This window comes from Myodes glareolus, chromosome 7, assembly GCF_982192425.1.
Source record: "Myodes glareolus chromosome 7, mMyoGla1.1, whole genome shotgun sequence".
NCBI lineage: Eukaryota > Metazoa > Chordata > Mammalia > Rodentia > Cricetidae > Myodes > Myodes glareolus.
The window spans coordinates 21,988,101-22,060,189 of record NC_142032.1 but is presented as its reverse complement, the minus strand read 5'-3'; the positions used below and the strand labels follow the sequence as shown (position 1 = coordinate 22,060,189).

General features: G+C 39.1%; 1 protein-coding gene and 1 long non-coding RNA gene across 2 annotated transcripts; one reads left to right on the top strand and one right to left on the bottom strand.

Moving 5' to 3' along the window:
- Positions 1-19,507: 19,507 nt before the first annotated feature.
- LOC125412203 (cytochrome P450 2C70) lies at positions 19,508-54,985 on the bottom strand. Its single transcript, XM_048452790.3, has 9 exons — positions 54,777-54,985; positions 52,149-52,311; positions 49,165-49,314; positions 37,119-37,279; positions 32,109-32,282; positions 29,653-29,794; positions 24,478-24,665; positions 21,024-21,165; positions 19,508-19,915 (listed from the first exon to the last, which is right to left on the bottom strand). The coding sequence occupies exons 2-9, from the start codon at positions 52,267-52,269 to the stop codon at positions 19,734-19,736; spliced, it is 1,260 nt and encodes a 419-aa protein (XP_048308747.3). The 5' UTR covers positions 52,270-52,311; positions 54,777-54,985; the 3' UTR covers positions 19,508-19,733.
- A 7,649-nt stretch (positions 54,986-62,634) lies between these two features.
- On the top strand, positions 62,635-68,551 carry LOC148121312 (uncharacterized). The gene is made up of 3 exons (XR_015738344.1): positions 62,635-62,843; positions 66,428-66,530; positions 67,279-68,551. It is a non-coding gene; the product is annotated as an uncharacterized LOC148121312 (long non-coding RNA).
- Positions 68,552-72,089: the final 3,538 nt, after the last annotated feature.

Below are 72,089 nucleotides of genomic sequence, written 5' to 3'. Positions count from 1 at the left end.
CAATAATTAAAAGATGCAATCATTTTCCCCTTTAGGGATCCTCTTCATTTCTCAAACCAAGTACTCAAATACTCTATAATTGAGATTATCTTGTTCATCTGTCTGTAGGGACACAACATCTGATACAGAAGCTACAATTGCTGCAAGCTCTTCATGGATTTCTCAGGAGTTCTCTGTCATTCTCCAGAACCTGTCTTGGATAGTCACATGGATCAGACTAATTAAATAAATTAGATGAAAATGTTGTCTGGGAGTAGTGATAGTGCACTTGCCTAACAAACACAAAGCCCTGAGTTTAACCCAAACACTAGGAATTGTTTAACATCATAGGCCATCAGCGAAAAGCAAACCAAAATGACTCTGAGATACCATCTTACACCTGTCAAAATGGCTAAAATCGAAAGCACTGTTGACAGCCTATGTTGGAGAGGATATGGCATAAGGGGACACTCTCCACTGTTAGTGGGAGTGCAAACTTGTACAGTCGTTTTGGAAATCAATATAGTGCTTTCTGAGTAAATTGGAAATCAATCTACCTCAAGACCCAGCATTACCACTCATGGGCATAGAATAGACCCAAAACATGCTCAATCATACCACAAAGACCCTTGCTCAACTGTGTTCATAGCAGCTTTATTCATAACAGCCAGAACATGGAAACAACCTCGATACCCCTCAGCCAAAGAATGGATGAAGAAAATGTGGTGGCACGGCACAGACCAAGAGGAGAGTGCCCAACTCCCTAGCTGGACACCCCAATCTCTAGGCCCTAGGTCCTGGATAAAAACCTTGGACACCACCCACCTATCTCAGGTCCACTAGCCAGCCAGCAAGCAAGTCTCCTGCAGGTAGGCTACTCAATCACCCCCCCATCCATTGGAGCTTGTAAGCTACAAGTCCCACTCCACCCCCAAAACCACCCATCTTCCGCAACCTCAGAGGAACTCTGATGTACAGACTGTGACTGCACACAGCAAACCAAGAGCTGAGTGATCAGCTCTGGGGCAGGGCAGCCCAGTCTCTAGGCCCTAGGTCCTGGGGCACAACCCCAGGCCCCTCCTCCACCTATCTTATCTTCACTAGCCAGGTAGCAGACAAGCCAGAACCTGGAAACAACCTAAATTTCCCTCAGCCAAAGAATGGATACAGGAAATATGGTACATTTACACAGGGGTACTACTTGACAGGGGAAAAAAAAAGACATCTTGAAATTTGCAGGCAAATGGATGTAACTAGAAAAAAAAAAACATTCTGAATGAAATTCTGAATGAAGTAACTCAGACCCAGAAAGACAAACATCGTATGTACTCACTCATAAGTGGATACTGAACATAAGACAATGAATAATGAGCCTATAATCCACAACCCCAGAGAAGCTAGGTAACAAGGAGAACCCTAAGAGAAGCATAAATGAATCCCCGGGGAAGAGGAAAAGGACAAGATCTCCTGAGAAAATTGAGATCATGAGGGTGGGGAACGAAGGGACAGTGGAAGGGGAGGAGGGAAAGGAAGAGGTGGAGAAGAACTTGAGGGATCAGGATGGTCAAAATGGGGAAAGGACAGTGAAACCTTACCCTCTCGGAGGAGTGGATGTAGGTTGTGTTGGGGTAGGGGGAAAAGTCAGGGGAATGGGAGGGAGGCAGGGAGTGGGAACTGGGATTGGTATGCAAAATGAGAAAAGATAGAGGTTTTTTGTTTTTTGTTTTTTGTTTTTTTAAAGCTAAGTCTGCCATGCAGCGTACTGTGTGTGGCGGTGAGAATATACCGTGCTCACCTGCCTCTGCAGTCCTAACAGACCTGATCCCCCTGCTTGCTCAGGCAGGGAGTGCTGAACTGAGGTCGCTTTCTCAAACACTTTTCTCCTAACAACCTGGGGCCAGCAGGTGTCGCTGTAGGGTTGAGAATGAGGACACTGCTCCTCCAGGGCTCCCAACTCGATAGTCTCTTCCAGTCTAATTTTTACCATCTGCACGTCTCTTATTTCCTGGTGGTTTTCCTGCTGACCGAGTGAGCTATGGGAGGAGGATATCCTACCCTTGAGACCCCGGCCTTTGCTCTGTTGGTCCCTTCTGTGGTCACTTCTGTCCATGAGTGCAGAGGTACTGCTCTTTCCTTGCAGCCAAGCCCCTTCAGTCAGAAAGTGAGGGAGCCTGTTTGCTATGCTTGGGGCAGAATGCCTGGAGCAGCTGCTTACTCTGGCCCTTCTGAGATGCCTTCATGTAGGGCTGAGGTTGGGTGAGGTGAAGAGATTGATTGCCTTTGATAGAAAGCTAAAGGAGTCGGTGTGGTGGTGCACACCTTTAATCCCAGCGCTTGGGAGGCAGAGGCAGGTGAATTTCTGAGAGTTCTACATAGTGAGTTCCGGGACAGTCAGGGCAACATGGAGAGACCGTGTCTCAAAAATCAGTCAATCAATCAATCAATCAGCCAACCAACCAACCAACCAAGCAAACAAGCAGAAAACGCCAAATCAAAACCAATCCAAAAATCAAAATAAAGGAACCATTAAAATACTCAATTATGGGCTGGAAATTTAGCTCAGCTGTAGAGCACTTTCCTGGCATGTTTGAGGTCTTGAGTTCAATTCCAAACATTTTAGAACTGGTGAGATGGCGCATCAGGCAAAGGAGCTTGCTGCCAAACCTGAGTTTGAACCCCACAACACACATGGTAGAAGAAAACCAAGTCTTACAAGTCGTCCTTTGAACTACCTTCCCGCAGCATAGCATGGCATGCACATACCTGTACATACATGGGTGCACACATACACATGTAACTTTTGAAATTAAACTTAAAAATTGTGTTTATGCATGTTTTGCCTGCATTTGTGTCTATGGATATGTGTGTGCATGGTGCCCAAAGAAGTAGAAGAAGTCGTCAGATTCCCTAGAACTGGATTCAGAGGCAGTTTCAAGCTACCATGAGGATGCTAGGAATTGAACCTGGGTCATTTGGAAGAGCAATTTTGTTCTCAAGCACTAAGCCATCAAAAGTTTTTAAGCATGCAAACATTTTAACGAAGCATTTTAATAAACAAGCAAATTAATATAATGTGATTACAGAAGCTTAGACTGCAGACTGCTTCCAAAGAAAGAAAGAATGTCCCTTGTGATTTGGAGTGGGGGACCATCAAGATGAGGGCGTGATGAGCCGTCCCCAAGCTCATCTATAGATAATCTCTTAACCTTGCTCCCTCTCATGGGTTGACAGATGGATATCTGGGTTCAGTGAGAGGACCCAGTAGTAATGAGAGAAACCTGAGAGACTGTTCTATGTAGCCAGGGAGGACAGTTGAAAGTACAGGATCCTTTAAAGTGCACTTAGTAAGAGAAAAAATACTCTTGTTGTTGTTCATAGCCAACAAAGCATCCAAAGCTCACTCTCCCTGTTGTAGGAGAGTCTGCTTGTGCATTCCCAGCTGCCCAGACTCCCGAAATAACCACACAGAAACTATATTATTTGCAATACTGTATGGCCAATAGCTTAAGCGTATTTCCGGCTAACTCTTATATCCTGAACTAATCCATTTCCATTAATCTGTGTATCACCACGTGGCTGTGGCCTACCTGCAAATTTTTAACGTGTCTGTCTCTGGCGGCAGTTCCATGGCTTCTCTCAACTCCACCTTATTTCTCCCAGCATTCAGTTTAGTTTTCTCCACCCAGCTCTACTCTATCGTATCACAGACCAAGGCAGATTTCTTTATTAACCAATGGTATTCCCAGCATACAGAGGGGAATCCCACATCACCCCCCAGTGTGTTAGCATCAGGTGACTCATACTGTCCGGGAGATATTGCTCTGTGGTGGCTCGAATTGTAACACCTGAAATCTTCCCATTCCAGGTGCCTGGACAAGGTAGAGACACCCACTGAGGCTTGCTGTGCTCATGACATGGGATGGAAGATGTGTTGAAACAGGACCAAGACACACACATGGATTTCTGGCTCTCATTTGCTCAAGTCCATTGGTCAAAGTCTTCCTAGCCTTGGAGTTGGTAACATTCCTGGTCCATGTTAGTGTTTGCACATGTTTGTGTGAGTTCTATGTTATGTGATTTATGTTGTGAGGGCTGATCATATGCAAGGCACTGTAGGAGAGCTTTATATTACCATAGTGAAGGGAAAAATTATCACCAATTTTTTATAAAATGGAAACTGAGCCTCTGGAGCCATTCTCATTCAAATCACCACTTCAAGTGTGCCTCAATAATCCATTTCCAATCAAGTAGAAAGTCAGAGATCCATCCTGCTAAAAGATTTTTAAGAAAGTAGAGAGCGAGGTTTTAAGCCAAGGAATTATAAGGACAACACCTAAAAATGGTCTAATTCAGTGTTTATTTAAACAGTATTGAGATGAATTTTTCCACACATGTTTAGACTTTTAAATCTAATCTTTTTTTAAGGTTTATAAAAGGAAAGGAACTATAAAATGTTGTAATTCTAGGAAGTCTGCATAAGAAATTCTGAATTTGATTCATTTACAAACATGGAAATATGTCATCTGAGTTAATAATTAGGAGGGTCATTGAAGTTTCTCTTTTTTATTTTATTTTTATTTTTTAAATAAGAAAAATCTATCTTTTCGACAATTTTTTAACTACTTTTTAAATTCATTTTACATATCAACCACAGTTACCCCTCTCTCCCCTCCTCTTATTCCCTCCTGCACGCACTTCCCCCACCAAACTTACCCCCCATCCACTCCTCAGAAATGGTAAGGCTTCCCGTGGGGAGTCAACAAAGCCTGGCACATTAAGTTGAGGCAGGAGCAAGCCCTTCTCCACTACATCAAGGCTGAGCAAGGCATCCCACCATAAGAAATGTGCTCCAAAAAGTATGCTGATGCATCAAGGATAGATCCTGGTCCCACTGCCAGGAGTCCCACAAACAGACCAAGCTTCCCCACCAAGGCCTTCCCCACTATATCTAGGCTGAACAAGGTATCCCTCCAAAGAGGATGGGTTCCCAAAAGCCAATACAAGCAGTAGGGATAAATCCTGATGCCACTGCCAGTGGCTTCACAGTCTCCCCCAGCCATACAACTGTCATACACATTCAGAGAGTCTAGATTGGTCCTATGCTGGTTCCCCACTGTCAGATCAGAGTCAGAGCTTCTGTTAGCTCAGGTAAGCTGTTTCAGTGGGTATCCCCATTATGGTCTTGACCCCTTTGCTCATATTATTGTTCCTCCCCTTTCTTTGACTGAACTTTGGGAACTTAGATCAGGACTCCACATCTGTTTTCAACAGCTGCTGGATGAAAATTTTATGATGATGACAATTGAGGTAGTAATCAATCTGACTACAGGGCAAAGCCAGTTCAGACACCCTCTCCACACTTGCTTAAGGTCTTAGCTGGGGTCATCCTTGTGGATTCCTCAGAATTTCCCTAGTGCCAGGTTTCTTGCTATCCTCGTAATGCCTCCCTCAATCGAGTTATCTCTTTCCTTGCTCTCCCTCTCTGTCCTTTCCCCATTTTGACCATCCTGTTCCCTCAAGTTTTCCACCTCCCCCTTTTCCCTCCTCCCCTTCCACTGTCCCTTCTCCCCTCACCCCCATGATCTCAATTTTCTTAGGACATCTTATCTATTTCCCCATCCCGGGGGATCCATTTATGTTTCTCTTAGGGTTCTCCTTGCTACCTAGCTTCTCTGGGGTCGAGGATTATAGGCTTGTTATCCATTGTTTTACGTCTAATATCCACTTAGGAGTGAGTACATATGATGTTTGTCTTTCTGGGTCTGGATTACTTCACTCAGGATGCTTTTTTTTCCTAGTTCCAGTACTTTGCATGCAAATTTCAAGATATCCTTCTCTGTTTTTTTTATTTTCTTTCTTTTTTTTGCCACTGATTAGTACTCCATTGTGCAAATGTACCACATTTTTTGTATCCATTCTTTGGTTGAGAGGAATATAGGTTGTTTCCAGGTTCTGGCTATTACGAATAATGCTGCTATGAATATAGTTGAGCAAATGTTCTTATAGTATGATTGAGCATTCTTTGGGTTTATGAGCAAGCATGATATTACTGGGTCTTGAGGTTGACTAATTCCCAGTTTTCTGAGAAACCACCACAAAGATTTCCAAACTGGCTACACAAGGTTGCACTCCCACCAGCAATGGAGGAGGGTAACCCTTACTCTGCATCCTCTCCAGCATAAGCTATCATCAGTGTTTTTGATCTTAGCCATTCTAACTAGTGAAGGATGATATCTCAGAGTCATTTTGATTTGCATTTTCCTAATGGCTAAGTATATTGAACAGTTCCTTAAGTGTCTTTCAGTCATTTGAGATTCTTATGTTGAGAACTATGTTTAGATCCCTATCACATTTTTTAATTGTTTCATTTACTATTTTAATGTCTAGTTTCTTGAGTTCTTTATATATTTTGGTAATATATTTTCCCATTCACTGGGCTGCCATTTTGTCTTATTGACTGTGTCCTTTACCTTAAAGAAGTTTCTCAGTTTCAGAAGGCCTCGTTTATTTATTGTTGCACTCAGTGTCTGGGCTACTGGTGTTACATTTAGGACGTGGTCTCCTGTGCCCATGTGCTGAAGGCTACTTCCCACTTTCTCTCCTATGGGATTCAGTGTGGCTGAATTTATATTGAGGTCTTTGATCCATTTTGACTTGAGTATTGTGCTTGGGGATAGATATGGATCCATTTGCATTCTTCTATATGCTGACATCCAGTTATGCCAGCACCATTTTTTAAAATGTTTTTCCCATTGTATAATTTTAGTTTCTTTGTCAAAAAATCAGATGTACATAGGTGTGTGGATTAATAGCCAGGTCTTCGATTCAATTTCATTGACCCATCTGTCTGTTTTTATGCCAATACCAAACTGTTTTTATTGTCATAGTTCTATAATAGGGCTTGATATCAGAGATGGTGATACCTCTAGAAGTTTCTTTATTATATATTATTAATTTTTTAACCCTGGATTTTTTGTTTTTCCATATGAAGTTGAGTATTGTTCTTTCAAGGCCTGTGAAAAATTTTATTGAGATTTTGATGGGAATTGCATTGAATCTATAGATTGCTTTTGGTAGGATTGCAATTTTTATTATGTTGATCCTGCCTATCCAAGAGCATGGGAGATCTTTCCATTTTCTGATATCTTCATCAATTTCCTTCTTCAAAGACTTAAAGTTTTTGTAATACAGGTCTTTAACTTATTTGGTTAGAGTTCCTCCCAAGATATTTTGGAGCTAAGCAGCCAGGAATGAACAAGAGGCCTCTTACTACAATATCCTTCTTTAAGTTGGAAGTTTTCTTCTATGATTTTGTTGAAAATATTTTCTGTTTCTTGGAGCTAAAGTTCTTATCTTTCTAGCCATATTATTCTTAGGTTTGGTATTTTCATGGTGTCCCAAATTTCCTGAATGTTTCAAGGATTTGTTGGATTTAACATTTTCTTTAACTATTGAATCTATTTCCTATATCTTATCTTCAACACCTGACATTCTATACTCCATCTCTTGTATTCTGTTGGTGATGCTTGATCTGTAGTTTCTGTTTATTTACCCAGATTTTCCATTTCCAGAATTCCCTTGGTTTGTGTTTTCTTTCTTGCCTCTATTTCAGTTTTCAAGTCTTGAACTGTTTGAATTATTTTCTTCACCTCTTTAATTGATTTTTTATTTTTATTTTTTCTTTTTGTTTTCTTAAGTTTATTTAAAAGATTATTGATTTCTTACAAATTTTTGTTTGTCTTTTCCTCCATTTCCTTAAGGAAATTTTTCATTTCCTCTTTAATGGTCTCTATCATCTTCAGAAAGTTATATTTAAGATTGTTTTCTTCTGTTTCTTTTGGGTTAGGCTGATCAGGTCTTCCTGCTGTATGAACACTGGGTTCTGGTATTATATTGATTTTTTGGTTGTTGAATAAATTCTTATATTGATGTCTATCCATTTCTTCCTCCAATTTTTGCTAGAAAAAAAGTAGAAACAGTCATATATTAAAATAATGATTTAAAAATCCTTGCAAAGAAAAAAATAATATATAGTATATATAGCATATATATATAGTAAGTCACATGAAGATGAAAATATACAGAGTCTCATTTATTCAAATTATTGTGTTTTTTTGTTTTTTGTTTATTTGTTTGAAATAACCAAATAAACTTTATTATTGAAATGGGTTTCTTAAGAGCATAAATGTGTAATATAACTAACTTCTCGAACTTGTTAAATCATAAAGAACTACAGCAATTTCATAACATAGAATACAGTGTATATAAAATCATGTAGTATAAAAATTCTCAGCTGCTCAGGTAGCAAGACAGTTCCAAGAGACAGCTTCATAGACCGCAAATACTGCACTTATTGGGCCATATTCACCCTCCTTCAATTCTTCAGAGACTCACCCCGGAACCTACTTTGCCAACTTTGTGTGCTTTCCTTTTTTTCACCCATCAAGCCCAATTTTTGCTGTCTATAATATATTCATGGGCATGTGGTCTTCCATTGGGACATTGCCATATGCAGAATATTGTGAGGATTTCTTCTGTAAGTTGTTGAATATTCTAGTGAACAAGACATAGTTTGAAAATGCAGAGAGTAAAGGAATTTGTACATTCCAGAGGCAGAAGTCGGCACCACTATTTTGCTTAAATAGAATGGGGAAGTCAAGGAAATTATTGTGTTTTATTTAAAGTTTTTGACTGCAGAGAGACAGTTGATTCTGGAGACAGTTAAGTAAAGCAACATAAATATTTTATAGTATCTTGACTTCAAAATTTGAGTCTAAAGATATGTTACTTTGGAAAAGACATTATGTTTTGTTTCTACACAGAATAGGAGCCTATAGATTCCTTCCAGGTGCATGTGGCTTGATGGAACAAGACCCCCTGAAAGGTCTCTGTGAACCCTGAGACTACTTTACTCAACAAACAGTAGAAAGCAGTTTGAAGAAAACTATGCCTAAATTCCCAAAATGATTGCTTATGTATGTTTTTTTTCACTTAAAAGGGGTTGCTTATAAATGGTTAATGGTCACAGGCAATCTCCCTTAAAAGGGGGGGAGATATGATATAGAAATGAATACTTTACATTGATACGAACTTTGGTTTGTTGATACAAATTTAAAGTCAATTTTATTATATGTATATTTCTACTCTTGTATAAGCTATTATGTTTAAACAGTTCATTTTAAAACTTTAATGTATAATTCAAAATATATGTTCATAGTAGTCATCAATAATAATCAAACTTTTAGTTATGTTAATTGGGCCTTTTAGATATATAGAGAGAAATTTCAGTTAGATAGGCAACCTTCAAATACTTCAAAGACCTACATAACATGGCATTGAAAATGTTTTAAGAACTTAGACTGTTCATAACAATGAAACACATCTGCTTCTGGCAACAACAATTACTTCAAGAGGATGATAGGTATCAAAGAGGCTCCTTATGAAGTTTGCTAACCATTTTGGCAAGAAAATGGCATTGCCTGGACTGCTTGAATGTATACTGTATGAACTGGACATACAGGACCCACAGGAGAGTGACTGCTAAACTTGCTAAAATAAAACAGGATGCTCCTGTAGAATGCCTGCTTCACAGAGGAAACTGCTGGACATTCTACAGGGCACAGAAGAAAGCAACTGACTCTCTTTACTAGAACAAGGAAAAACACATCTTCAAATTTCCTGTGTCACTGAAAAGTTTGCCAGATGCTCTGGACCGATAGGCTGAAGATGAATGCTCCAACATTACAGAAGACTTTTAGGTGACTATCCAAGCAATGAAATGCCTCTGTCAATTCTAGAGTTTTGAAAGCTGCTTACAATACACTTCCTGTTTACTTGGCTTATATTATATCCTTCTAGTGTCTTTGATGGAATTGAAGACTAAATAGTTATATAGTTTTCCTTAATTATTATAAAAGATTAATTAGATATTGAACTTCAGACACAAAAAGATAGGACAGATGATAAAATATTTTCTTTAATGTTGCCAGATATAAATAGATTAACAACTGTAACTATAATTCCTGCTTGATACCTGTTTTGTTATATGTTATCTTAATGTGTTAAAGTTAAAAACCTTCCTTTTTATTTAGACAGAAAAGGGGAGATGAGGTAGGATTCCAGTCTGTGTGCTGTGAATATGTTTTATTACCATTGATTAATAAAAAAGCTGTTTTGAACTATGTCAGGGGAGAATATAGCTAGGCAGGAAAACTAAACTGAATGCAAGGGGGAAGAAAACAGAGTCAGACAGACACCATAGAGCTGTCCATGAAGCAAAATTTGAAGCAAAAAACCACAAGCCTCGTGGTAAAATATAAAATAATAGAAATGGGTTAATTTAAAATATAAGAGTTAGTTAATAAGAAGCCTGAGCTAATAGGCAAAAGAGAATGTAATTACTGTTAAGCCTAAGAGAGGCTGTTTCATAAATGGCTTTGGGAACAGGCAGACAGAGAAAAACCAGTCCAAGGGGGACCAGCAGGTCTGAGAATACTTCTAACTACAGTACTTTCTTATGCCAGTGTGTTCAAATCTACTTCCCATTTCTCTTCTATCAAGATCAGCTTAACTACACTTATATTGATGTCTTTGATTCACTTATACTTGAATTTTGTGCAAGGTGATAGATATGGATCTATTTTCATTCTTCTACATACTGACATCCAGTTTTTCCAGCAGTACTTGTTGAAGATGGTTTCTTTTTCCACCGCACAATTTTGGCTTCTTTGTCAAAAATCAGGTGTTGATAGGAGTATGGATTTACAAATGGGTCTTCAATTTGATTCCATTTATCTACCTGTCTGTTTTAATGCCAATTCCATGTGTTCTGATTACTATAGTAGAGCTATAGAGTTTTTATCTCTATAATAGAGCTTGAAATCAGGAATGATGAACCTTGTAAAGTTCCTTTATTATACAAGATTGTTTTATATATCCTGAATTTTTTGTTTTTCCATATGAAGTTGAGTATTGTTCTTTCAAAGTCTGTGAAGAATTGTGTTGGAATTTTGATGGGAATTGCATTGAATCTGTAGATTGCTTTTGGTAAGATTGCCATTTTTACTATGTTAATCCTTCCTATCAATGATCATGAGAAGTCTTTCCATCTTCTACAATTTCTTTCTTCAAAGACTTAAAGTTCTTATTCTACAGGTTTTTTGTTTGTTTGGTTAGAGTTACCCCAAGATATTTTATATTATTGGTGACTATTGTAAAGAAAGTTGTTTCTTTGATTTCTTTTTCAGCCTGTTTATCATTTGTATATAGGAGGGTTAATGGTTTTTTTGGGTTTTGTTTTAGTTAATCTTGTATCCAGCCGTATCACTGAAAGGTGTTTATCAGCTATAGAAACTCTGGTGGAATTTTGGGGTCTCTCAGGTATACTATCATATCATCTACAAATAACAAAAATTTGACTTTTTTCTTTATAGTTTGTGTCCCCTTGATCTCCTTTTGTTGTCTTATTGCTCTAGATAGAACTATGAGTACTGTATTGAATAGATAGGAAAAGAGTAGGCAGCTGCTATGAGATAATGCTCTTATATCCTGTAAAGATTTGTCACTCAGGGGATGACTGAGAAACCATTGACAAAGGCACTGGGACTTGTTTTTACTGCATGTACTGGCTTTTTGGGACCCTAGTCTATTTGGATGCACAGCTTCTTAGGCCTGGATGTAGGAGGGAGAGCCTTGGACTTCCCACAGGGCAGGGTTCCCTGCCCTCTCTCAATCAGGGAGGGGGAGGGAAGAAGGAGAGTGGGGCAGCAGGAGGGGAATGGGAGGAAGTGAGAAAGTGTAAATTTTTGAATGGAAAAATAAATAATAAAAAAGATTTATCGCTCATATTGTTTTAATAAAATGCTGATTGGCCGGTGGCTAGGCATGAAGCATTGGTGGGGTGACCAGACTAGAAGAATTCTGGGAAAACAAAAGGCTCAGTCTGCAATTGCAACTGCAACTAGAAGCAAAATGAGAATGCCTCACTGATAAAAGGTACCACACCTTGTGGTTAACATAGATAAGAATTATGGATTAATTTAAGTTGTAAGAGCTAGTTAATAATATGCCTGAGCTAAAAGACCAAACAGTTTATCATTGTTATAAGCCTTTGTGTGTTTCTTTGGGCTGAATGGCTGTGGAACCGAGCAGGACAGAAACTCCAATTACATAATGGTGCCCAAACATTTGGCAAGAATTTCCACATAAAGCTTGAAAAAGCTAATTTTTAAAAAAGGATTCTAGATAGACAAAAGAACAGAATTAAGTATGGCTTCTTGGTAGCAGCATTGTCTTGGGTGAGCTGTGCTTGCTAGAGGCAAGAAGAAGTGCAACTCCTTCAAAAGAGACTTCCTAACTCTGAATTCGTGGTAAAAACCTTGCAACTCTTTAAAAAGGCTCTGCCACCAAACACTTAAATGGTTTATATAACAGTTAAAAGTAGGTTTCTTGTGGTAGCATGGACCTAGAAACTCCACAGAGTTGTGGTAAGAAACGTGGCTCCTGCCAGTACCTTTGCCATGAAGCTAGACTCTTAGGAAACCAAAGAGTGGAGCAGATCCAGATGACAAAGTGGCAGCTTTAATCCTATCCATATTGCTTACAAACTAAAAACTCATGTGGTCAGAAAAAGATAGATAAATATAGTAAAGACAAAAAAGCAAAATCAAAAATAAAAATGAAAATAAAAGAAATAGAGTAAAAAAAAAAGTCCAAGTAAAGATGGAAAATATACAGAGAATCTGGAAACTATATGTTATTGCATTTGAATTGTTAAACTGCTGAGAGAGGAGCAAAAGTTGATTTTAAAAAAGACATTTGGTTATAAATGCTCCTGGACTAATCCAACATAGGTATTTTGAAAATGCCTTGACTTTTAATTTTAAGTCAAAAGATATGTTACTTTGGAGAGGAAGCTTTGCTTTTGTTTCTGCAGGAAATGAGAGACTGTGGATTCAATCTGGGTAAAGAAAAATAAGGTTTGATCTAGGAAGACCCTCTGAAAAATCTCCAATAAGAACAGAGGGCCCAGATGATCCAACACTTCAGAGCACCTATGTTGCAGTTTCCTTTGAGTTATGCAAACAGAACAGCCTCGAGACTGCTAGCTGAGATAATCCAGGCTCACAAAATATTCTAGTAAGTGCTTGGCCTTAATCCTAAATTTTCTTTTGGTCCTCATAAGGTTACCAGTGTCCCTGGTAAATAAGATGTAACCTAAAAGACTACAGCCACATTCCCAAAACAATGGACTGTGTTTGTCTTTGTTTTGAGTATTGGTTACAAGTTGTTGTTGATAATGGTCAGGAAAAAAAAAGTTAAACAAAGGAGATTGGATTCAGAGTTCTTGTTTTGAAAAGAAGAAAAGGGGAAGTGCTGTGGAATAATGCTCTTGTACCCTGTAAAGATTTGTCACTCATATTGGTTTAATAAAATGATGATTGTAATCAAACTACAAAAAGACTGTTTGTCTTGCATGTCTGTAGAAAACAGCAGGAAAAAACATTTGGGAAGATTTATAAAATTTGATCCTATTGGAAATGGAATATACCAATAGACCAATTTACTTTTTTTCTTGAAACACTTATTCTGGATGATTTGTCCCTTACTTCAGTTGTCTCGTTTGTCCAGTGTTCTTCAGATTCCTTAGCTGGATGCCTTTATTCTCCTGAAAAGACAAAAAGAGACAGGAGAAAAAAAAAACCTTCCCCAAACCTAATTTTTGAGAGGTTCCCTTATGGAAAGTTATACCCAATCAAATGAAAAGCATTTGCTAATTTTAAAGTTAGTTTAGATTTAATGACCATGCAGTTTGATTGAATAGTACCTCTTCTAATCAAGGGGTGTTTTTTGTTCAAATCTAATCATTATCAATTTTGATGGTACCCACAACTTTTCTCCTATGGACACAAAAGCAAAACACCTCCCCCAATGTAGCACATGTCCTGGTTTCTATTCTGACATCAACATATCTTTGAAGTATACTGGCTGATTTAAATCCATAGTTTTTTTCTACTATCCAATGTCTCTCTGCAGCTGTTGTTCCTTTCTCACTAGCATTTAGAAAATTCAAAGTTAATAAAGCATTATGCAATCTATTTCTGAGGGTCTTTATTATCTTTTTCTGTTTATTTCACATATCCTTTAGAATTTCAAGTTGATCATATACCTGCCCTATATGGTCATGTCATATACCTGTAATATACTTTAAATTATAATAAGCAAGAAACTTTCATTTTCTTAAAGACATATGCTGGAGCGTTTTATGTCTTTATTTGTTCAGATATACCCATGCTGATCATGACTTCTAGAAAATATGTTATTACCAAATTAGCCTTTTCTGAACTCAAACCAGTTGCCCATTGAAAACCTGAACAGATATCAGTGGTGTGGTGTGGTGTACATATTTTTTAGTTTTCCAAATGCTACAAAATGGAACATAATCATCTGCCAGATTTAATTCCTTTGAATACCCTTTGGGTTACTTCCTGCAGGTAAATGAGTTTGGTTGTATCAAGAATAAGTAGTACATTTCCTTATAATTGCTTTGGCGTGTTGCCATGTGATGGAAAAGTGTTTTTTTAACCTTTGCTATTGACATGATGTGTTTTTTGAAATTATGAGGCTTTTCAGCACATCTCTAATCAGTAATTGATTGAGTTCTGCATTCCCTTGTGATAGAGAACCTGTCAGACCCATATGGGATTGGATGTGTGTTATGTATATGGGTTGATTCTTATTCCTGATTATATGTTCTAACTAAATTAGTAGTAAAGTCAATTCTGTATCATCTGGTATAAATCCAGTGGTTTGAATACACTGGATTCAACAGAGTTGAATGTTTCAATTCAACAGAAATGAATGAGTTGTTTCAATTCAACAGAAATGAATGTTTCAACAGAGTTGAAACAACTCTGTATATCACAAATTGTCAACTATGTTGAGAATTTCCTTAAAATCCATTAGTACCATGGGAATAGCATATAATTCTGACTTTTAGACAGAATCTTAAGGGCTTACATACACTTTACTTAAGTTTTCTGGTTTGTAACTCACCTTTGCTCATCTATTTGCATCAGAATAGAATGTAGGAGCTCCAGATAATGGTGTTTCCCATACAATGTGAAGAAGGATCCAGTTAGTTTTCTTTATAAGTTGAATTCTCTTGCTTTTGGGATATTTGTTGTTAACCTCTCCCACACAAAAAAAAGTACTGCAAGGTCTTTTCTGCATTATAGAAAGGTACCATAATTTCTGCTGGGTCTATTCCTGCTAATTGACAATGTCTCGATTTTCCTTTTAGAATTAACTCAGAGATCTTTTCAATATAAATTTTTAATTTTTTACTCTGTTTATGTAGCAAAAGAGTCATTCTAAGATCATATCTTCCCTCTGTATTAAAATTCCTATAAAGAATGGTTAGAGGGTAATATGGTCAGAACACAGTTAAATTTCAGATCCACATGTGCCTTCTGTAATTTCTTTTCTACCAACGCCAATTATTTTCAGCTTCAGCTGATAATTTCCTGGGACTATTTAAGTCTTTGTCACCATCTAAGGTTTTGTTTAAATTATCCAAATAGTGGGCCTTAGATTGGAAATGTCTCCTAGCAATCTTTGGAAATCATTAAGAGTCTGAAATTGATCTCTTCTAATTTGTACCTTTTGTGGTCTACTTTTTGTAAACCCATTTTATAGCCTAAATAATTAATATAATCTCCTCTTTGTATTTTTTCAGGGGCAATTTGTAATCACCAACAAGGTAAAATTTTTATTACTTCTTCAAAATTTCTTTCTAATATATCTACATTGGAATCCACTGGTAAGATGTCATCCATGTAATGGTAAATTATAGATTGAGGAAATTTCTTATGTATTACTTCCAATAACTGACTTACAAAATATTGGCACAGAGTAAGGCTGTTTAACATTTCCTGAGGGAGAATCTTCCATTGATATGTCTTAAAGAGCTGAGAATTATTATAAATAGGCATCATGAAGATAAATTTTTCTCTGTATATGAAGAAACAATCTTTTAAGTCAATAACTATAAGAGGTCATCCTTTAGGTAATAGAGAAGGCAAAAAAATGCCAGACTGCAGAGATCCCATTGGTTGATTCACCTTATTAATAGTTCTTAGATCTGTTACCATTCTCCATTTTCCAGATTTTTTTAACAACAAATATAGAACAAGGGCTGGTTGATTCTTCAATATGCTGGGCATTTAGTTGCTCATGTACCATTTGCTTTAAAGCCTGCAGGTTCTCTGTTATTGAAGACCCATTCCTTAACCCATGTTTTTCTGTTAACCATTTTAAAGATAGGAATATTACTACCTTTGAAATATCAGCAGCTGTTATGCTCTGTTCTTATTCAACCTGAATGGTTGGTGACCATTTTTTATAATATCTTCCAATATTTATTCCATGAAACATACATTAATTTACGGCTTGTTTATGAGATTGGAAGAATGTTAATCTGAGTATTCCATTTCTGTAACAAATCAGGTCCCTATAAGTTCATTGCTTTCTTAGCTCATATGGATTTAATTTTTGTCTCTAACCTTCTGACCTTATACATTTGACCCTTCTCATGCTCAGTTTTACCTGAGATAAAGTTCCAGTCCCTTAAAGCTGAACAGGAGGCCAATTTGTATGCCAATATTCTGGCAAAATTATTATGACATCTGTACCTTTGACTATAAGGCATTTGATAATAATGTCATTTATTCATAATTTTAATTTTGGTCTTTGTTCATTTATAGAAGTTTGCCAAAATATTTGCTTTATAGTTTCTTCTGAATTTTTTGTTCTTGTCTCTGTAGCTTTTCTATTATCCAAAGCAATATGGTTTCTTATTATAGACTTTAAATTCTTTAATTTCTCTAGTAAGAAATTTCCTCCATGGTTATAGGAAATGACTGAACTAAATTTGGCATGGGGGCATACAAAAGACCCCTTGAGATGTTTTCCAACAGCAAAAATGTTACTTTGACTTTACCTTGTTGACCTACATTTATTGATTCAGTGTCTGCCTTTCCCACACCTTCTGCATAATCCAGAAAGGAGGGACCTTCTGTTTGATTTATGCTTAGGAAAAAGAAACATTGTTTCTAGGAACATTCTGTTTAAAATCCCTTTTTAGGTGACCATGTTTGCCACAACTGAAACACTTGATATTTTGGTTTTTCTCCAAATCTCTGGAAATCGCCTCTCCTATTCAAGCATCATCATAATCATGAAATCAATAATGACTGTATCTTGAATTTATTTCTCCAGGGGCGCTGATCTTTCTTTTAAAGTTATAATTACCATTTATGCATTGAGAATTATAATTTTCAAAATTCAGAGATTCAATTATTATTTATCTACCTTCATAATCTGGTATCATTCTATTTTCTGCTGAAATTAGTTTTTGTAAGAAATTCATGAAAGTTTTCTTTGAGCCCTGGATAAGTTTAGTAATGACTCAATTTTCTTTCCTACTTCTTCAATTCTGTACCAAGCTGCTGTGTGACATGAATCTGGGATGTGGTCATCATATAGAGATTGCCTTTGTATATCAGTCCAATATCATTCTCCAAGAAGTTGGCTTTGGGAAATTTTCATACCTCTAGTCCTACTACATTGTTCAATGGTCTTAGACTTTTCTTCCTACAGGGTAGTCCATTGTATTTGAGGACCAGACTCCAAGACCATTTTAATCAAGTCTCTCCAGTCTCTAGGGATAAGTCTATCACAAGTTGACCACGAGTTTAACATCTGTTTCACAAAAGGTGAATGTAGGGGGCTGGACAGATGGCTCAGTGGTTAAGAGCACTGCCTACTCTTCCAAAGGTCCTGAGTTCAATTCCCAGCAACCACATGGTGGCTCGCAACCATCTGTAATGAGGTCTGGTGCCCTCTTCTGGTCTGCAGGCATACACACAGATAGAATATTGTATACATAATTAATAAATAAATAAATAAATATTTTAAAAAACAAAAGGTGAATGTATGCCATATGAGACTATCGCTTCCTTGAATCATCTTAAATCTAGTATTTCCACAGGAGTCCATTTAACTCTTATACAGCCTTGGAGATATCTGTAATTTGGCAGTTCTTGTATAAACATATTTTCTGTGGCTGCTTAAATCACCTAATTGGACTAATAAAAAACTGATCTGTGCTGATATCACAACAAAGCCATACCTCTTAATAGTGCCATTCCCTGTGAGAATATGGGGGCCAATTACATTGAAACTACCACACTAACAAATATTATTTCTGTCCTAACACTCCAAAATACCATTTTACAGTCATTTTTTTTTAGCTTCTCAGCTCCAGATCTCAAATTACCAGTCATTTAGATCTAAATTCTAGACTAACTAAAATTAGGTTTCCCAGAAAGAATTTCCCAATCACTCTGTTCTATTTGTCTTCACGGGGACTTAAAATTTCTATCATTGATATACATACACAAGCAATTGTGTGTGGGTGGAGGTATGTAGGAATGTATAAGGGGCAGTATGTGTATACATGTACATGTAAGTGTTCACAGAGACAGAGCATATACAGACATACATATAAAACAATTTCTAAAACTTTAAATAAAATATTGTTCGCATATGACAGGATTTTTGTTTTGGAAAATGTCACTGTAAGGCAACCAACATTAAAAATATATCAAAGAATTCAATTTCTAGCATGTTCTCATGTTTGATCAAGTAGTTTTTAACTAGGTCCATAAGTTAGATGAGTAATTACATAATGTTTAATGTAATAATATTCAGTATTTCAAAAATAACAGTTTATATTTACTGTTGAGTAGCCATTGCACAGTTAACAAGCCACTTAAAAAATAGTATTGAAGTCATTAAAGATATGTGGCTATAATTATATATGAAGGTAATATTTCAAAACTAATTTAAAAATCATTAAATATGGATATGTATTTAAATAGGAAATAAGCTTGAAAGTTATATAATAGACAAATAGTAAGATATTGTGAGTTATGTTTATGTGTTTATAAAAATATCTATGATATGTTGTTATACAAATAGCACTTCCAAATCACAGTTTACTTAAAACCCACATATGCAGATATTTCTGTTTGTATATATGAGGTTATATGGAATCATATGTCAAGTGTGTAGAGGTAACTCTGGAAGAAGGTAAGAAAAGGGTATCCTTAGGAACAGGGAAATTTAAGTTTTATCTCATGCTACTCCCCTTGGTAAACATGATTTTCCATTGTTATCTCCTTATGTGCATACATATTTATCTGCCTATATGTTTATATACGTAATCATGCACATCACTTTTAAAATCTATGGAGAAAAGACAAAATGTATACATGACACACTGTCAAGAGATATTCTCCTAGATAATGACACAGGAATGAATGATGGTTCAGTTCCATTGTTCATTAGTTTTCTTGAAAATCACAGACTAAATCTTCTTACTAACTCTTACTAGAACAAGACATGATTTGAAAATACACTTCAATTTGGAATGCACTCAAATGAAAATGTAACTAATGACCTGACACACACTACAACAAAAATTTTATTATTTCTGAATCAGTGAGACTTTTTCATATGTGGAAACTGGAACTTGTTCATAAAGAATTTTATGGGGAAATTTTAGAATATTTCAGAAGTAGCAGGTCTGCCACTAAGAAGAACTGCAAAATGCAGGCACATAGGACACAAAACCCCTGTTTGCTGACAAGTAAAAGCAGGGTCTCAGTCTCTATGAGAAAGATGATCTCACTTCAGATTGGAATGAAAGAGAGTTCATAAGGCGGAGGCAAAGACAATAAGCCTGTTTGAACTGGGGTGGTGTCGATGTCCTCTGGACTGATGAGAGGTTTTAAAGTAAAATGCTGTAAAATGCTAGTCAGGATTAAAAACATCTCCATGCGGGCCAGACCTTCTCCAATACAAGCTCTTCTTCCTAAAAAAAGACATTGCAACTGCTAAGTCACTTAATTCTGAGTTAACACACATAGAATAGCTATTAACAAATGACTAATTAACCCAGACTAATTACCCAACAACTGACTGTATTTTTGTACTGTCCTGATTTCCTTCCTGTTCTTCCATTCCTCAGGACAAATTTCTTTTCTTTTCTTTTTCTTTTTTGCTTTGCTTTGCTATTCTATTCTTTTCAGCTATTTCTTATTGGGGAGGTAATTTTATGTTTTTATATTTCATAAATTAATAATATATTTATATCATTTTTAAGCCTTCCTTTCCCAATTCTAAGTTTTTCTGTGCCCTACCTCACTCACTCTCAAATACAAAACTGTTTTAATTTTTTTTTTGACAGTGTTTCTCTATGTAATAGCCCTGGCTCTGCTGGAACATCAAATTCTGTCTCAGCAAGACAGGTTCTAGTCCCACCTGGTTCTTGGTCTATTGAAACCTACTTGCTTGTGTCAGACTTGTCATTTCCTCTGTTCCCAAGGGAACAGTCTCTTCCTTTTTAATTACTTTAATCATCATTTTAAGACTTTAATCATACCTTAGAGTGGATTAATTTTTCTTTCTTTTTTTTTCAGACCCTTTCAAATTGAAAGAAGGCACTTAAATGGTACTTCCTGTAAGCAACTTCTGCAGTCTGACCATTCAGCCTGGTGTCCTTCAAAAACACCCAAATTACTCTCCCTGGAGGACTTGAGAAAAGCACTGGTTTTCACAGGGTACTGTCTTTTCCTCTTCATTTATCCTCGTTGTTTCTTTCACACACCACACACTGTGACCCTGGATCTGAGCACTCAGTTGCTACATGTAAAGTGTTTCTTGGAGTCACAGTGGCCTGACTCCTCTGGGCAGAGAGAAATGCCTCAGAAGAATAGGATTTCTTCTAGAAAGAGCTCTTGAGAAGCTCAGCTATAGGTTCAGAAGCAGGGTCAGTAGGTGGAGCCAGTAATCCAATGAGAAGCAGCCTTCATCTTGGGGTATCTGCCTCTGGCCTCTTCATGCCACCCACAGAAGCCTCCATATATGACCCTTCTCACCTCACATGGGTCCTAACATACATGGAAACAAAACTTGCTTGCCTGTTGAGAAAGCCAAGAAGTAGTCACTCTTCTTGAAGTTGCCTCTCTCATCCAGAAAGTGACCAGGGTCAAACTTATCCGGGTTGGGAAATTCTTTGTCATCATGTAGGACAGAAGACAGACATGTCATTACACTTGTGCCCTGAAAGAAAAAGAACAAAAGTAATTTATTAAGGAAGCCTTGGAACCTGAAAAAAAAATTAGTTGTCTCTCATTTGATCTCTTTGTTCTTTGGATGATGAGCAGATTGAGCCAAAGAGGGAAAGAGAGCAAAGTCATTTGTTCTATGTCAAAAAAACATCAATACCAGTACTAACAGATTTTGTATCCAATAATTCTCATTCAGGGACTTTGTGCATTGACCTCATTACAACCAACATCTCTAGTTTGTGCTCGGATGCCAGGAACCTACAGAATTGAAGAAGCTCCCTGAAGTGCATTTATCTTGATACACATTCAACAGTGTCATCCTGTAAAGGGAACAGTGGGCTGCATCCTGCCATTTGCCCAGCTAGCTTTACCCGAAATAATTACATGGAAACTGTATTCATTTAAACACTGCCTGGCCCATTGTCTTTAGCCCCTTTATTTCTAACTCTCACATATGAATTAACCTATTCTAATAATCTGTATATCACCACGAGGTCATGGCTTACAGGGAAGATTCTAACCTGGGTCTATCTCAGAGAGGAGAGTCATGGCGACTGCTTCACTGCATTCTTCCTCCCAGCATTCTGTTCTGTCTACTCCACCCACCTAAGGGCTGGCCTATCAAAAAGGCCAAGGCAGTCTTTTTATTAACCAATGAAAGTAACAATAGACAGATGACCCTCCTCCATCATCATCCCATAGGGCAACACCATTGTAAATTCATCTGAACTTGGAGAAGGAGTAGATAGAAAGGTTGTAAGATCCAGTGGGGATGGAGGAAACCAAGCAAACAAGGCCTTCTAGACACAACAGGACTGGCATGTTATATGAAGTCACAGCATGAACAGTACCTTAACAGGTCTAAGCCAGGTGAGTTCTCAGCACTGAAGGAATAAGCAGACATAAACCCCAATCCCTAACCCAGAAACTATCTTAAGTTAACAACTATTGACTTAAGAAAAATCAGTTTTCTCCAACAGTCTCAGTAGGGAAACAAACTGCACTTCAGGCAGGACCAATGTCAAGCAGTATATGTCCCATACAAGAAGAACTCAGGTGTTTGTGGAAGGCTTTTCTGTTGTTTGTGTGTTTTTTTTGTTTGTTTGTTTGTTTGTTTGTTTTTTAATGCTTTCTCTGGGAATTCTTTTTTTGCTTTCAGGTCTTTGGTTTATATAGTATGGATTCTGATTTTGTTAAGTGGTTTCCATGCACGTGAATTTGTGCATCCATCTGTATGTGTTCCATGTGTTTTTCATTTGGAACTTTTTTTCTCTATTTTGTTATATTCTGGTGTGTTTGTTTTTGTTGCTACTTGTTTGGGTTTTTCTTGTTGTTGTTGCTTGCTTTTGTTTGTTTGGGCGGGTTTTCTTTTTGGTTTTTGTTTTGTTTTGTTTTGATTTGATTTTTTGAGACAGGGTTTCTCTGTCTAGCTTTGGTGCATGTTCTGGAACTTGGTTTGTAGACTAGGCTGGCCTCAAACTCACAGAGATCCACCTCCCTCTGCCTCCTGAGTGCCAGAATTAAAGCTGTGTGCCACTACTGCCCAGCTTGCTTTTGGTTTTATCTAATGAGTTCATTATCTAATGAGAGAGAGAAAGAAAGTGTATAGATTTGGATGGGTTGTGAGGTAAAGAGAACTGCAAGGAGTTGGGGGAGGGAAACCCATAATTAAAATAGATTATATGAAAAAAACATGCTTTAATTTAAGAAAGGTAAATCATTTTTTCATTCTGGAAGAAAGAATGTATGTCATTTTTGAAAACCTCATTGCCATTTTCTTCAACAACCTTCAATGTTGTATAAGATTAATAACCTCCCATTAGTAAACTTGGAAAAGGAGAAATGCAAGTCATAAAAAATGAAAAGCAATGAGTCAGTATGACTGTATAAATTTAGTGGTCCTACAAAACTTCAAAATATAGCTATTATGAATATATTTGAGCACTTGAAAAAATAACTGTAAAAGAATACAGAAGACGTTATATTTCTAAGTGAAGGAAATTCTTATTAATATAGCCAACTATTACAAAGTATCAAATATTAGTAAATAGGGAGTCAGCTGAGACACTCCATATGATGATCCATAATCATAACACACATGTTATTAGAGTAGAATTTAGAAAAACTGTGAATAATCTTGAACATGGAAGGTTCTTGAAAAATTAAAATAGTACAGAATGGGATTTTCATTATTTGGTATTATCCAGAGGGCAGGTTCCAGGAGAAAAGATTGAAAGACTTTATCTTGGTTCTATAGCTTTAAGTCTCCCTGTTTAAACAACCAGTGTCACCCCTGCCCTATACGCCCACACAGAAACCAAAGAGAAAAAAGGGTACTTTCCAGAAACAGAAAGACCAGAGTAGACGAACCCTAAGCTTTGATGGTGAGATCAACAAAATATTTGGAGACTTCATGAACTAAGTATATTTAGGACAAACATTAAAATTGTATAATGAATTATTCAAAATATCCACTAATACCACTAGCTAATACAAAAACAGTTTCAGACAGAGAGAAATTGTGTCTTTATCTCCAAAATCTTGGGGCTCAACTAGCATTAATCAATAACCATTAATATTCATAATATAGAGTCCAGTGAGATGCCTCAGTGGAGAAAGTGCTCGCCAAGCAACTGTGAGGACTGGGCTTGTGTTTGGCTTGATTCCATAAACTAGCTGTATGATGCTTTTAATCTGCAGTTAACTGGAATAAAATGAGTTTATTATTGGTAAACTAAATACTAAGTTCTGGTTAAAACTAAATAGAAAATGGTGGCTCAAGCCTGTAAATGCCAGTACTCAGGAAGTTGGATCTGGGATATTATTTTTAAGTCCAGAATAAGACCAAGTCTCAAAATAAATTGTGTATATAAAAACAATACCAATGTGTGTGGTATGATACCAACTTACTGAGCTACACAGATGAGTTCCACCAAACCAAGGAAGAGGAAAGACATTGTTAGATTGGATTTCTTCTAAGTAAGTTAAACTGAAAGTACAGAGGAAGAAGGAAATATAGAATTGTGGTTAATTGACAAGAGTAGCAAAACCCACTGGAAGGCAAGGATGTGGACAGCAGATTGAACTAACAGACAGGAAGCATATGGACACATCAATGGACTGAAAAGATTGTGAGAACCCAATCATGTTAGAAACCCATATCAACAAATGACAAAGAAGCAGAGTATGAGGGGGCTGAGATGACTGGTGTATGATTCTGAAACCCGTGTTCTATGTAATCACATTACTTCATTGTTGACAGGCAAAGACGCACGGTAAGGAACACACATGAAATAGATCTCACCTTGGGAATGTGATATCCTCTGAATTTCACATCCTGTGTTGTTTTACGAGGCAAGGGAATGGGAACAAAATCGATGTATCTCTGGATCTCATGCAGCACAGCATCTGTGTAGGGCATGTGGTTCCTGTCCTGCATGCAGGGGCTCCGATGTCTGCCAATCACACGTGCAATTTCTTCCTGAATTTTAGCTACCAGGGCAGAAACCATTGTTTTTATAAAGTGGAAAAGAATTATCTTTTACGTGATTCTTGATCATTTTCAAGTTGTAGAAAGAAGTGGAGAGATGAGGAAAACAAATTCCAACATTTCTACAAGACTAGGAAACCTAACACACAGATGACAAGAGTCTAAGTATAAGATAGTAGTGTATATAACATAAAATGCTGAAGACTATAAACACTTTTAGCAAAGCATCAAAATTTAAAGTTAACATATAAAACCAATACCTTTCCCATATACCATTAACAAATATACTGAGAAATAAATTTGGCGAAATAAACACATTCACACTGTACACACACACACACACACACACAGGAGAAACATGCAGTGGGGCAAAAATAAGACTGTCTTTCCAATAAATGTTGTTGGCTGAACTGAATATCTATTTACAGAAGAATTAAATTACATGTCTTTCACTCTATGCAAAAATCAAAGTAAATCAAAGCCTTTCATTAATGCCTGAAATGTTGAGACTTCTAGGAAAAACATCAAAGATAAACTTAAAGAAATATGTATAGGAGATAACTCTTTGAACAGAGTTCTGAGAACAGGGCATTGGCCTCAAGTATTAACAGATGGGACCAAATGAAATCAAAAGAGTCTACATAGCAAAAAAAAAAAAATGGTTTGTTTAAAAAAAAAACTAATAGAAAAGCACACACAGAATTCCAAGAATTGGACAAATTCTTGGCTAACTATCTTTCAGACTAATTTTCAGAAATTCAGAAATTATGAAGAATTGTAATCACTAAACACTAAACAAAAAATTCTGTCACTCAGCAAGTGGATAGATTAAATGAATATAAAGTTCTCATAAGAAGAATCACAACTGGCTAAACGTGTTTGTTTAGGTGATTAACAACCCTAGTCATCAGGAAAATGCAAATTAAAATTACTTTGAGATAGCATCTTACCCAAGTCAGAATGGCTATCATTAAGGAATCTGACAACAGATGTTACTGTGGATGGCAGAAAAGGGACCCTTTGCCCTGCTGATGGGAGTCCAAAATAGTACAGCCATTATGGAAGATATTATGGCAGTTCCTCAATAAGCTAAAGAGAGATGTATCACATGAATACTCCTGGACATATATCCAAGAACCCCGTATGTTACCACAGACACATTTATATATCCTTGTTTATTGATAACAAAAAACGAAGCCAGCCTAGATGCCCATCAACCAATGAATGGATGATGAAAATGTGTACATATACAGAATGGAAGAGTTTTTAGCTGTAAAAAAAATGACAACATAAAATTGTTCAGTTAAAAAAAATGGATAAGGAGAATATAATATTGAGGTAGACTAAACTCAGAAATGAGAATCTGCATGTTAATCTGACCACTTTGAACCAGATAGAAGAGAAAGTGGGAAGTAGTCTACAAGACATAGGCACAGGAGACCACTTCCTAGGTAGAACCCCAGTAGCACAGACAATAAGAGAATCAATGAATAAATGGGACTTCCTGAAACTGAGAAGCTTCTGTAAAGCAAAGGACACCGTCAGTAAGACAAAAAGGCTACCTTCTGACTGGGAGAAGATCTTCACCAATCCCTCATCAGATAAAGGGCTGATCTCCAAAATATACAAAGAACTCAAGAAACTAGACACTAAAACTCTAATTAAACCAATTAAAAAATGGGGTGCTGATCTGAACAGAGAATTCTCAACAGAAGAACTCCGAATGGCCAAAAGACACTTAAGGTCATGCTCAACCTCCTTAGCGATCAGGGAAATGCAAATCAAAACAACTATGAGATATCATTTTACACTGGTCAGATTAGCTAAAGTCAAAAACACCAATGATAGCCTATGCTGGAGAGGATGTGGGGTGAGGGGAACTCTCATCCATTGTTGGTGGAAATGTAAACTTGTGCAGCCACTGTGGAAATCAGTGTGGCGGTTTCTCAGGAAACTGGGAGTCAACCTCCCTCAAGACCCAGCAATTCCACTCTTGGGAATATACCCAAGAGATGCCCTATCATACCACAAAAGCATTTGTTCAACTATGTTCATAGCAGCACTATTTGTAATAGCCAGAACCTGGAAACAACCTAGGTGCCCCTCAATAGAAGAATGGTTAAAGAAGGTGTGGAACATATATACACTAGAGTTTTACTCAGCGGTAAAAAACAATGACATCTTGAATTTTGCATGCAAATGGATGGACATAGAAAACGCTTTACTGAGTGAGATCCTTCATCCGACGATGGATGGCGATACTGACGGAGACCCACATTGGAGCACCGGACTGAGCCCCCCATGGTCCAAATGAGGAGCAGAAGGAAGAAGAACATGAAAAAAAAAAAACTCAGGACCGCGAAGGGTGCGATCACCCACTGATACAAGGGGACTGATCTAATGAGAGTTCACCAAGGCCAGTTGGACTGGGACTGAACGAGCACGTGATCCAACCAGATTTTCTGAATGTGGCCGGATTCTCTGAATGTGGCTGGCCCGGAGCCTTTCTGAAAAGCCATTGACAATGACACCGGGACTTGTTTCCTCTGCATATACTGGATTTTGGGGATCCAGTCTGTTTGGATACTCACTTTCCTGGACCTGGAGGGAGAGGGGAGGAACTTGAACTTCCCACAGGGCTGGAAGCCCTGACTGCTCTTAGGGATGGAGAGGGAGGAGGAGGGGGAGGGGGGTAGGAGGGTGTGGGGAGGAGGGGCAGAAATGGAAACTTTCATAATTTAATAAACTTTGAAAAAAATAAAGAACTGCTTTGAGTCTATGGCGGTACAGAACAGCACTATGTGGGGAAACCTAGGCTGAATGTGGGGAGAAAGAGGGTAGAGACAGAGAGAAGCTATGGAGCTGCTGAAGACAGACGCTGGAAACTTTACCCAGTAAGCCACAGCCACATGGCAATATACAGATTAATAGAAATGGGTTAACTTAATATAAGAGTTAGCCGATAAAAAGCTGGAGATAATGGGCCAAGCAGTGATTTAATTAATACAGTTTCTGTGTGATTATTTCTGGTCTAAACTAGCCAGGCAGCCAGGAACCAACAAGCTGCCTCACCAACAGAATATAATAAAAAGAGCACATGGGCATGATGGAGGAAACGATGTTTGGGTGAGGATACAAGGAGAAACACGGGACTTAATAAATAGGACTCCAGTTGTTAATAAAATAAAGTCATCAATTGACAAGAACATCATGAAACTAAAAAGCCTCTTCTTTGCAGCAAAGGAAATGGTTGATCAAATGAAGAGGCAGTCAATAGAATAAGAGAAAGTCATTTTCAACTACACATCTGATGCAGGGTTGATACTAGAATACACAATAAACATGAAACTCTAAACATGAAACAAATAATCAAATCAAAACATGGGCTATAGTTCTGAACAGAGTTCTTAAGAAATGAAGCACAAGAAGCTTGTAAACATTTGATAAAGTCTAGTGTAGTGGTTTGAATGAAAGTGGCTCCCATAGACTCATAGGGAGTAGTATTATTAGAGGTGTAACCTTGTTGAAGTAGGTAAAGTCTTACTGGGACAAGTTTACCACAGTGGCGGGGGGGGGGGGTGGGCTTGGAGGATTCAGAAGCTCAAAGCAAACACAGTGGATCACTCTCTCTTCCCATTGCCTGACATCCAGATGTAGAACTGTCTGCCACCTCTCCAGTACCATGTCTGCCTGTGTGCCACCATATTTTCCACAATGATGATAACAAACTAAACCTCTGAACTGCAAAGCAATCCCAACTAAATGCTTTCCTTTATAAGAGTTGCAGTGGTCATGGTGCCTTTTCACAGTAATAGAAACCCTATGAGACATGGCCATTTCACCTGTAAACTGTCAACAGATATGATAACCCACAAAACATCTGTACAAGACTGGTCCCATCAACCTTCCCTCTGGAGGATCTACGGGGAGTTAATGTTTTCTGGGATGTAAAGAAAGATTCTTTTAAGTAATGTAGCCACTGGTCAGTTGTTGATAATCCAGTAAATAACACTGATGTGGGATTCCCCTCTGTATGCCATGAATGTTTTATTACCATTGGTTAATAAAGAAACTGCTTTGGCCAATGGCAGGTTAGAATAGTGCTAGGTAAGAAAACTAAACTGAATGCAAAAAGAAAGAACGCAGAGTCAGAAAGATGTCATGTAGCTGCTGAAGGAGAAAGACACCAGAGACTTGCTGATAGGCCACAGCCTCATGGTGATACACAGATTAATAGATAGATTATTGATACCAATTAATTAATTGGTTAATTTAATAAGTAAGAGCTAGCTAGGAATATGCTATTATTCCTAAGCTATTGGCAAGTGTTGTAATTAATATAGTTTCTGTTTGATTATTAGGATCTGGGCAGCCAGGAAATGAATGAGCAATCTCCATTTACATAAAACCTTACCAATGGTAAGGTAAATAAACCTAATTAAACTATTGGCTTATTGTAAAAAGAAAAAAAAACAGACATAAAGTAAAAAGGGACCAGTAAGGAAGAGTAAGGCGATTACTGGGAGAGAAGGGGAGAAAGAAAATGCAGTGGAGTATAATCAAAATAATTATATATGTATGAAACAGTTGTAATAACATACATCATTGTCTATAATTAACATATGTTAAGAAACGTTTATATGACATACTTTCTGTAAAATAAATAACTATTTATTATGATATAGGGAAAATGTAAGAAGAGGCTAGTTCTGTTTGGGCCCTAAGAAAACTGCTATGTATTTGTCTCAACCTGATCAAGGATTCTGAATCATAGCAGGGAGAATAGTGATCACTGCCCTTTCATTCCCCGCTGCAGCTTAAATATTTTATTTTATATTTATTATGAGCTAGTTTGAATTGAATTAATCCAACAGGAGGTAAGAATACTAATTATGCAAATGTTGCTAATACAGTGTCCATTCTAGGAAATAGTGAGACAATTTCTAGCGTGATCTACCTGGACATTCATCTGCCCATCCATGATCATACCTGTGACCTCGGGGTGCTTCAGCAGGAGTAAAAGCCCATATTTCATTGTGGAACTCGTTGTCTCTGTGCCCGCACCAAAAAGATCCGATATGGTGATGACCAGGTTTTCTATGGTAAATTCTGACTTTTTATTCTCTTTTTCCTAACAATTACAGGTAATAGGAATTAGTTTTGCCTGTTTGAATATTTGTTAGTTTTAAAGGCTTACAGGTCATAAAATAATTCGATATGAAAAAGAATTTTATAGGTAAGCTAGACATTAGAAAGTGTTCTACCTAAAGACAAAGAAATCTAGTGGCCCTTAGGATTTCTTCACACAGTCAAAACATAATTGAAGACATAAAGTTCCAAGGTTTTTTTCTGGTTCCTCACTTTTCAACCACTGGAGAAAATTACTTTCTCTGTGACTTTTTTCAAATATAGTGTGTGCTGTGGTCCACAGGATTATACAGTGAGAATACAGCTGAAAGAATCACTAGGCTGATCCACAGGATCACATATTCCAATGGAGGACACCCAAACTGCAGGATATATTTGCCTTTGGAATAGTCACTGTCATTTCTGTAAAACCCCTGTGAAACCATAACACTCCCTTTTCCATAGGGGGACCCGTCTCCCCCCCAAAAAAAACCCAGCAGTGTGTCAATCAGTTATTGGCCATAACTTTCTTGTGCTGCTCCACTGGATGACCTTTTCACACTGAAAGTTTTAACGCGGCCTAGAAACCTTTGTTTTCATAGTTAATTCTATGCCCATTCCCTAATGTAAACAGAGAAGTTAATTTCCGATAATTATCTTTTATGGCAGGAGAGAAGCTTTGCAAATAGTTGGAGCCTCAAAGAACAAGCACTGGAAAGGAGGATGCAGCAGGCCTGCCCTCACCATAAGGAGGACTGGGAATCCTGATTACTATAAGAGCTGACTTAGGAGAGTGTAACCGCTGGTCCCTGCTCTATCCGAATGGTAATATTCTTTACTTACCTTCATCTCAGTTTTTTGATACAAGACCTTAGTCTAGGAAATTAATTGTTTGTGCCTTTACCCCTAGAGATACAGGAAAAAGCTCTGAATCACTTAACCAGCCCCAGAGAAAGTAATCCCTTCTCCCTTGGGCATCTGCTGGAACAAGTGCCCCACCATTTAGCCTGAGCCTGGTAGCATCAGCCTCCATATTTTAAACTACATAACCATAGGGGTTTTCCCCTTTGATCTAGCTACTGTATATACAATCTCTAGGGCTGAGAGGTCCCCGTTAATCAGTTAACATTTTGCAAAAATGCTACTGTAAACCAAACTCCACCCACCTTCTTACCACAGCATACGCGGGATATCATGACTACCGCAATGATGTTTTTCCAGCCATACCAGAGGAAGTGCTTAGAAAGTGCTCAGCGTTGCTGCATTTTCCTCCCCTACATTTATTGGAGCACAAACTTACAGCTTAACCAGCCACACAGATGTAATTATACATGAACTTCCCTTCTCACCGCTTAGAAATCATAGCCCTTTCCCCTATTGCCCCTCTTCAGATATGCCCAGCACATCACAAGACACACACCCCTGAGCCAAGAAGTAGGATACAGGTACCTGCCTTGTTAGCCCTTATTGTCTTCATGGCCCTAAGAAATGCATGCCTGATATCCTTCCTATTGCCAGAGAATTGCTGGTTGTGTCTCTATGTGTATACAAGTTGGAAACTTTGGAGGACAGCAGAAGAATAAACAAACTGACGCAGAAAAGTACGCAGTAAAGACACCTTTTACTTCACTTATTGTAGTGTCTCTTTTGGACCAGGGGGTAGTTTAAGACTGGTCCTTAAAGCCCACAAAAAGTGTGTATCAAATCAGTTACTGATTCCATCAGTTCTAGCCCCAGTAAAACTTTATTACATTTAAAGTCTCAGGGACTATACACATACAAACTCCATTGCTATTTTTAACCAATTCAGTCCTTATGCCCACCACCATAATTAAAATCTATGTCACCTTCTCAAAGGTAGCTCAGCTGAAGACTACAGTTACCATCCTCTAGCCTATCCTCCTGTTAGACTAAACTGGAGCTTCCTCAAAGCCGAGCTCCACTGCAAAGGTTTTCTAGAGTCTCTCTAAAGAAAAGTCCTGTGTTCCCTAAGTCTTCACACCTGTTGTTTATGGAGGTTTGTTTACATATAATGGCATGTTCTCATCACTCTTGAATGGGTGTGTATGTGTTTTCATTTATCTCAAAGTAAAGAACAAACCTAGAACACGGTGAAGGTAGACTTCCTAATTCTAAATAACTGAGAATCTTAATGATCCCAATATATTCTAAATGATTCGCCTTAAGAAATTAGTTCAACAAGCAATGAATGTATCACTAGAAGGAACCTTAGTTTGAACATCCAGCTTTTACCAAGAAAAAGAAAACTGAGTCAGAACTCCCACAAATACGAAGTAGCAAGTCAGGATCTCTTGTACCTTTTCCATTCTAATCAGAAAATAGTCAATGAAGTCCTGAGGGCTACTGAGGCTCAGAGATTCTTGATGCCTTTTTATTTCCTTCAAAAAAAACTCTTTTTGTTCAGTCGCATATTTAAAGAACGTTTTATGGCTTCCTGGGAGAGAGTATAAAATAGGGTAGGCACTGCACAGCTGGAAAAGAAAGAAATTAGCGTTAGTGTAAACAACACACCTTCTAGGCTTTGGTTATCTGTCCAACAGTCCAAAGAAGTGAGTCCCCCATGTCTCCTGTGTTCCTGTATGCCTCGCATTTAGGGGAGGAGGCACAGCATGGATCAAATGATCAGAGATGCCATGCTCACCACTTGTGCCGCAAATCCTGATCACAAATTCCTGGTAGCAAATCTCCAGCAGAATGTGTAGGCTAATCCAGTGTCCCCTCTGCTGTACTGAGAACACTGAGATGCACAATGACTAGTCAAATTCTGAGAACACATATCAGTAATAACATGGATGGAAGTGGTCTTTATCCCAGCTGTTCATCCGGCACATGTTTCTTCAGTCCCCTGAAAACTGCAACTCAAAAGACATGAGAAAGTGGAAGGGGGACGGACATCTCATGAGGTTCCACTCAGGGATGAGTAAGGACTGCTGGGAGAGGGAGAATATGTGGTCTCTGGGAATGTCTCCTAACACTAAGTGGTTAACCTGAAATTACAGCCATACAAGCAACACTAAATAAATCAGTGATCTATGTTTATATATTGTGGTCTGGGGGGGGGGGGGAATGTGGGATGGGTTTTGTATATGTGTTACTTTCATTGGTTAATGAACAAAGTTGTTTTGCCCTTTGACAGGGCAGTACATAGTCAGGCTGGATGAGGTATAGGGAGAGAGTAGGTGGAGTCAGGGAGACGCCATGTAGCTGCCCAAAAAACAAGAGGTAACAAACCATGACCCTTGTGGTAAAATACAAAATAATAGAAATGGGTTAATTAAAGATATAAGAGTTAGCTAGAAATACACCTGAGCTTTTGGCCAAAGAGTATGGTAATTAATATAGTTTCTGTGTGATTATTGGTGTCTGGGCAGCCAGGAAACAAAAAAGCAGTCTCCGTTTACAAAATGACACCCTCTGCGTGTGTGTGTGTGTGTGTGTGTGTGTGTGTGTGTGTGTGTGTGTGTATTCTTAAAGAAAAAGAGACCTTGAATTTGAATTAGAGCAAGGGAGAAAGGTACATGGGAGGAGATAGAGAGGAGAAAGGAAAGAGAGAAATCATAAAATTACAATCTCAAATTAGTTATTTGTTAAAATGGAGGATATTTTCATCTCTTGATCATTTAATTGATGCTTAAATGAATGCCTAATTTTAAAATGACGTCAATATATATATAGATTATTGTATATAATATATAATTTGAAAGTATAAATAGTGACTAGTTGTTTAAAATTTGTTATTTTTTTATTTTGAAAAAAGTACAAAATAGGGACATTTTATAGTCAACTACTGTCTTATTAAAAATGTGAGTTGTAGTGATATATTCAACAGATTCTTTGTACCTGGCATAAATTCCAAAGTGATGGAACCTAGGTTTTGAAGTAACCTTTTATAAATAGTCAGTAGTTATCTGAGTTGCTCTTCCTAAAGGAATTTCAGAGCCTTCACATAGCATAGTCTCCAGACATGCCTGGCAAACCAGGAAGTCTTGTATGAGTGGTAATTTCTTGGGTAATTGTTCCTTCAGACAACTCCTAGCCCAGATAAGCAGTTTTAGAATGGGGAAATTGACACACTAAAAATGCCAATTAATGGAACAATGAAGAGGCTTCTGCAAAGCTGCTAGGCCTTCAGTTCATGAGCAGCTGATTCCCCTGCTGCGAGCAAAAAGTTGAATTACAATCTGGAGTGAGTCTCCTTCTTCTACCTACCTGAGTCATAAGAACACATGCATATGGCACCCAACATTGTGGGAGGAAAGAGCAATCTGGACACTCCAGTAGTGGAGATACCCTATGCTCAGGTAAGAGGGACTCCAGGATTGGTGGTAAAGATTTCTCAGGTTAGCAGGATTTCAGAATTTGGCCGGGACGTGAGAAATTCCCCATCTCAGGAGTGGCAATATGTAAAGTTGTTAAAAGGAGAAACATTAACTTCACTTTTGCAAATATTACAGATACAAACAGAATGTCTCCTGAGACAAAGACTAAATCAAGGAAAAGGCCCTTCTCTGTGGAAAAGGGGGAAGTGTTTTATCAAGAAAGAGGATTTTCCTGATAGAAGAAGGGAAAATGTTTGATAAAGACCAAGAAAGAGAAAGGATCAAGAGACAAAAGAATAAAGAAAGAAAAAAAGCTCTTCCTGACAGAAAAAAAAAATGAAAGTAGTTCTTAGCAGGAAGCTAAGCTAAGCTAAGGAGAGACAACAGATCTCAGGCAGTTTAAAGAACCAGTGCTGGCGTATGAGCTGCGCTCACCCCGTGTCAGGCAGAATTTAAATAACTGGGCTACTCGAGATAGAATTATCCTACAAGATTGAAAGGAATTAACATCAGCTGGAACTCAGCACTTCCCACGGAGGGCCCACCATTACAGAGCAGCAACTGCTGAATTCCAAAGAATGACAAGCTGGGCTCCCCTGCTGCAGCTTGAGCCAACACCGCCAGCCCAGAATTTAGAATTTTCTTCTTTGCTTGCTTGATTTTTGTTTAAATGATTTTTGCTTTTCACTTCTAGGTATATAACTCAATATTAAAGGTCCCTTCATGGAAAATATTTTTGGTTTTCCCTAATAGCAAGGATAACTCAATATCTATGGTCCCTTCATGAAAGAAAAGACAAGCTCAACTTCTAGTACAAAAATAATTGGAATCAAGACATAAAGTACCAAAAGCCAATGCTGTTTAAACTTCCAGCAGGATTAGTCATTCGTTATATGGAGGATCTCCTCTTCTCGGGATCATCTAATTAATGCCTAAATGAATGTCTGATTATTACAGTAGATAAATGAAAGTGAAAATTCATAATTTTCAACATAATATCATTAGGTATTCTCTTATCTATTCATCACTCCTGAGAATCTGGCTCTGTTCTTTTAAGTTACTTTCTGGAAAGGCTCAGATCAATTCTATAAAAATGTAACACCTGAAACAGAACAGGCTATTAACTTACTAAATATTCTAAGGTAGTAGCTGATAGAAATGTTCTCTTACAGATAAAGAGCCTACCAAAATTATTTTTCCACTAAATAAAGTGCAAGTAAATTGTTTGTTCCACACAGTTAATAACTGACAGGTCACATTAACATGTTACTTGCTATCTATAAAACAAAAATCCTCTTTTATGACTACTATAATGTTCTGTCTCTTTAAGAGACAAGCACTCCCTTCCTGCTTGCAGCCTCAGACCCCCACTCTCTGTCTTCCTCCTGTCCCCTCTCTCAAAGAGGCAGCTTCTGCCTCTCTCCCCACTTCTCCCCTTTCCCCCTTTCTCTCTCTCTCTCTCTCTCTCTCTCTCTCTCTCTCTCTCTCTCTCTCTCCCTCCCTCTTTCTTTCGCTCTCCCCCCTTCTCTTTTCCTTCCCCTCCATAACACAAATAAATGTCCAATTTTATTTTGTATGGTGTGTCTATTTCTGTGCCTCCCAGCTTCCCTGTCATGGTCTCCGGAACTGGCTGCTTTCAGGTCCCCAACAGTCCTGGAGACTTGCAGCATCTGTGCCTCCCACCCGCCACCTGCCCACATTGCTCGCCAGAGACCAGCCAGCTGTCACATGGCTGGGGACCAGCCACCTTGGTTTGGGGACCTGCCGCATGATCTCTACCCCGCAGCAAATCCATTACAAACTCCATAGGTATTGCCCAAAGTTACCTCCTAATATCCTATAGGATTTCTTTTAGTGCTTTTTTTAGACAGCATTGAAAAGGACAAAGAGTATATTTACATGCAAATTCCACACGCTCCACAAAAAGATTGTACCCACACTGAGTTATACAGCTCAAAAAATTAAATTCACTGTAATCACTCAGCCTTATTAAATGCTTCTAATCTATTGACTATCTTTACTGATTCTGCTATGTATTTAAATTTGGGGGACAAGTTTATTGAGTGGCCTAAGAAACAATTCAGCCTTGTGGTAATAATGGTTTGCACCATCCTCATCCAAAATGGGTATCCCTAAAGAAGATTGAGGCTCAACATTAACTGACCTCATACATAAATCAACACATGAGGGATTGAGATGCACTGAGAATAGAAAGTGACCTAACTGGAAATAAAAGGAGCAGAAGGATTGTGGATGTAGAAAAGATGTAATAGAAGGAAACATTTGCAGTGAGGCACTTGAGGATGGAGACTAGTTAACAAGAAGCTGGAATGAATGGAGCATATGTGGTTTGTGACAGAAATAAAAATGGAACTAAGTGGGAAGAAGGGTTAGTGTGCTCCTTCCGCTCAGTTTTCTTGCTTTAAAAGTAAATAAATCAATCAAACTTTATTGAAACATGACAGTAATACTGAACTGCAGTCACTTCAGCTACTAAAAAATACTATCAGGAAAAAGAGCACCCAGGAGAATAGCCGGGAACAGTGGTGGCCATTATTGGTAAAAGGTGGCACCTATAAAATTTCTAAGTCCTAATGAACCTCTGCTTATTATTATTTTGGATTAAAATAGATTTTCATATAATGATAAATTCCTAATGTTTTGAAGGTATACTCAGGTTAACAAAAATTAACTTCAAGATGCTTTTTAGACAGAAGGGGGATATGAGGGCTCCCAAGGATAGATTGCAAAATGTTTACCAACTTTAAATTTTTAAGTGCTAATGAAGCAGGGACCACAGCTGCTGAAAGGCATTGGATTGTGGGAAAAAAACTGAACTGAATCAGCCTGTATACTACAAGAATGTTTTAACATCAGAATGGAAACTCTCCAATAAACCTGATATCAAGACACATAAAGCTTTTGGATGGTAATGGAACAGATTTGGGTCACATAACGTTTTCACATATAAATAGAATTGCATCTCACCTGAACCCAAGGCGAGGATAAAATTTTAAGAGTTTTATGAGAATATTCCATGAACTCTTGGAATATCTCATCGTTGTAGTCAAAACGATGCTGGAAAATGACAGCGGAGATCACATTGCAGGGAACACAGGCCAGAAGGTAGCTGGGGTCACAGGGGGATCCTAGAACAAAGGGGGTTAGAAGTTAACATACAATCCTCAGACAGACCTAGAACTTTGAAATAAAACCAGAAGAGCATGTGAGCAACCTCGAGAGGAATCATCACTGTGACCTCTGTAAACCTGAGAGACACTTTATTCTCTGTTCCCCAAACAATCATCTGATGTACTTTATCTAATTTGCAATTTTAAAATGTTCTCTTCTTTTCACCAGGCTCCTAAAGTCCTCATTCTAAAGAGGAAAAAGCAAGAACTTAGATCATTTTAAAATATTTATAAATGGGTGCAATTTAAATCTATGTGTAGAAGTTCCTCACAGTGCACATATAAATCTTAGTAACTTCATTTTTTTTAAATCAATTTCTTTTCTTCTAAAAATTTACAGTATGTTGCTGTGGGCTAACATTCTTGTTCCCTGAAAATATTTGTCACTGTATTGGTTTAGTAAAATGCTGTTTGACCAGTAGCCAGGCAGGAAGTACAGTTGGGGCAACCAGACTAAGAGAATTTTGGGAAGAGGAAAGGTTAAGTGTGCAGTCACCACCCAGATGCAGAGCAAGCAAGATGAAAATGCTTCTGTCAATGGTATGTCTTATTAAATCCCAAACATTCAAAATAGTCAACAGGTGTGAAATATTTTAAATTCGTGAATGAGATATTCACAATCTTGGTAAACCCATGATACAGCTAATCTTGCAGCTCATCTGCATTCACAATGTCCCAGGCAGTTCCATAATTTCCTAAGGAAAATGGAAATGCACTAAGTGGGGGTTGACATGAAGCACATAGGGCACATTGACTGATATCTGCTTTGCAGAAAGAAATGCAGCTCCTTCTATTGGTGGGAAAGCTGAGACAGCAAGTGAGAGCCTTGTGTGTTAGAGAAAGTGAACAGATCGACTCATAATTATCTTCTAAATACAAATCTCAATTAGTTTTAAATTAATTTCTAACTGTATTATAAGTGTTTGCCCTTATAATTCATAAAAACTTCTTTTTCAACAGGTAGAAATGGTTACAGATATCTACAACTAGCCAAATTGCAGAGAATAAATGATTATGGGGTGCCCAACCCTAACTGATACATCTGCAATGCAGCCCCTACATATAGACTCAGGAAAAATCATGGAAAAGGAAGGGGAGAGAGAGGTAAGAACCAGAGGACAAGGACACCAGCTGCTAGAGAGAGTCTCAAGCATAATATAGGAAATGCTCTCATGACTTCTCAACAATATGGTTTCCTGAATTAGAACAGCATAATGACACCAGTTGGCATGGCAAGCAACAGGGGAAATTACACATGTTCCTAGCTCTAGATGAATTCCAATTTCTGTATTGATTAAGAGGTAGGTATAGGCTGAGGAGGTCCCTGTGTCCTCCCAGTTTACAAGCAATCAACAGCTATTGAAAGATGGAGAAGCCTTCCTTCAAGGAAAAATTCCCACAGAGGTTATCCAATCCCAAGTATTCAGCTCTGGACACAAGTATATACAAGCAATGCTAAATAGACTAAGCAGATGTGTATACATGATTGATATATACATATATATTATCAAAAATTACAGAAGAAGACATCTTTAATTGGGGAAGGCTATGGAAATGAAATATACTAGGACTCATATATCAAATTCTCAAAAGAAGAGTTTTTAAACTTATGAACTTCCAAATTCCAAAGTCCACATAATCTCTCATAAAGAAAGACATCAATAATTTTGGGGAGGTGGGGCGAGGAGATCACCTGGTAGAGGGAACTTGCAACTACATTTAAGAAAGCATATTTAAGATAATTCAAACAGGCTTTTCTTTTGTAAAGTTGACTGAAAGACTGAAATAAGTCTATGAGCCAGAAGTAAAGCTATTGAATGAACTACACTGCATCAAAATCAGCACAGTTCTGTATTATATAGCTACTAACACTCTAGAGTTCCTCAAAAGTTAAACACAAGAGGATAATCAACATATTACATTTGAAAATGAACTCACACAAATAATATACACAATGCATGCAGCATGTTCTTTTCCATTTCTGCATATGTGTTGAGCATAACATGTTGCTTTGTATCACCCAAATTAGCTTCATTGACACACTCCATTCATTTCCACATATTTGTCCTCATATCAAATATGATTATACAAATGTCCTCATATAGATTATACAAATGCTACCTGTAATAATTGTATTTTATGTATGACCAAAAAACTGTTAAATGCTTTTAATATTATAGAATATTGGTTTAAAACACAATAATTCGCCACAGAAAATAAAGTATCATGATGTTAATGATGTTCTTTCTTTTGAGACAAGGTTTATCTGTGCTGGAATTAAAGGCAGGCTCCATCACCACCAAGTGTTAGTGGTGTTCTTAAAAACATTTAGATACTGAAGTTCTAAAGCCATATATATCTTCCAACCCTGACTCCATCCCCTTCTACCTGGTCTCCTGCCCACACTTTCTCCATACCCCAAACTTACATGCGTACACCCACTTATGCACTGAGATTTCTTCTGAGGCAGCTCCATCATTTCATATTTTCCCATGTGAATCATTGCTCCTGACACATTAGATAATTTGGTCACCTTTTAATGCTTTTTAAAAAGTTGTTGAGAGCCTGCTCTGCTGGCTCCACCCTGCTAACGCCTCCGCCAGCCATCCCAGCTTCCATCCAGAGGGCCATGGGAGGAGTGAGTGTGCTTCGGGCCCACGGCAGGGGCCCGGCGAGGAGGAGCTAGGACTTTCCCCGACCCCATAGACTCCCAGGTCAGCCTGCTCTGCTGGCTCCACCCTGCTAGCGCCCCCGCCAGCCATCCCAGCCTCCAGCCAGTGGGCCATCGGAGGGGTGAGTTTGCTTCAGGACAGCAGCAGGGGCCAGGCGAGGAGGAGCTCGGACTTTCCCCGACCCCATAGACTCCCAGGTCAACCTGCAGTGCTGGTTCCACCCTGCTAAGCTCTCCCGCCTGCCATCCCAGCTTCCATCCAGGTACAAATTTCTATATTTCTCCCCTCCCACTGGGGCCATAAAATTTCCCCAGCTCAGCTGCCTTGCACACTGGGCCTGCTCTGTAGGCGCATCCCAGAAAGAGGGAGTGCCTGTGCTTCAATAGCCTGCCTGAGGAAAGGTAGGCATTCTATCAGTGAACTCCCTGCCCAAAAAGGGAACCTGACCCGCTACCAGAAGATCCAATAGAGAGCATTTGAAGGAAGAGATGGGCAGACGCCAAGGCAAGACCTCCTCCAACAATCTGAAAAACAACATGAAAACACCAGATCCCAACGACCCTACAACAGAAGGATTTGAACACTCTAACCCAGATGAAGTGGAAAAAAGTGCCATTATGAAAGCAATAAATAGAGTCCCTTAAACAGGATATGAATAACTCCCTTAAGGAACTGGTCGAGAAGTATAACAAAAAGTTTGAAGAAATGAGTACAGAAATGGATGAGAAATATAACAAAAAGTTTGAAGAAATAAGTAAATCCGTGAATGATACCCTGAGAAACCAAGAAAAAACAATCAAACAAGTAAAGGAAACAGTCCAAGAATTGAAAACTAAAATGGAGGCAATGAAGAAAACACAAAACGAGAACCGGCTGGATATGGAAAACCTAGGTAAATGAGCGGAGACTACAGAATCAAGCATAACCAATAGAATACAAGAGATAGAAGAACGAATCTCAGATTCTGAAGATACCATAGAGAAAATAAATGCTCTGGTCAAAGAAAACAGCAAATTCAACAAATTCTATTCACAAAATATTCAAGAAATCTGGGACACAATAAAAAAACCAAATCTAAGAATAATAGGGATTGAAGAAGGAGAAGAACTGCAGATCAAAGGACCAGAAAATATATTTAACAAAATTATAGAAGAAAACTTTCCCAATCTAAAGAACGATATTCCTATGAAGGTTCAAGAAGCATACAGAACGCCGAATAGACTGGATCAAAAAAAAAAAGTCCCCTCGCCATATAATAATCAAAACACAAAACATCCAGATTAAAGAAAGAATATTAAGAGCTGCAAAGGAAAAAGGTCAAGTGACTTATAAAGGTAAACCTATTAGGCTTACACCAGACTTCTCTATGGAAACCATGAAAGCCAGAAGATCCTGGATAGAGGTATTGCAGAAACTAAGAGGCCACGGATGCAAACCCAGACTACTATACCCAGCCAAGCTATCGTTCACTATCAACGGAGAAAACAAAATATTCCAGGATAAAAATAAATTTAAACAATTCGTAGCCACAAATCCATCCCTACAGAAAGTAATAGAAGGAAAATCGCAACCCAAGGAATCCAACATTGCCATCACTGCCTACAATAACCCAGACATCTAGCGACCCTTCACAACAACAACTCAAAGAAGAGAAACACACAAACTCTACTACACACACACACACACAAATAATAAACAGAATCAACAACCACTGGTCATTAATATCACTTAATATTAATGGACTCAACTCACCTATAAAAAGGCACAGACTTAGAGACTGGATAAGAAAACAGGATCCAACATTCTGCTGTTTACAAGAAACACACCTCAACCACAGAGATAGACATCTACTCAGAGTAAAGGGTTGGGAAAAGGTTTTCCAAGCAAACGGACCTAAGAAACAAGCTGGTGTGGCCATTCTAATATCTAACAAAATTGACATCAAACTAAAATCAATCAGAAGAGATGGAGATGGACATTTCATACTCTTAACAGGAACAATTAATCAGGAGAAAGTCTCAATCCTGAATATCTACGGCCCTAATATAAAAGCACCCACTTATGTAAAAGAAAAACTTTTAGAACTCAAGGCAGTCATCAAACCACACACACTAATAGTAGGAGACTTCAACACACCTCTCTCACCAATGGACAGATCAATCAAACAGAAACTCAACAGAGAAATAAGAGAATTGCTAGAGGTAATGAACCAAATGGACTTAACAGATATCTATAGAACATTCTGCCCAAAAAGGAAAGAATATACCTTCTTCTCTGCAGCTCATGGAACCTTCTCGAAAATTGACCACATACTCGGTAACAAAGCAAACTTACACAGATACAAAAAAATATTAGTAATCACCTGTGTCTTGTCGGATCACCATGGAATAAAGTTAGAACTCAATAACAATTCGAATACCAGAAAGCCTACAAATGTGTGGAAGTTGAACAGTCAACTACTGAATCATCCTTGGGTCAAGGAAGAAATAAAGAAAGAAATTAAAGTCTTCCTTGAATTTAATGAAAATAAAGACACAACATACTCAAACCTATGGGACATAATGAAAGCAGTTCTAAGAGGAAAGTTCATAGCACTAAGTGCCCAATTAAAGAAAACGGAGAAAGCATATATTGGAGACTTAACAGCACACCTAAAAGCTCTGGAAAAAAAAGAAGCAGACTCTCCCAGGAGGAGTAGAAGATTGGAAATAATCACACTGAGGGCTGAAATCAATGAAATAGAAACACAGAAAACAATCCAAAGAATCAATGAAACAAAAAGTTGGTTCTTGGAGAAAATCAACAAGATTGACAAACCCCTAGCCAAACTAATCAAACGGCAGAGAGAGAACACTCAAATTAATAAGATCAGAAATGAAAAGGGGGACATAACAACAGACACAGTGGAAATTCAGAGAATCATTAGATCTTACTACGAGAGTTTATATGCCACAAGTTGGAAAATGTACAAGAAATGGATTGGTTTTTAGATAAATACCATTTACCAACGTTAAATCAAGAGCAAGTGAACAATCTAAATAGACCTGTTAGTCGCGAAGAATTAGAAGCTGTTATCAAAAACCTCCCCACCAAAAAAAGCCCAGGTCCAGATGGTTCCAATGCAGAATTCTACCAGAACTTCCACGAAGAGCTAATACCTATACTCCTTAATGTATTTCACAATATAGAAACAGAAGAATCATTGCCAAACTCTTTTTATGAAGCTACAGTTACCCTGATACCAAAACCACACAAAGACACAACCAAGAAAGAGAATCACAGGCCAATCTCACTCATGAACATTGACGCCAAAATACTCAATAAAATACTGGCAAACCGAATCCAAGAATACATTAGAAAAATTATTCATTATGATCAAGTGGGCTTCATCCCAGAGATGCAGGGCTGGTTCAACATACGCAAATTTATCAATGTAATCCATCATATAAATAAATTGAAAGAAAAAAACCATATGATCATTTCATTGGATGCTGAAAAAGCATTTGACAAAATTCAACACCCCTTTATGATAAAGGTGTTGGAGAGATTGGGTATACGAGGATCATACCTAAATATAATAAAAGCAATATATAGTAAGCCGACAGCTAACATCAAATTGAACGGAGAGAAACTCAAAGCCATTCCACTAAAATCAGGAACACGACAAGGCTGTCCACTCTCTCCATACCTCTTCAATATAGTGTTTGAAGTCCTAGCAATAGCAATAAGACAACATAAGGAGATCAAGGGGATTCGTATTGGAAAGGATGAAGTTAAACTTTCGTTATTTGCTGACGATATGATAGTTTACATAAATGACCCCAAAAACTCTACCAAAGAACTCCTACAGCTGATAAACACCTTTAGTAACGTGGCAGGATACAAGATCAACTCCAAAAAATCAGTGGCCCTCCTATACACAAAGGATAAAGAAGCAGAGAGGGAAATCAGAGAAGCATCACCTTTCATGATAGCCACAAATAACATAAAATATCTTGGGGTTACTCTAACCAAGGAAGTGAAAGACCTATTTGACAAGAACTTTAAGTCTTTGAAGAAAGAAATTGAGGAGGATACCAGAAAATGGAAAGACCTCCCCTGTTCTTGGATTGGGAGAATCAACATAGTAAAAATGGCAATTCTACCAAAAGCAATCTATAGATTCAATGCAATTCCCATCAAAATCCCATCAAACTTCTTCACAGACCTTGAGAGAACAAAAATCAAGTTTATATGGCAAAACAAAAACCCCAGGATAGCCAAAACAATCTTATACAATAAAAGAACTTCTGGAGGCATTACCATCCCTGACTTCAAACTCTATTATAGAGCTACAGTATTGAAAACAGCTTGGTATTGGCATAACAACAGAGAAGTCGACCTATGGAATCGAATAGAAGACCCAGATATTAACCCACAAACTTATGAACACCTAATTTTCGACAAGGGAGCTAAAGGCATACAATGGAAGAAGGAAAGCATCTTTAACAAATGGTGCTGGCATAACTGGATGTCAACCTGTAAAAAAATGAAAGTAGATCCATATCTATCACCATGCACAAAAATCAAGTCCAAATGGATTAAAGACATCAACATTAATCCGTCCACATTGAACCCGATAGAAGAGAAAGTGGGAAGTAGTCTACAAGATATAGGCACAGGAGGCCTCTTCCTAAGTAGGACCCCAGCAGCACAGACAATAAGAGAAACAATGAATAAATGGGATCTACTGAAACTGAGAAGCTTTTGTAAAGCAAAGGACACTGTCAGTAGGACAAAAAGGCTGCCTTCTGACTGGGAGAAGATCTTCACCAACCCCTCATCAGACAAAGGTCTGATCTCCAAAATATACAAAGAACTCAAGAAACTAGGCACTAAAACTCTAATTAACCCAATTAAAAAATGGGGTACTGAACTGAACAGAGAATTCACAACAGATGAACTTCGAATGGCCAAAAGGCACTTAAGGTCATGCTCAACCTCCTTAGCAATCAGGGAAATGCAAATCAAAACCACTTTGATATACCATCTTACACCTGTCAGAATAGCTAAAGTCAAAAACACCAACGATAGCCTATGCTGGAGAGGATGTGGGGTGAGGGGAACACTCATCCATTGTTGGTGGGAATGCAAACTCGTGCAGCCACTGTGGAAATCAGTGTGGCAGTTTCTCAGGAAACTGGGAGTCAACCTCCCTCAGGACCCAGCAATTCCACTCTTGGGAATATACCCTAAAGATTCCCTAACATACTACAAAAGCATTTGTTCTACTATGTTCATAGCAGCACTATTTGTAATAGCCAGAACCTGGAAACAGCCTAGGTACCCCTCAATAGAAGAATGGTTAAAAAAGGTGTGGAACATATACACATTAGAGTTCTACTCAGCGGTAAAAAACAATGACATCTTGAATTTTGCATGCAAATGGATGGAAATAGAAAACGCTTTACTGAGTGAGGTAAGCCAGACCCAAAAAGAGGAACACGGTATGTATTCACTCATAAGTGGATTCTAACCATAATTAAAGGTCTTTGAGCCTATTATTCGTGATCCTAGAGAAGCTAAATAAGAAGATGAACCTGATGAAGATTATTTAGCTATCCACCAGGAGGTAGGAAATAGACAAGAGTCCCAGGTAACCTCTGGTGCATGGGGGGGTGGGAGGGTTGATGGAAGGGGAGAGGGTTAGAGAGAAGGGAGTAGGGGAGGAACGGGGAAAGCTCGGTGGCCTGGGATGGGGGGGGGAGGGAGGAAGGATGAATATGGGATCAGGGAAGAATATATTTCAACTAAGGGAGTCATTTTAGGGTTTACAGGAGACTTGATTATATATGGGATCCCAGGACCAAGGAGAGATCCCCCAGATTGTTCTCTGGACAGAGGAGAGGGTGCCTGAATCGGCCGTGGCCCATAACCATACTGATGAATATTTTGCTTATCACCATAGATCCTTCATCTGGCGAAGGACGGCGATACAGTCGGAGACCCACATTGGAGCATCGGACTGAGCCCCCGGAGGTCCAAATGAGGAGCAGAAGGAGGAAGAACATGAAAAACGAAATCAGTACTGCGAGGGATGCTATCACCCACTGATACAAGGGAACGGATCTAATGAGAGTTTACCAAGGCCAGTTGGACTGGAACTGAACGAGGAGGTGATCTAACCAGATTCTCGGAATTTGGCCGGATTCTCTGACTGTGGCTGGCCCGAAGTCTTTCTGAAAAGTCATTGACTATGATACTGGGACCTGTTTCCTCTGCATATACTGGATTTTGGGGATCCAGTCTGTTTGGACACTCACCTTCCTGGACCTGGAGGGAGGGGGAAGGAACTGGAACTTCCCACAGGGCAGGAAATCCTGACTGCCCTAAGGGACGAAGAGGGAGGAGGAGAGGGAGTGGGGGGAGTGGGAGGGTGTTGGGAAGAGGGGCGGAAATGGAAACTTTTATAATTTAATAAAATTTACAAAAAAAAAATCCATCAAACTTCTTCACAGACCTTGAGAGAACAATAATCAAGTTTATATGGAAAAACAAAAAACCCAGGATAGCCAAAACAATCTTATACAATAAAGGAACTTCTGGAGGCATTACCATCCCTGACTTCAAACTCTATTACAGAGCAACAGTATTGAAAACAGCTTGGTATTGGCATAACAACAGAGAAGTCGACCTATGGAATCGAATAGAAGTCCCGGGTATTAACCCACAAATATATGAACACCTGATATTTGACAAGGGAGCTAAAGGCATACAATGGAAGAAGGAAAGCATCTTTAACAAATGGTGCTGGCATAACTGGATGTCAACCTGTAGAAAAATGAAAATAGAACCATATCTGTCACCATGCACAAAACTCAAGTCCAAATGGATTATAGACCTCAACATTAATCTGATCACATTGAACCTGATAGAAGAGAAAGTGGGAAGTAGTCTACAAGATATAGGCACAGGAGACCAGTTCCTAAGCAGAACCCCAGGAGCTCAGACAATAAGAGAAGCAATGAATAAATGGGACCTCCTGAAACAGGGAAGCTTCTGTAAAGCAAAGGACACCGTCAGTAAGACAAAAAGGCTACCTTCCGACTGGGAGAAGATCTTCACAATTCATTCATCAGACAAAGGTCTGATCTCCAAAATATACAAAGAACTCAAGAAACTAGGCACTAAAACTCTAACTAACCCAATTAAAAAATGGGGTATTGAACTAAACAGAGAATTCACAACAGATGAACTTCGAATGGCCAAAAGGCACTTAAGGTCATGCTCAACCTCCTTAGCGATCAGGGAAATGCAAATCAAAACCACTTTGAGATATCATCTTACACCTGTCAGAATAGCCAAACTCAAAAACACCAATGATAGCCTATGCTGGAGAGGATGTGGAATGAGGGGAATACTCATCCATTGTTGGTGGGAATGCAAACTTGTGCAGCCACTGTGGAAATCAGTGTGGCGGTTTCTCAGGAAACTGGGAGTCAACCTCCCTCAAGACCCAGCAATTCCACTCTTGGGAATATACCCAAGAGATGCCCTATCATACCACAAAAGCATTTGTTCAACTATGTTCATAGCAGCGCTATTTGTAATAGCCAGAACCTGGAAACAACCTAGGTGCCCCTCAATAGAAAAATGGTTAATAAAGGTGTGGAACATATACACATTAGAGTTCTACTCAGCGGTAAAAAATAATGACATCTTGAATTTTGCATGCAAATGGATGGAAATAGAAAACGCCTTACTGAGTGAGGTAAGCCAGACCCAAAAAGAGGAATATGGTATGTATTCACTCATATGTGGATTCTAACCATAATTAAAGGTCTTTGAGCCTATTATTCATGATCCTAGAGAAGCTAAATAAGAAGGTGAACCTGTTGAAAATCATGTAGCTATCTGCCTGGAGATTGGAAATAGACAAGAGTCCCAGGTAACCTCGGGTGAATGGGGGGGTGGGAGGGTTGTTGGAAGGGGAGAGGGTTAGAGAGAAGGGAGTAGGGGAGGAATGGGGAAAGCTAGGTGGACTGGGATGGGGGGAGGGAGGAAGGACGGATATGAGATCAGGGAAGAATATATCTCAATTAAGGGAGTCATTTTAGGGTTTACAGGAGACTTGATTATAAATGGGATCCCAGGTCCAAGGAGAGATCCCCAGACTGTTCTCTAGACAGAGGAGAAGGTGCCTGAACCGGCCTTGGCCTATAATCATACTGATGAATATTTTGCTTATCACCATAGATCCTTCATCTGACGATGGATGGCGATACAGATGGAGACCCACATTGGAGCACCGGACTGAGCCCCCCATGGTCCAAATGAGGGGCAGAGAAAGGAAGAACATGAAAAAAACTCAGGACCGCGAGGGGTGCGATCACCCACTGATATAAGGGTACTGATCTAATGAGAGTTCACCAAGGCCAGTTGGACTGGGACTGAACGAGCATGTGATCCAACCAGATTTTCTGAATGTGGCCGGATTTCTGAGTGTGGCTGGTCCGGAGCCTTTCTGAAAAGCCACTGACAATGACACTGAGACTTGTTTCCTCTGCATATACTGGATTTTTGGGATCCAGTCTGTTCGGATACTCCCCTTCCTGGACCTTGAGGGAGGGGGGAGGAACTTGAACTTCCCACAGGGCTGGAAGCCCTGAATGCTCTTAGGGATGAAGAGGGAGGAGGAGGGGGAGGGAGGAGTGAGAGGGTGTTCGGAGGAGGGGTGGAAATGAAAACTTTCATAATTTAATAAACTTAAAAAATATATAAATAAAAAGTTGTTGAACAACTTTTTTTTCTTCCAGGGCACACAGCTAGTCATGCTTTCCCCCTCCTCGTGCAGGTCGTGTGGTCCTGTTGCTAGATAGAGCTTGCCGATGTAAGGTGAACTCTCAGTGCTGCTTTCAGATCTAATCGAAAAAGCATTTCCTGTTCCTGTAACTTTCTCTCCTTCCAGAACCACATGAAACCAGGAACCATGGATAATACTGAAAGTTAATTGGGCAAAAGCTGGTGAGCCTGGGTCCTGGAAGGCAGGCAGCATAAGTACATCATTTCTTACTGTCCTTATGTGATCAGAGTAACCTTCAATTATACTTCCGACTCCATGACATTTATAAAAAGCCTATTTATAAAACAGTTCGTCTTGCTCATCTAGTAATTCTAGAAATAGATACATACCATTGGTTTTTCTCAGTGCTTCCAATAGATAAGAGATTTCCTCCTGAATTCGGTCTTCAATAGTTTTCTTTCCCATTCCCATAGACCGTAAGACCATGAGGGAGAAACGCCGCGTTTGCTTCCATGTTTCCCCATCACTGAAAATGATGCCTGTTAGGAAAAAAAATGTGAATTCTAGTGGAGAGTGTTCATCACAGGAAATAATATCGACTATTGTGCTTGCTTAAATTCTTGCATGTATTGTGTGATCTGTGCATCTAGAAGTTCAACATAAATTCTCTAAATTCAAAATGTGATCAAGGCAAAAGGTAAACCCATAAACATAAACCGGTCAAGGAGGTTTTAGACAACAATACAGGGGAGCCAAAGATCCCTCGTCACTTTTGCCAGCACTCAGTGCTCCAACAGAAGACTGGACAGCTTTATGCCAGGCTCAAAATCAATAACTGATATACAGTTAGTTTCCATTTCTCAGTGTTTCAATTTCTGGCTTCTCTGCTATGAGTTAGTAGAAAATAGCTACATGGTCAGTATAAACCATAATGTGAATATTGAATGCTCCTCCTTTCTTAGGTTATTAAATTGTATTATACTATGCCCTCCTAATCTTGAGCAGCAAGCCAGACCTCCTAACCAGCCACGCAACCACGGAAGACAGTATCCCATACTCTACAATGTGTCATGTGAGACTGTAGTGTTTGTTAGGTAAACTATGGTAAGTAGTAAGTACATTTCCAACTTACACTAGTTTTCATTTAGATGGATTGCAGGGATGTAATCTCAATGTGACCTGAGAAACTTCTGAACTTGTTTTAAAAGCATTTCCAATTGATGGAAACAGTATCCTAAGGGAAGACAATGTCTTCCATTCTGAACATTCCTCAGGTACATGAAGCTCCGTATGTAGTGTTGAGGCCTTATGGTTCCCCTCGCCATTCACTTTGGCATATCTATTGGTGACATCCTTTTTCACCTCATGTTTGGGAAGTCATGTTAGTAAGACTTCTGACACTATTAAGAGACACATTCTCAGCAAACTCCCTGGTCCTGTGGCTCTTCCATTCTTTCTATTCTTTCTCCACAGTGTTACCTAGACCTTGGGTGCAGGAATATTTTGTGGATGCTTTCATTAGGACTGGGCTTCACAACCCTGAGTATTGACTAGTTATTCAATAGCAAATGGTTAGCCCTGAAAATATACATACAAGTAACATCATACAGACTTAGCAGGTTATATTTATATATTATATACTTAGGTTATATATATATATATAGGTTATATATATATACGTGTGTGTGTATGTATATATATATATATATATATATATATTCATACAATGACAACTACCAAAAAAGTTAATGAATTTGAAAAAGAACAAGGAGGAGTATATGGGAGGATTTGGAGGGAGAAATTTTGTAATTATATTGTAATAATGTGAAAAATAATTTAAAAGGAAAAGAGTGTTTCCAATATCAGGGCAGTACACAAACACTGAGTCCCTGAGGCACTCTTAGGGGAGTACGGCTGTGCTTTTCTGTCCCTTTGCATTGTATTCAAATATTCCTTATGACTTTTAAAGATAAAGGACTGAATACAAGTCTGGAAATACTCATATTTATACTGGTCCTCACACTATACACACATAAAATCAACTAGATCCATACTCAGACCAGGAGACAGAATATTTGGTGACTAAGATATTTTGTCCCTTTCATTTCTTTTCTCTGTGTCAGTATTTTTATCATTATTCTTTGGCTTTAATATAAAATGAGTACTCTGGAGTCACAAGTTCAAACTTAATACTTCATGGGGACACTGTGTATAAAGTTAATCAATTTTGAAAATGGTTTAAAGATCCCCTATAAACAGCACATATCATTAATGATCACTAGAGGTCAGAAGAGGACCGGAAATGGTGAGAAAAATGAGCCAAATTCGCCAATAGGTGCTGTATCTGTTTGCTGAAATGTCACACCAAATGCAACTTAAACCTAATAATGCATTATAATCAAAATTTACCAAACATAAAGAAAATGAACACATTTACAGGGTGTAGTCAGTAGTTTAGTGTGTCAACTTGACACAAGCTAGAGTTATCAGAGGAAGAGACTCAGTTGAGGGGATGACTCAATGAGATCCAGCTGTAAGGCATTTTCTCAACTAGCAATGCAGGAGGACCCAGTCCATGGTAGGTGGTGCCATCCCTGGGCTGGTGGTTCTGGGTTCTGTAAGAAAGCAGGCTGAGAAAGCCATGAGAAATGAGCCAGCAAGCAACACTACTACACTACTATCCCCCACTCCCTGCCATGGCATCTGCATCGTTCCTGCTTCTAGGATCCTGCCCTGTTCGACTTCCTATCCTGACGTCATTCAACAATGAATAGCAAATTGAAAGTTTAAGTCAAATAAACCCTTTCCTCCCCTACTTACTCTTGGTCATGTTGTAGGAATAGAAACCCTAACTGTAAATCATTTGTTCCGAGTAAAGGAAGCCAGACCCAAAAAAAATAAAAAAATAAAACAACCAGCATTTTTTCTGTTATAGAGTTCTAGAGTGTACATATGTGGCTGCACATATGCATGTGTGAGTATGCACATGTGTGTGTGTTGTGTGTAAGTGTGTCTGTGTGTGTCTGTGTGTAATGAAAGAAGAAAGACTATGAGAGAGGAAGAAGAGATATAGGAGCAGGGGATAAAAAGAGAGACTAAGATGTGAAAGCAGAGATGGGCTATTGGGGAGGAAAAGGGTATCAGTGACAAAGACAAGAACGGGGAGAGCAGTGGGCAGATGACAAATCAGAAAGAACAGAGGTGTCACAAATATGATATAAGGAAATGATTTTCCTGTGCTATATTTAAATTGTTTTCAATTTTTACAAATAACTCATGAATTTATAAATATTTTTGACTTCTCAGTTTCCTTGTCTTTGCAAGTTTATTGCTGCATGTGTAGACCTGAATGTGCCCCAACACAGAGCCATACCTAACCCTTCGTTGACTTGACTGATTATTGACGATTGTGTTTTGCCAGAAAACTCATCTCCCCGGTCAATCAGAGCTTCCTTCAATGGTTCGTATCCATACAGCACCACCGTGGGTTTCATGCCCAGATACACGGTGAACACAGGGCCATATTCTTTTGATAGCTGGAAACAGAGTATAGGTGGTCAGTGAAGAAATAGTTTCATTCATGAATGAAGATACATTTTAATATTCACATGTTCATTGACTTTAGACCCAATAGTCTAATAACAAATGACAGTTAACAGCCATTATCACTAGGCTCTTGCTGACATTGCTGTTACTAGTGGTCTTCTATACAACACAGATTGTGAAACATATTTGCTCAAATTTTACTTTATGTTTTCCTGTCAAATCTACATTGCATTAGATTTCTCTTCCAGCCTATTCTTACAATAAACAATGTGTGTCATTCCCGAGTGTGGAACATCTGTACCGCTCACCCCGCTTGTACACTAAAACTCGTCTTCTGTCGTCCGTTCTCCATGTCATCCTTCACGCTGAGGGCTCAGAGTTCTAGCAGAACTGCAAACACAACAGGACAGACATGCCTACTCTCCAGACTGCACCTTCTACAAGACTTTCTACGTTCCAATCACCCTTACAATCAGCTGCATGTACAGAGCATGGTGCCTGAAGTCAAGCTGCGATTCATTACTGTTTAATGTAAACACAGTCAACTAACCTGTGTGGAATCTTTACATATTAAAGAGACAGAAATTAAATCCCAGGGGGATTTTAACACTTGCCCCAAGCTATGAGTTAATTCAGAACTCCCAGCCCAGGAAGAAGGAGCTGTGGGGGCAGCGAGTACTCTGGTGACTGACCGTCTCAGGCAAAAGATAGCAGCTTTCCAGTCACTCCTTCAGGTTTCAGAGAATGGCTGCCATGTGGATCAATGACAGAGCAGTCAGTGATTCATTATCCAGAAAATATGGTAGGAACTCTCAGAATTCCTGAATTCTTAGTTACGTCCTTGATTTCAAATCAATCTATTCTCTAGGAAAATGTTGACTTGAGAACTTAAAAATCAACAGGTTTTTGTAGCTGAACACATTTCCAGCTGCACTGCACTTCAACAGAGAATATTTGCTGTACTGAAGAGGACCTTGGAGAGTACATGAACACTGACTCTTCTGCTCCTGACAGCATCACAGAGCAACTCCTGGATCCCATTTCCTTCTAGCTCTCAGTAGAACACAGAGTTAGGAGCTGACTTGAGTTTCCATTGAAAATTTTGTTTTCGGGGGCTGGAGAGATAGATCAGCAGTTAAGAGCATTGCCCGCTCTTCCAAAGGTCCTGAGTTTAATTCCCAGCAACCACATGGTAGCTCACAACCATCTGTAATGAGGTCTGGTGCCCTCTTCTGGACTTCAGGCATACATGCAGACAAATATTGTTTACATAATAAATAAATATTTTAAAAAAAAAGAAAGAAGATTTTGTTTTCATTCTTTGCCTAGAGAGATGGCTCCATGTATAAAGGACTTGCTGTGCTCACATAAAGTCAGGCACAGTCAAGCACACACGCAATCCAATCTCTCCCACAAGAAGGGAGACAGACAGGAGAATCCCCAGAAGCTCACAGCCAACCGGCCTGAGATCCACAGCAGTGACTGGCAAAGGCACTGTCTCAAATAACGTAGCAAGCAGGACAGGCATTCAAGATTGTCCTCTGACTGCCACATGATCACTGTGGCACATGTGTGCCCACACTCACACATATGCACACGCACACACATACATGTATACGCATCAGACACATATTCACTCTTCACTTGCGTCTGATGGGTAACTAAAACCAAGATAAACCCTAACATCTCTGTCTTCAGCTCATACCTGTCTCCATGACCTTAAATTGTGATTCAGTTACTGTTGGACTCTGAGTGTAGGCTCGGTAAGCACTCAAGGGTTTATATGAAGTGGCCAATCCTCCTACTTCAGTGTTGAAGCCATTGACATGATTCAAGGCTCTTCAACCTCACAGTTTCTGTTAGAGCCTCTATAACACCCTACGAGCCATCCAGAATTATCCTAAACCACCAAAATTAACAGAGCTCTGTAGGCAGCTCACTCTATGAAGGAGATACCTCCAAAAAGGGTAGTTATATTATGGGAACTATAGTACTCCTTCCAGAAAACCAGGAGATTGCCCGTGACCAGTTGAACAACTTCCTGAACACAAATTGAAATCAGTTTCCTCAGTGCCAAATGAGCATTGTCCTCTACCCTCAAGGACCAGAAAATTCTTCAACACTGATAAATTTTGAAAACTGTGCTATGCAAACTCCTCAAGTCTTGTTTTTGTTTTTTCACATGCAAAACCCCTCAAGATTGTCAACACAAAGAAAACCTCTGAATTTCTCTCTTTCAGAGTGGCCACAGTAATAGTAAAATATCTTTCCTTGCTATGCAGTTAACTTCTGTTAAGACAAGTGGCTAAGACTATTAAGTTGGGACCCCAAGTGTCAGGGTTTTCTTCTTTAACCCTGGTAACATCTCCATGGAGTCTAGGATCACATTTTATCTGTGATGAGGATGTATAATTCACTCATTGAAAACCACTGAAAGGAAGCTAATCACTCTTACCGTCCTCAGAGATTTGTTGATATTTTTAACATCCACTTGCAAAATATTTCCAACAATTGGAAGAGGAGTGGGTCCAGGTGGGAGCTTTCCTTTGCTCCGGTGCTGATTCCATAGGAAAAAAAAAGATCAAACAAGATAGGCAAATCCCCAAAATGGTAAAAAGAGCCATTAGCTCACATTGAACAAATGCACTGGGAAGTTTGCTCTCCAAGAGCCTATAAATGCAGCTCCAAAAAGGACACAGTATTTGCACTGGGGGAGGGACCTCTCTCTTTAGTACACTTTAGTCTGTATAAACAAAACCGCCCATTTCCTAACACTTTTCTGTGTTTGCCATTTCATTTTAACACAACACTCCCTTCTTTAAACTGTGTTATAGATGGCTATTTTTTTCTTTTTATTCATTCATCTCTTATACAATACATTCTGACGACAGCCTCCCCTCCCTCTACTCTTCCTAGTGCCCACCCCCACCTTCCTTTCCCCTCCCCCAGATTTACTACTTCACCGTTTCCTTTCAGAAAAGAACAGGCTTCCCAGGGATAGCAACTGAACACAGCATAAAAAGAATAAGATGGGCACAAACTCTCATACCAAGTCTGGACAGGGCAACTCAGCAGGAGGAAAAGGGTCCCAAGAGCTGGTGAAAGAATCATGCTTCAGTCTCTATGAGCCCTGCTTAGTTGGTTCTGTAGGCCTTATTCTCCCTGCATCTTCAACCCCTCTTCCCCTACAATACTTTCTTCACATCTTCCTCAGATATCCCCAAAATCTACCTAATGTTTGGCTGTGGGTCTACACATCTGCTCCTAGTAGTAGCTGAGGAAGCCTCTCTGGTGATTATTGGGCTAGGCACTGATCTATAAGTAACATTTAAAAATCATTTTATTGGCTTTTCTTTTTTTTTTTGGCCAGTCGTGTTTGTTTCTTCTCTAGATCTCTGGGCTGTCCAGCTTCCAGTTCCTGATAATTTAAGCGGTGTCAGACAAGGGGTCCCTCTCCTGGGGTGGGTATTCAATGAGATTAGTCATTGGTTGACCACTCCCACAAACTCTGTGCCACCATTGCTCCACGATATCTTGCAGACAGGACATATTGTAGGTCAAAGATTGTGAGTTAATGTTCCAATCCCACTACTTGAAGCCTTGCCTTGAAGATTACTGGTCCATATCCTCCACTACTAGGAGTCCTTGCTATAGTCCCCTCATAAGTTTCAGGAAGTTTCCACTCACTAGGGTTTCATATCACCCCTCAAATGACCCCTAATTCCAATCATATCTCCCCATACTCTCTCCCTCTATCATTCCATTTCCCCCCCCCCACCTAATCCCATGGATGGCTATATTTTAACATTAAGATTAAATACTATTTGTTACTTTCCTGGCAAGAGTGAAGATTCTCTACACAGAGATGCATGTGGCCCTCCATGTAATCAACAGACCATTAAAACCATGATCTGCAAAATATTAGAATATCACAAGGAACTTCAGTCTAGAAGAAGGGAAAAGATGAAGTCCTGGGTATCAACTTTGCATTCCAAGAGCTTGTCTTTATGAATAAGAACTCTTAGAAGATCATTGAACTACAAAAGCTGATTAACGGATTAGAATAAGGATGCTGCAAATCAGAGCCAAATTACTTTAGAATACCTTTAATCCCTTTAATAGACATTTACTGCCTTATTCTGTCTGAGACCTAACAAATTTGTGATTAATAGATAAATCATTTGGATGTAGAAACATATACTCTAACTTCTATCAATCATTATGCCAAGAATGTCATCAGACTGTGTCTGAGACCTACTGTGTAGGTTAAGATTTTCCCATTTTTTGGAGCCCATCTATTTGAGACACTCATCAATGTACTTGAAACATGTCTTGATTTATGATTTTCTTTGGTCTGTTACTGTAAAAATTCATGGAAGTAGAACCACATGGAGACTTGCCATTTGACAAAGCCCCTGTCACTCATATTTGGCCCTAGAATAATGTCTCTTTTTCCTGTGAAAATTAAGAGTAAAGAACTGTGTCTTTCCTGATGACCAATGTGGGGCCTCAAAAGAATGGCCTGCTCTTCCCAAAAGGACTCAACTGCACTGGCACCAGACACCATTACAATAAATCCCCTGTTGCCAGCTATATAGTATTATCTTCTTGTTTAGAAGTTTGTGAGTCCTTTCTGGGAGCTGGTTCCTCCTTAGATTTGGGCATTAGTCCAGTGATGTGCTTTGAGCTGTGATTTTGTAGGATCCTTTTCTTTGGGATGCTTGTTTTGCTAACAAAGCAATTGTTTAAAATTTCTGCTTTGTGTGCTTCCAGAGCATTTTGACTTCTGAGTGTTCTGTTTGTTTTCAGTGTCATTGGCTCTTGGAACTTTGTAGAGATTCTGGTTTCTGTTTGGTTTATCTTGATTTCATGCGTTCAGTGTTTGATTTGCTCATTGCCCTTTGTCTCCTGATGCTCTTCAAACATCTATTTCTGCATTCCTGCCCATGATTTCTTGACACCAGGTTCCCTTCCACTTCAGAATTTCTTAAGCGTCTGATAAGAAACATCCCTAAAATATGAGGCACCAATCCAACAGGGTAATGAGTAGCTGCTAGATGAACATGAAATATACAGAATCTTCATATATACAAATCCTCATAGTGAATCCAACAAAACACAATTAGTGTTCTCAGCCTAGAAAGAACTTCAGTGTCTTGTCCCAGAACACACAGAGGAGTTTGGCCATGCTCATGTCCCTGTAAAACACGAAGGATTACCAATGATACTACAGGAGGGAATGATACTGGGATGATAGCTGAGAAAGTCTCAAAGGTTAATCCCATAAGACTGAACCCTGAAGCATGTTCCATACCTAGCATAGAAAAATTTTCAGTTTTATAGGAGGAAATGGGAGACACATATTTGAAGAAGGAGGAAATGTTCACATATATTCACCATCAGGAACTCCGACCAGTGGTATGTGTCATGACTATGGATTTTCTTCTTACAAGTATATGAAAAAATAGAGAGCTGTAACCAAATATAATAAATAGCCTATAGTTCCCTCTATGGGGAATATATTTGATGCTCCAAAATTGATACTTTTGTGTGCAAGCCTGGAAGTCCTATAGAATAAAGCAAATGATAACAAAAGGATAGCCTTCTTTAACTGGAATTTAGAAACATCTAAGAGAAAAAAATGATAAAATTCATAACTCTCAAGAAGTAAATCAGTTGTGAATAAGTATCAGAATTAAAGAAAGATATTGAGGGATAGATTAGTATAAAATATTAGCAATTGTGTGAAAACTAAAATTAGTCTGCAGAATTTGAGCTTTCTCAACATCTATGTCCATTTATCTCTCTCTACTCCTTTGGTCAACAACCCAGTCCCAGTTCTAGAAACTTCATTTGATGACAAGAGATGGCCAGTTTGTACTCTGACTCCTTCACTATTTGTTGACATCATTTAGATCGCCATCATAAATGAATGTGTTTTAGAAAGTTTCTACTGTATTAGGTTTCTATACTACCTCTTAATTGCCCTTAAAGTTTAGCTGTTTATCTCCATATTCTCTCCTTCAACTCTCTCCTCCTCCCCCACTTTATCCTTCTGTAATAAGTATCTATTCTCTTTCCCTTTCTTTGTGAAGTCTCTAGCTATACTCTAGTATCTTACTTTATACCTATCTTCTATGGTTCTAGGTATTATAGTTTTGTTATCATAGACTTAAGAACGAATATTCACATATAAGTGAATACATACCATATTTTTTTCTGGTTCTGGAATGATTTTTTTAACCATATCATTTGCCTACAAATTTCATGATGTCATTTTTTTAATGGTTGAGTAATAACCCATTGTGTAAATGTACATTTACACATTTTTTATCCATTCCTCTGTTGAGTAACATCTAGGTTGTTTTCCTATTTCATATTATTATAAATTGAGCAGTGATGAACATGGTTGAACAAAGTCACTTTGTGGTGGACGAATCATCCTTTGGGTATATGCCCAAGAGTCATACAGTTGAATCTTGAGGTAGATCAGTTCCCATTTTTTGAGGAAATGTCACACTGATTTCCATAGTGAATATACGAGTTCACACTCCCACCAGTAATGAAGGAGTGTACTCTTCTTGCTACACATCCTTGCCAGCATGGACTGTCACTTGTGTTATTGATCTTAGCCATTCTAACAAATGTGAGATGAAATCTCAAAGTAGTTTTGGTTTGCATTTCCTTAATTGCTAATGATGTACATTTTTTTGTTTCTCAGTTTTATTTATTGAGAATTCCATGCTTATATCCATACCCCATTGTTAATTTGTTTGTTACCTTGATATCCATTTTCTTGAATTCTTCTTAAATTTGCTTTTTAGCTCTCTATCAGATTTGTGGCTGATAAAAATCTTTTCCTATTCTGTAGTTTATGACTTTGTTCAAATGATAATGTCCTTCATCTTGCAGAAAATTCTCAGATTTGTGAGATTCCATTTATTAATTATTGATCTTAGTGCCTGTACTAATGTGTTCTGCTCAAAAACTCCTTTCCCATTCCAAAAAGTTCAAGGCTATTACCCGCCTCTTTTTTTCTTTCAGGATCAGTGTATCTGGGTTTACATTGATACATTTGGGGTCATTCCCACCCCCAGTGTACAAGCTTCAATTGCTTCTCATCTTCAGCAATCCTTGTGTTGGCCAGTCTTCTAATCTTTGACACCATAGCAGCTATGGAGAGTTTGGATCTCATTCTTAATGTTATGATTAGCCAATTCACAAAATAAAGGTAGAAAGTAGGAAAAAGAAGAGACAGTGGCCAGAGAATACAAGTTAGTTAGAAATAAAGATTCTATTCTTGCATTGCATTTTATGGTGACTAAAGTTAATAACGCATGTACTTAAAAATCTCAGACCAAGATTTTAAGGGTTCTCAACAGAAATGAAAGATAAGTATTGAAATATTTAATAGATATTCTGGTTAGCCTGATTGCTTATATCACATATATACATGTATTGAAAAGATAATAGTATATTCTTAAGTTTATACAATTATTAGTTATCTATTAAAAACAGAACAACAAAAAAGTGCCTCTCACCTCATGGAGATGACTCTTCATGCCACCCACAGGAACCTCTATGCAATGATGTGGGATTCCCTTCTGGAAACTGTGAATATATTTTATTACCATTGGTTAACGAAGAAGCTGTTTCGGCCTATGGTAGGGAAGAACAAACTAGGTGGGAAAACTAAACCAAATGCAGGGAGAAAGAAGGTGGACTCAGGCAAACACCACATAGCTGCCAAAGGAGAAAGACGTCAGAACCTTACTGATAGGTCACAGCCTCATGACCTCTGGTGATATACAGATTAATAGAAATGGATTAATTTAAGATGGAAGCACTAACTAGGAATATGCCTAAGCTATTGGCCAAACAGTGTTGCAATTAATATAGTTTCTGTGTGATTATTCAGGTCTGGGTAGCCAGTAAACTGTCGGTGGCCATAGGCCCCAACATAGAAACTATCTTTCCCTAACTGTACCGGCACAGAGGCGTGAGAAATAACCAGACACAGTTCACACAGTCATCACTGAAGGGCATCTCAGGCTTCCTCCATCCTGAAGATCTACCACAGTTTATTATACAAAACACCTTTTATCCCCCAGGTAAACCAAGGTGGAAGCTCATTAATATTCTCTTTCCCGGGGATGTGGGGGCTAGGGAAACACCTGCAACTTAGTCACCAGCTTTGGCAAACACCTCTCCCCAGGCAATCTACATTTCTATCAAAGGAGAAAGGAGGAATACATCCTGGTCTTTGTCAGGTGGCTGTCTTACTTGTTTGACAGGGTTGCATCTGCCTAGTGTCCAATGAACCTGTCTGTAAATTATTTTATATGAAATATGGGCCCACAGTAAACTTAAGTGTAGTCTCTTTTTAAAATGCATACCTCTTCTTACCTTCTCACCTAACACACATGGAAACACTGCTTGCTTCCCTGCCGAGTAAGCCATAAAGTTGTCACTCTTCTTGAAGTTACCTCTCTCATAAATAAATCTGCCACAAATTAGCGTCAACATGGTGGACTAAATCCATGTAAAACCTGAGAGGGCTTGAAAAGGAATTCTAGACACTAAAAAACAAAGTTTAGACTCATTTATTTTGCCAAATGGACTTTGTTTGCTGGTGGCACACTGTAGCTCCTTTAAGAGAGATTATCCCGATTCAGTCGTAGCAGAAAAGCCATGGCTTTGAAATGCCAGCTTTCTGGGTGGTGCTGCCAGCACGAACTCTGACTCTTTCTGGATGTCTGGCTATGGAGCATTTAAATGGGTCACAGTGTTGGACAGACTGCTACAACTTGCTTAATAGCAACATAGAATGTATGCGTGCCTAGAAATGGGGCTGTAAGCATGGCTCTCAGAGGTAGCAAAAGCTCCCCCATGCTAAACTGGGCAAGACAAGCAGGCATAGCATATTTTCCCTAGCAAAGGTGTCACTTAAGTTTTATTTTAAGAAGTGCTCCTGAACAGTAAAGATACACAAGAGGACAGATTCAAACAAAAGACCTCTAAACAAGGCACAGTGTGTTTAAAAAATGTATGTAGGCTTGGGGCAGAGAAGAAAAAGAGTTAGATCAAAGGAGTAATAAAAAAAATAAGCCATGTAAAGATGGACTATACACAGAAAGTCTAGTTTATGTATATTATTGTGTTTTCTTTGAAATTTTTTTACTGTGAAGGATCTAAGTAACCAACATATACACTTTAAAGGTATTTTGTCTTCAAAATATGGATCTGAGAATAAGTTGCTTTGGAAAAGAGGTTCTTCTTTTCTTTCCACAGAGGATGAGAACCTGTGGATGAATTCTAAGCTAATGTTGTTTAATGGACCAAGATCCCCTGAAAGGTTGCCTTTAACACCTCTCAAAAAATTACTTCACCCAATAAACAGCAGGAAGAAGTTTTGGACAAGAACTACACCCATATTCCCAAATATTGTTTTTAAATGTTTCTTTACATTTAAAGGGGGATAAGCTATAGAGATTTGCATTGGTATGATTCTTGGCTTATTGATACAAATTTAAGGTCAATTTTGCTATATGTATATTTCTGCTCTTGATTAAGGCATTATGCTGTTCATTTAAACATGTAATGTATAATTAAGAAATAAAGGTTAATAGATAATTATCTATCATTATCTCACCTCTGATCAATTTCTACTCCTTTATTAGAAAAAACAGTCATAGGAGCAGGTATATCACAAAGCATTATCTGCTTGCACATAATTACCTCATTACTAGTAAACTCTCTTGACAAAAATTGGCTCAAAGGCACAGAGCACCTAGAGGTGCTTTCTTCCTTAACCTTTTGTTTACAGAGACTGATAGTCAGAGATGGGTAAGAGTTCCCTCCCCCAGGCAATCTAAGACAGGACATAAATGATAGTGTGTGCACCGATGACAGGTAAGTTTGAAAGATGGGAAAATGAACCCCAAGACAGGTATAGTCATGAGTTCTGTAGCAGAAGCTCAGGCTTAAAAAAATTTGTAAAAAGGAAGGAATATTTGGAGACCCAAAAATGTGAGCCTATTCCACCTTGTCTGAAGGTCAGAGAGTCTGAGCTTGTTCAAAGTTGTTGACTGTAGAGAGCTGCGTGGAGCCACACCTTTAAGATGGCGCCGGCTGCCGCCCTCTGCGAGCCCAAAAGCGAGCGCTCTCTGTGACAAACAACTCCTTTTATGGTGATGATCCGTGACCTGCTATGATCATGTGTTGCTTACGTATAATTGAGCCTATGGGCGATGTCCACGTGGTACTCCGGGATAGGCGACCATAGCCTATATAAGGGCTGGGAGAGGTCTGCCCCGGGACAGAGAAACGGGAGAGAAGCGAGAGAGAAACAACTGTTGAAGGTCCTGAATAAACTGCGGGCAAGAAGAGCTCCGTTGTCGCGTCGTCATTGCTGGTTCGAGGTGGTCATGTCAAGTGGTGGCCCGTATGGGGAAGAAGCCACTTCCTCTCCCTGGAGCCCAGAACTTGCAGCAGACAGGGGGTGCACCAATAAAGTCCTTGGGTAAGTTTGGGGATCTGTGATAAAAGCAGGATTAGTGACCGCATCCAGAGCGGGGATTAGTGACCGTGTCCAGAGTAGGGATCAGTGACCGCGTCCAGAGCAGGGATTAGTGACCGCGTCCAGAGCGAGGCTAGAGTTTCACGAAGCAGATAGTCTAGGTAGGGAATCAAAGGCAAAAGCAGTGCCGCAGGCTGTAAGAGTTCTGCCGAGAGCTGTCAAGCCCACAAGCGGCTTCGCAAGCCGTCAGACTGAAGCGGTTTCGCGCTGTCAGACTGAGACGGTTTCGGGAGCTGTCCTGTCAAACTGAGAGTAGCGAGTCCGCAGGTAGACGAATCAAAAGAAAAGAAAAGAAGGGAGATAGTACGATTATGGGCACTTCTTCTTCACACCCAATTTTTCTGGCTCTTAATGAGCTACTTAGATCTAAGAGTCTGAAAATAAGAAAAGGCACGTTGGGCAGGTTTTTAAATGAATGTGATACACTGGCTCCCTGGTTTGCAGTCTCAGGCAATCTTAGTGTAGCGTCTTGGGAAAAACTTGGACGTGATCTTGATTTTGCTGCAGAACAGGGTATGCTAAAAAAGGGGGTTAGGACGATTTGGAGACTAGTACAAGGGTGCCTGGAAGATCAAAGGTGTAGTAAAGCTATGGAGCATGGTCAGGCTGCTTTAGAAAAATTACAGGAAGAGAGATCTGAGCGAGCGGCATCAGAAAAAGATAAGTCAGATACGGGGTCAGACAAGAAGGAAATGGGAAAGGCACCCAAGAAAAGACAGGCAAGACTATACCCTAGTCTGTCAGAGTTAGAGGATTCAGATACCAACATCTCGATGAAGTCAGAGGAAGATGAGGAGGAAGAAGAAGAGGATATGACTCCCCTAAAATCTCTTCGACAGTCTATGTATCAGATGAAGATCAGGGAAAAGGCCAGGGAGAAACAAAATTCAGAACAAAATAAAGAAGGAGGGCGAAGCTTAACCCCTTCAGCTCCACCTCTGTATCCGGAAGTGGTTGGCGCTGAAGGAGGAATGACTTTCAACCCGGAAGTGTGGAGGGAAGGACAGGGATGTTGACAGCTTTTCCAGTTTTTCAAGACCAGCAAGGTAATAGATATCATGAGCCATTAGATTTCAAAACTGTTAAGGCCTTAGCAGAGTCCGTTCTGATTTACGGCATTTCCACTGCCTTTACAATGGCTCAAGTGGAAGCCTTACACAGATATGCTATGACTCCAGCAGATTGGACGAATCTTGCAAGGGCTTGTCTTCCCCCTGGTTAATATCTAGATTGGAAAGCATTTTTCATTGAATTTGCCAATGTTCAGGCAGCAAGGAATTTAGCTGCTGGGGGTGCTCAAGCAGTTTGGGATGCAGATATGCTATTGGGGCAGGGCAGATTTGCTGCTCAACAAAATGGGTATCCCCCCAAGTGTACGATCAAATTAATACTCTTGCCACTCGCGCATGGAATTCTCTGCCTAATAAAGGGGAAGTTACTGGCAATTTAACTAAGATCACACAGGGACCCGTAGAGCCTTTCTCTAATTTTGTAGCCAGAATGGTGAAGGCAGCAGGTAAAATATTTGGGGATCCTGATACTGCTATGCCCTTTATTAAGCAATTAGTGTATGAGCAGTGCACCAAGGAATGTAGAGCTGCAATTAACCCGCATAGGAGCAGAGGGCTAGAGTATTGGATGAAAGCATGCAGAGAGGTTGGAGGTCCTTTGACGAATGCGGGCTTAGCAGCTGCTGTCTTGAGATTAGAAAACAAGATAAGATGATTAATTATTTGGGATCTAAAGTGACACATGATCAAATTGTTCCCCAAAAGGTGGAAATTAGAAAGGACCATCTATGTACTTTGAATGATTTTCAAAAATTATTAGGAGATATAAACTGGATAAGAGGCAGTTTAGGTATGACTAATGATGAATTAAGACTTCTATATGAGATCCTGTCAGGGTTTGCAGCCCTGGACTCCCCCAGGTACTTGACTGACGAGGCCAGACAAGCACTTGCTTTGATAGAAGAAAGACTATCCAAGGCGTTCTTAAAATGAGTAAAATCTGTGGAGAATATCGCACTGTGTATTTTACCTACAAATTTACAACCTACAGGTATATTATGGCAAGAGGGGCCACTGCTGTGGATCCATCCTAAAATTTCCCCTGCTAAATCTATAGAACATTATCCCACTGCTGTGGCTGTACTTGCTCAGCAGGGTGTCCTAACCTGTTTACAACATTTTGGATGCCCGCCTAAGATGTTGCTAGTCCCATATGATAATGCTCAAATGAAAGTGTTATGTGCCACCATCGATGATTGGGCCATCTTGTGTTGCTCTTATTCCGGATACATTGATTGTCATTTTCCTAAGCATCCTCTCCTGTCATTCTTTAAAGAACAACCTGTAATTTTCCCTAAAATAACTGCTTTGCAGCCTATACCAGGGGCCAGTGTTACATTTACAGATGGATCCAAAAATGGTTGTGGAGTCCGCAGAGCCTGTTACACACCAATTTTCCCCAGGAACCCCCTAACATGTGGAATTAGCTATAGTAGTAGAGGTCTTTAAGGCCTGTTCCTTTGCATTTAATTTGATTTCTGATTCGGCTTATGTAGTTAATGCTTTAAAACATCTTGAATGTGCTGGACTTTTAAAAGCATCAAGTTAAGTACATGTATTATTTGTCCAACTACAGTGCCTTTTATGGCAGAGAAAACATCCCTTTTTTGTGCAACATATTCGAGCACACACAGGTTTGCCAGGCCCTCTAGCTGCTGGCAATGACAAGGTTGATCAGTGTACCAGACAAGAATGGATGTTTCTTGCCTCTGCCCTGCAGAGGGCTCATGACTTTCATAAACAGTTTCATGTTAACGCCAAAACCCTACAACAAAAATTTTCCATTTCCCGTGCTGATGCATGCAAGGTGGTTGTGGATTGTCCACAATGTGTCATATATCATCATCCTCAAACTTTGGGGATCAACCCACGTGGATTGCTCCCCCTTAAACTGTGGCAGATGGATGTTACTCATATTTCAGAATTTGGCAAACTGAAGTATGTACATGTTTCTGTGGATACTTATTCTGGTATCATGCATGCCAATCCCATGACAGGGGAAAAGGCGAACAATGTGATTGCCCACTGTTTAGAAGCATGGGCAGTATGGGGCAAGCCCCAACAGCTAAAAACAGATAATGGCCATGCCTATTCTGGTAAACAGTTTACATCGTTTTGCCAACGTATGGGTGTTCACTTTGTACATGGACTGCCTTATAATCCACAAGGCCAAGGCATTGTGGAGTGTGCCCATCGCTCCTTAAAAGAAATGCTTCAAAAACAAAAAGGGTTCGAATTGGCTTAGAACAATCCCCTAAGAATAGACTTTCTTTGGCCTTATTTACCTTGAATTTTTTAAATTTGGATAATTCCAACCAATCTTCAGTGGACAGACATGCTTGTCCAAATAGCCAACTTAAAGGTCTAGTGAAGTGGAAAGACGTTCTGACAGGGGTCTGGTATGGCCCTGATCCCGTGCTGGCATAGGCACGAGGTTCTGTTTGTGTTTTTCCACAGGATCATTTGGACCCTATTTGGGTACGGGAGTGCTTGGTGAGAAAAGTACAAGTGCAGAGGAACAACAAGCAAGATGAAGCCTCAGACTGTGATCCTACTGATGGTGATGGTCCTGATGTCCCCATTGTTGATCCAGGCCAATGAACAAATCTTGTGGGTCATAGCAAAAGCATGGCCAATTCCTATACCTGTTCATTCTATGTCAAAAGTTTTAAAATACTTGGCCCTGGTTTCAGTGGATTCTTTCTAATGAAAGAGGGGCCTTTACATCCTTAGAGCCTTTTGCTGCCCTTCGTAATTTGACTGTTCGGCTACTTAACATCTCTGCCAGCAGAGATACGAAGGGCGTTCTTTCAAATGCTACTGCTGACCAATATTACCAATGCCACAGAGGATGTGATCTATTGTAATTCCTCTAAGGCAACTTGCATTGCAAGTCAATGCTGGAAAGGCACTTATAACACGGCTGTGGTGATGAGAGTTCCCACATATGTTCCCATCCTGGTCAGAGTTGATACGGGTGCCTTCCCAATCGCTCATTTGCTCAGAACAAAACGAGACTTTGGGATAGCAGCAGCCCTAGTCTCCACAATTGCTGTATCTGCTGCAGCTGCCACGACAGCTGCTGTTGCCATGGCTGCAACAACTCAGATTGCAGAGACAGTTAATGAAATCGTGGAGAGAACAGCCTCCACAATGACCACTCTGAAATCCATTGATGGTCATTTAAAAGCTGGCATTTTGACAGTAAACCAAAGAGTAGATCTCTTACAAGCGCAAGTGGATGATTTAGTGACCTTAACCAGTGTAGGATGTATTCATTCCCTCTCATCTTTATGTATTACTTCCAGATTGGCTGAGAATTTTACAAGGAACAGTACCCTGAGCCGGCAGCTGAGCGCATACCTCCAGAGAAAATGGAGCAAGGAGTTCGAGAACCTGACGGACACCTTGAACAACCAGATCATTTCCCTGAATGCCACATGACTGGAGTTACCTACTGCTGATGCTTTTCTTAACATGCTGAGACAAACTTTTCGTTACTTTAAGGAGTGGACGGGAATAGGAGCCCTGACAGGTCTAATGGTGCTTGCCTCCTTGGTGTGTCTGTGGCACATATGTTGCCTACGGACCTCACAGCGTCGCAACACAGCTATGAGCATTCAGGCTTTTACGGCCATTGAAGCAGGACAGTCTCCCCAAATATGGCTAGCTACGTTAAAAGATTGTTGACACAGGTTGCGAGGCTTGTGCACTGCACTTGAAAGCTTGTAATGTTGGTCTTAAGAAGAGCAAGTCTGATTGCATGTGGGTTGGTGCCTGATCTCCCACCTCTGCACAAAAGGCACCAGGCAGATCTGGCATTTCTCTGGGTGGACAGAACCTGGCTAGACATCAGTAGATTGCTCCTAATTTTTTGACAGAGATCAGACCCCTACTCTTACCTGTTGCTTGTGTGAAAACAAAAAAGGGGGAACTGTAGGGAGCTGCGTGGAGCCGCACCTTTAAGATGGCGCCGGCTGCCGCCCTCTGCAAGGCTGAAAGCCAGCGCTCTCTGTGATAAACAACTCCTTTTATGGTGATGACCCGTGACCTGCTATGATCGTGTGTCACTTACGTATAATTGAGCCTATGGACAATGTCCACGTGGCACTCCGGGATAGGTGACCATAGCCTATATAAGGGCTGGGAGAGGTCTGCCCCGGGACAGAGAGAAACGGGAGAGAAGCGAGAGAGAAACAACTGTTCAAGGTCCTGAATAAACTGCGCGCAAGAAGAGCTCCGTTGTCACGTCGTCATTGCTGGTTCGAGGCGGTCGCATCAGTTGACAATAACTGTAGCTACACACTTTGAACTAGGGTGTGGTTACTTCGTGTTTTGTACATTAAGATGGCCTATAGACGTACATCCACTCCACCCTGACCAAATGATAGAGAATTCAAGTATACTTCTGCTCCTTCTTTTGAATAGGAGATTTGATTTATGACATGGCTGCCTTCAAGATACTTGGTCTAGTGTGGGTTCACTACCCAAACAACAGAATGCTTAACTCAGAATAGTTACTTGATGTCTCAAATATTGAGACAAGTAACTGTTCCAGTTGTCCTTTGTATCATGATAAAATACTCTTTTGCCGTCTTCCCCCCTTTTGTATTGGGGTATAAAAGTGTATGGAAAATAAACACAGGTGAACTCAGAAGTCAGAATTCAGCATTCTGTATTCACTGAGTTGCCCTCCCCTTACTATCCTGTGTCTCTGTGAGTCTTCCCTATCTCTGTCCCTCCTATCTAACTTTTCTAATCCTCATGACCCTGCCCTGGAACATACAAATCCACCATGCCTAGGAGCCCAGCAGAAGTCACCCCAAAAAGGTGGCTCATGACACTCTTTCAAATATATAACATGTAACAAGTTCTATACTGATGGCACCATTTCTATTGTCTGTTGTAGATTTCTTATGTTTAAATTCTTCATTCAGGTCGACAGCACTACACGGCTACAAACTGCTTCCTTATTCAGACTCTTTAGTCATTTTACTCACCATCATTCATAAATGAAAATCAAGACAATCTCCTCAAAGTTGGAGTACACTTGATCACTACAATTGCCATTCCCTGTTCATCAAAGCCAGAAACTTGGTTAAATCTTACCTCCATTTTTGGAGCCCACATAGCATCTCTCCAATGGTCATCCTTCCCACACTCCTGCCCTACACCCCTCATCTGCTATGTCTTCCATCCATGAGATTATTTTATGTACAAGGACACGTTATCATCACCCTTCAATGGGTTTGTGTATGTTTTAGTCTACCTAAATACACTCATTTTTAATATGCTAAATATAAATTCTTCTAATTCTCAGTCCTCTGAGAATGTAAATATATTTTCTAGGACATTCAATGTGGTTTGACCAAACAATAGACTACACAAGCAACAAATCCTAAGGAAAGAAGATTAGTTTTAACATCTCAGTTTCACCAAGAAAAAGAAAGGTAATCTAAAAGTCACATAGCAAGTCAGAGTCACATTGTACCTATTCCATTTTCATCAGGAAATAGTCAATAAAGTCAATAAAGTCAATAAAGTCCCAAGGGGTTAGTGAAGTTCAGAGATTAATGGTGTTCTTTTATTTTCTTCAAAATAAATTGGTTTTGATAATCAACATTTTAAATATTTTATTATGACTTCCTGGAAGATAAAGTAGAGCAGAGAAAGCATTGCACAGCTGAAGGAGAAAGAAACCCCCATTATCTCCACAATGAGCCTTTACAGATCTTTCTGAACTATCCACCTCTTCACTAGATGTTGAGTAGAGATGAGTTCCAAATGCCTCCTGAATGCAAATGGGGGACAGAGCAAGGACCAAATGACTGGAAATGCCTGTGCAAAGCATGTGCAGCAACTTCAGAATCACTTGCGTTCCATCCCCCACCTTAAATCTCCAAAGGAATTTGCAGGCTTCACCTTCTGTCACCTCTGTCCTACTAAGAGCACAGAGATGTAGAATGGCTATTCAGTAATTCCAAGGCCCTGAACTAGTGAGATTAAAGTGAGCACCCAGATTTCACTCTGGTTTACTGCACACATATTTAACCAGCAATACATTTGCAAAGTTTTCAAGCTCAAACACTTTTAGATAAAATAAAGAAATGTTTTTTAGTATTACTGAGGATTCTGAATCACTTAGCACAATTGTGTTTAGGAATTTGATGCTCTCAGAAAGTATATCTGGCTCATCAGATTTTTGCTGGATCCAGAGTTCACGCATCAGGCTTTACATAGTACTTGACACCAGGTATCGAAGGATCTATTCATTCTACTAGCTGGAATCAAAATAGATACAAAGCCATGAAACCTATCTTCTAGCTCATTGATAGTTCTGCTAAAACACTCTGGGAAAATGTGCTGAGCTTCTCTGAGTCAAAGATTAATGTTCACGCTAATGTAAAGTAAGCCTCTTTCTCTATAATTCTTCCAAGGTACACCTCAGGACCTTAGGATCTATACAGAATCAATGACTGCACAATACAGGATACAAAAATTTTCTGTCAATGTCCTACAGTAAGAAATTTAATCTGCATCAAGCCCTGCAACTGTAAACAGAAACTTACTGTAAATGAAACACTCTGAAATTTTTTGTCTCTCTGTTCTATTTTATTCCATGTTGCAAAGTTTATTTGAATCATTAGAATTTTATTTTATTCTCAGGAAGTGGTAATAAATGGTAATTTTGACGAACATGACTTTTGCCATTTTTAGACAGGGCAGACATTGAGGTGTATTTCAGCAGTAAATTATCTCACATACAGTTTTGTAATACCTTTACTATACTTGTAACATTCGAAAACATTTTAAAGTCATCTCCCATATTGTTCATTATTTTTAAATGTTTAAAACCATAATTTTAGAGTTCAGACAAAAAAGCAATATATGACTAAGTTCTACTTCAGGGCTGTATCACACTCATTCACCCTTTTACCCAATAAATTTACATATGTTCCTAGGTAGATAGAAACATAGACGAGATATACAAAGCTAACATTTACTGATAATAAATCAGAGAGAAATATATTTTGGAAAAGCTTTTTGCTATTCACATAATTTGCTATCAGTTGAAGATGAAAGCAGATTTGTAAGTTAGTGAGATTGAAGCATTTAACACAAGAAAATCAAAAGATACTAAAGAATAATGAGTTGAAAATATCCCCTATTCTGTAATCAAACCATTGTGTTTTTGTTAAAAATAGAAATTGTTGTGTGTACAATAAAGGCACTGCAGTTCACAACATACAATAAATAGTCTTGAATCTGAGCCAATGTATATGGGCAGACCTTGCTGGCCTTGCTGATGTGACAGCATTCACAGAAAAATGTGTGTGTGGTACACATTCAGGACCAAGGGTACAACGAAGGAGAACAATGCAATGGCAGGAAAACACTGCCAGCGACACTTTGGCTTCATTACAATTTTGACTCTGAGTTAAGTTTTGGTCATAGCACATTCAGTAACCATTTATTATTTTTTCCACCACCACATGTAGTCACGTGACAACTTGTAAGCTCACCACCCAATGCTTGAGAAACTTTGCTACAGATGTCATCTCTGACTAAAACTTCTGACCTATTAAAGCTGAGTTCCCAAGAGTGTGCACTGCTCCCTTCCCTCTTTCGGACATTAATAATTAATTTCAGGGTGCTTTTAAAAATGAAATGTCATTTTATCCTAAGCAACCCTGTTGTGTATTAACCACACATTGCAAAACTTTCCCCTGTAAAGGTCTTCTGTTTTTAACCTTTGCCCAGTAAGGCAAAGTCTAAAAGAAACTTCATTAAACATCTGGATGTGGTTGCTACAGAGTCAGCTATTCAGTTGCCTGGTCAGTCATCTTTCTTAAATATTTCAAACCCAGAATGCATGGTGGTCTCCAGATGACCTCAAGGCACAGACTACAAGTTTGCTAACTATGTTTTCAATTAAAAAGCGGGAAAACTATTACTTATAGGAAAATGATGTGTTTGCCAAAACAACTCAAACACTGGAGTAGAAGACAGAGATCTGCTGTTATCACAAACTGGTCACAAAAAAATGTGTGTGGAGAATGTCTTGGGAATGGCAGAGGTGGTTATTGGTATTTGGTGGATGCCTTCAGCTTATAGCCTG

Excerpts from the sequence above, each read along its gene's own strand:
- LOC125412203 (XM_048452790.3), bottom strand. The coding sequence starts at position 52,269 with ATGAAACCCACGGTGGTGCTGTATGGATACGAACCATTGAAGGAAGCT. Across the intron at positions 49,315-52,148 it reads TCAAGTCAACGAAGGGTTAG|GCATCATTTTCAGTGATGGG; the intron begins GTATGGCTCTGT and ends TTTTCCTAACAG. Across the intron at positions 24,666-29,652 it reads GAAGCACCCCGAGGTCACAG|CTAAAATTCAGGAAGAAATT; the intron begins GTATGATCATGG and ends CTGCCCTGGTAG.